This window comes from Amia ocellicauda, chromosome 1 (assembly GCF_036373705.1).
Source record: "Amia ocellicauda isolate fAmiCal2 chromosome 1, fAmiCal2.hap1, whole genome shotgun sequence".
NCBI lineage: Eukaryota > Metazoa > Chordata > Actinopteri > Amiiformes > Amiidae > Amia > Amia ocellicauda.
The window spans coordinates 37850942-37915593 of NC_089850.1; the positions used below are offsets into that span (position 1 = coordinate 37850942).

The window sequence follows — 64652 nt, forward strand, 5'->3', positions numbered from 1 at the left end:
GTCCAGCGAAATGGCAAAAGAGGACGTGCCTGCGCAGACGGTTCTGCAGTCATCTCCATGCTTATCTGTATCACATTTATCTCGTTGACATTTATGGCTCTGAAATTATATTGACGGAGGACAAACTGTACCAAGAGAAACATTAAAGACCCCAGTCTCCTCTGATTGTAGCAATTCAGGTGAGTGAAAGCAGTTAGGGGATAAACAGGAGGAGAAGCTGTGTATTTGATATCATGCTTGATTCCATAAACATACATGTGGAATATGGTCAAATTGAATTTAACAACAATATTGTTCCTCACATTCATTCCATTATGATTCTGATTTGTTTTAAAGATGGCTACTGTGCTAATTTATACTAATAATTTATTCTTATTTAACCCTTTCTTTGTTATATGGAGGTAGCAGTAAAGCTTCATTAAATGGCCACATCTAACATCTTTTTCTGACACACACACACACACACACACACACACACACACACACACACTAATCTCTGCTACAGTATATAACCACTAGTGCAGCAATCTTTGGCAACACCAAATCCCCGCCTGATGCATAAGTATTGTGAGCCTTATGTTTACATAACACAGTCCATATACTATTACATTTACACAGCTGTTCACAGTAGATACGCAATTCAGTCTGCAAAATAATAACCATGGTAGACATGCACACATGAAAACCTTGAGATGAATTAAAAGGTTGATTAGCCTTTGATTTTTTATTTATTTGATTTAATTTTTTGCTATTTATTTCTTGAATATTTATGTATATTTGTTTCTGGCATAGCCAGAGAGTCAGGAATGACGTCTGAATTGAGACACCCTCAATCAAAGGTTTATCTGTGTGTTTAGTTTATCTTTCATTGTGAAGTTAAAATTACTTGTCTTATAACTAGAAGATATGTCTATATGCACTCACTGAAAACACCTCAGTGTAGGATTCATATAGTCCACCATGTTCATACCAGTTATCATAAAATAAAAGTACAGGACTGTGCACCTTATTATCTCAAAGGTTTAACCTCACTATTTCCAACAAGGCCTTATTAAATAAACCAACAACGCCCTTAACTGTGATAATGTATTAAGGGGAATGAATGCTAAGTTACTTTCTTTTTAAATAGTTGACATTCAAATAAGAAAAGGAGAGAGAAAGGAAGAGGAAGGAAAAGGGGGAGAGATAGAGACAGACATTTGGAAGTTTTTCAAGCTGCAGTTTATTTTAAAAGACGTTTTAGATCATTCTTATTGAATACAGACATCTAATGATTTCAGTTCAAGGCTGGACAATATATTTTTAGAAGTATTCATTTTAACTTAACAATGGGATGGGCTTTGGCTCTGAATAGAACTCTATGGTGCTCAATCATAATAAAGGCTGTATGTACTTTAAACCTGAAAATTGTGATGCCATCGAATGTGATGGGGCAGTTTCACAAGAAATAGCTATCCAAGTAAGCTTAGTGCATGAAGTACTCCAGCCCATGAGACACCAATGAAATGAATATATTCACTGTCTGGGTATAGCATCTAGTCTGGGGAACCAGTTCATGATTTTCCAGCTGTCAGACCAGTTAAATGATTAATAAGACACATGTTAGGTTTCTTTTTTCCAAGAAAACAACAATGAAACCTGAATGCCAACTACTCTGACAACAATCCTTTCACTTGTCTCACTGTGTGACACTGTTTTCAGACAACCCGAAGAAATGCCAACATTTTTGAAAATCACTCTGTAGCATTACATCGATGTGCCGTGTCATGGATTACGTGGAGGAAAACAACAAACGTAGTCTGCATTTTGTGTGAATGCCTTTTCCTTTTCCTGTGTGACAAATCCATCAAAATGTTTTGAGAATTATAAGGGAAACGCTATTGCAGTTCTAAAGTGCTCCTGAATCTGATTGTACATTTACAGTTTGTTCTTTCTGTTTTCAAAGCAGTTTGAAAGGGGAAAACATTCTGACCTTCTGATTGAATATGTGGTTGGTCTACAATATATCAGTTTCTTATGCCTCTCCGAAGTCAAGCTGTGCTTTATAGGAAATCATTACTAAGTGCTTCAAACACAGCTAATGGTAGTTTATCTCTTGTTACATTTTTCCACATGGCAAACTGTCTTGGTCCTAAGTAATAATTTATGTGCTTTCTAACATAACCAGTTCAGTGACTTTTTGTCGGGACATTTTTAAATATTAATGAAGTGATAGTTGACACCATTCCTCAACACCAGTACCCTTGTTAATCTTATATTTTAGAAATGTGCCATTTTTCAGTAAGGCAGCAGTTGTAGTGCTTCACTAAGAGGATATGCTGTATGAATCAAGCATCGCTGATAAGATAATTTCAACAAATTCTTAATATTAACAAACTGCAGGCAAATAAGTGGACAAAGAAAATCTGTTCAAAATGTTAAGAAATCAATAGAGACTTATTGATTACAAGTTGTGAATTCTACTTCTGTATATAGAAAATTGCCTTTTTCCTTTTCATTTCTTTCCAACCTCTTAAATTCAGTTCAGATTGCTTAACGTTTAATTTTGTTATTGTTTTTTTTATTCAAAATGTAAGTGAATGCCTTAGCTACACTTTCCTCTGTAGCTTTCTTTACTCAGCCTTACCAGATTCAAGGCCTTGTGCTGTGAGGTATCCTGGCTACATGCATGGAACTGGTGAATAATTACTCCCAGGTGTTTGTACAGAGAGAAAGAGTTGACTGTCCCGGTCTAGTGGGGGGAACCATGGCCCCATACGTCAATGTGGTCATGACTTGAGAAAGCCCAAATGTGTGGGAACAAGATGCGGTGGACTTGCCTTTAGTACAAATTAACTGCACTCTAATAACATGGTAGATGATCCGGGTTAAAAGGCTTCTAATTTGACTTTAATGCTCTACCGATGTGGTCTTTAGATTGATCTGCCAGATGGGTTTCTGCTTCTGTTTAATTTACATGCATCCATAATTTCTAATGTATTGTTCAAATTCACAGGAAAAGGAAGCACAGTATAGTTAATCTGAGGGGGAAAAAACACTCCCAAAAAACACTGAAAAAACATTTTTTTTAATGGTACTACACCCTACAGGTTTCTAAATAATGAATGTAGTATTTCTGTTATATCCTTTAAAGCAAATTAAACAGAGGTAACATCATTCTTTTTTTAAATATGGAATTGTAGAGGGTGAAATGGATGGAGTTAAACAAGTACATGCCTGCCTGGTTCTATTTGCAAAAGGCCTAAATGGAGATGGAGATTTAACTTTCAGCTGGGCAATGATCCCAAGTAAACAGACAAATCAACGCTGGATTGGTTTAAAACAAGAAATCAAATGTCCTAGAGTGGCTCAGTCCAAGCCTGTAGCAAGACTTGAAGATTGCTGTCCACCAACGATTCCCATCCAACATGACAGAGCTTAAACAATTTTGCTTAGAAGAATGGTCAAATATTGCCCAATCCAGATAGACCTGGTAGAGACTTACCCCCAAATTACTCACAGTTGTAATTGCTGTCAAAGGTGGTTCTACCAAGTATTGACTCAGAGGGGTGAATACTTCACCTAACCCAGACATTTTGCATCACCGTACAACATGAGTTAAATTGTGTCATTGTCCATTAGAGGAAAATCCAAGCAAACCTGTTTAAAGGACTATTGACTAGGCAACACCCACTATTGACACAAGTAATTGATCTCCATCTGTGGCCTTTTTTTTTTTGTATGTTCTTCTTGTTAACATAACTGTTACCAGCTGACTTCCCTCGGTTCCACTTGGAGAGAACTGAAGCTACATCTGAAGAAATGCATTATAACTTTATGTAGTGTCAGTACATTCAGAGAGTATGGACATTTCTAAGAGGAAGTGATGTAATTTGCTATTGCAGAAGACTTACCTGAATGTACTGGAGTCAAGGGATTGCAACATAACCTTCATTTTGGCTTCATTTTGATAACAATTACATCAGCAAGTTACGGAGTTAATATATAGTATTTCATTGCAAACTAATAGTTTCAATGTTGTAGGCTATTATGTCCCATTAAAAAAAACACCACCACCATTGTTTATCATCTTCTGAATGATGTTGATATTTAGACATTTGAGCTAAAACAGTATATTCAAGATCAATTTACTGCTTAAGCTGCACAATGTCAGGGGGCAAAGGGTAACAATGCTTTTAAGCTTTTATTTCAGATGCTAATATGAGAACAGATGAACGTTCTCACTCCTCCCCCACCCCCCAAATTGGAAATTGGAAAAAGTCACTCTCTTGTCAAACAAAAAGTAAATGTAATTGGCGAACTGTCACTGCGCCTAACAAAAGCTTAGCAGTCTGTCCAAACCATCATTAATGCAGATGACAGCAATAAGAGTAGGCTGGAGGAAATGGTTAAATTGCGGTGGGAATCTGCTGTGAACCCGTGAATAAAAAATATAAAAATTGAATGAATACCATAAATTAATGTATTTTACCACGTTTGACATTTCCAAAATATAATTTTGTCTACACATAAGATCCATTTGCAAGCAAACATTCAATCTTGCAAAGCCTCTATGGGAAAATTAAAAATAAATAAATAAATAATAATAACAATGTTAAGATCCCTGTAACATACCAGGGCCTTGGAGTGAATTGGTCTTCATGGCTTGATTGCAAGTTATATTATTATAGTTTTCAGACTGTGATTATGATCTGTTTCGGCCTTGTAAAAAGCAGTTATTCCTCTGCCGTTTCAACAGCTCTGTATATTTTATTTTTTGGTGCAGGGTCTATTTAATAACCTGAACAGTGACTTATCTATATCCTCTGCGGCTCTAGTGGTTTATGTTTTGCTGTTGGCTGTGACTAATTGGTGAATAAAGTTATAGAAGATGGTTTGAAAAAATGGCATTAAGGACAATGTAAGTGTTTCGGTAGTTGTATTTGTACTTGCTACTGTTCTATTCACTATTCGTCTATAACCTACTGGTTAGCTATCAGAATATTTGGTTTCATTTGTCACCCTTTTGGCATTTGTTTTCTGTCACACAAATAAATAATATATACACTGTATAGAATATGGGAGTATCCAGACAGTTTATTAAACCTGAAGTAGCAATGTCACTATAATTGTGTGGAACTAAACTACGACACATTTATCTAAAAAATACAGTGCTACAGACATTATAATTGAGTTAAGTCAGATCTACAAGCCCAAAGCCTTTAGCTATACCAACTGACTTATTTAAACTTCTACAATATAAATGGTACTTGTTTTGTATCAAAGGGATTTATTTATGCTGTTTTCCTGATATACAAATTATTAAACATCTTCAGTATTGGCGGAGTCTGTGGAAATGAAAGGACAACTTTTGCATGACTCCATTTATAAGGCACGTTGATCTATTTAAAATCTTTGCACAGCACACAATCTTTCATCGCATCTGTACAGTATTTATTAGACACAGCCTAGACATTGAAGATCTAATTAAAACCTAATTAGCAGTAATAAGGCCATATTTTCTGAAGCTACAAGGTTGCCGAGGGAATAACATCAAAGTTAGTCATAGTGAGATTAAAAAATAATATCAAACCTGAAAATTGTGCCCTTGTTTTTTTTCCGCATTTCCTTATTGGACAATTATTCCCTCACCACGGTGAAGTCAAACTTCTGTTGACCCTATCAATTGCAGCTGTTTCTTAATTTGCAACCCTCTTCTGGTACAGCTGAAATTACTGATTTTTTTTTTATTCCAGGCCTTTGACTCTTCAATTCTAACAGATGGCAGTATGCTTGCACAAACCTGTGACGGGGGACATTAATTTAAAGCTATTTTAGAGGTGAATGTGAGGTCCAGTGTTTCAGGTTTTGCCCAATTCCTGCTCCTCATTTACACTCAGTATAGTTTCTGGGAATAGACTTTAAGAAGGCGTGAAGTTAACAGTCTTCCAAAGCTGCCCTGAAAATAGTAATCTTCTTTGATGTGTTGGACCTTACATGGGGATATTCCTATTTAGCTCCACTTTCATTTCTATTATAAGAAAAACACTTACCTCTATAGCACAAACCAATTCTACATGAATCAGCTTTGCAGTAAGGTTTGTTCCCTTAAGGACTGATCAGGAAACAGCTAATATATGTTCTGGTAAAGCCCTGAGATGCATTCTTAAAATGGTGTTAGTAAATGTGCTGGGCATGGGGTATTTGTGTAGACAGCATCTTTTGAAATTGCAATGAGTCTTTTGTTGGCATTTCGAATTCCTATTCAACCCTTAGCCCATCTTCACAGCTCAAACTGAATTGAAGTTGATTGATTTTCCTTATTTCACATGCCTACCTCCAGGGAAATCGCTGGGTGAGAAATAACCTGCGCAAAGTCTTCAGCACACAGACTTAAATGTTGCTTTCAGTATTGTCTCCAACTGCTGCACACTTGCATTCGTATCAGGCACCATGTGTGCATGTTTCCTTTGTTAATTTTTAAATAAAATAATAAAATACTGCTGGTGGATTTTCTTCCCATACTCTTAAGGTGGTGTAATCATTTTCTCATTTTCATGGTTTAACACAACATTGATAGTCTTTGCATTATTTGTTTCTTTTTCAGTGCTAGCAACATCTTTTGTATACATGGTAATGGCTTTCTTAGGGGAGACAATATCTTTAACACACTTGTGAGACACACACAATCAAAGGTATAGTAGGAATAAAGGAACTGCATAGTACAAGCAACATTATCACAAAATCACAGGTTTGCAATACACTGCATCGCTTCATGCTACAGAAGTCACAGCCAGTAAAACCAAGCCTTGCCTGCAGCTCGGAAAATGTGAGGCACAGAATGCTTTGTTTCCTGAAACAATTGATTGTTTCTATCCCTGTTATAATTCCTTGTAATCATTTTTCAGCAGACTGTTACAAGTTTAATACATGTCATCTCTAGACTACTACACACCTTGTGCCTTCATAGAAACAAGGCTGGTAGTATTGTTTTTTTTCCTCTAATAAAATCAAGAAATGAACAGAATTATACTTTAAGAAATGTAGTCTTTCATCTTTTCTGTACTGCTTCACGAGTTACTTCTATTTTGATCTAAAGAATCATCTTAGCCACTTTAGAGGGATCGATTTCATATTATGTTATACGCACCTCTGCCTACGCTAATCTCCATGCTATTTTTTGTTCTAATTTCATTGTAATTTACCTGTTTGAAAAAGCTGAATTTTCTTTCCTCCTTTGAGATGTCATGCATTTCCGAAAATAATAATAATAATAATAATCATCATCATCATAATGGTGTTTTTCTATGAGACTTCTATACCAATCTGCTTCATGATGTAAAACACTTACTTACTTACTACTTAAGAAATAAACTATATGTATATAGTTTATATATATATATATATATATATATATATATATATATATATAGATAGATAATCTATATCACCATCACCATCTGCCTATATCTGAAGGCCTCCCCAAGATCTTTCCACCTGATTCAATGCATGTCACGCCTGCAAAGTTTATGTTTTCATCTTCCTGTCTTTTTTTGTCTCTTGGGATCCATTCAGTTACTTCCTTTGTCCATCTTTGATCTTCTTTTGCCATGTTTCCAGTCCATTGGGAAGGCCTTCATGCAGCAGGGGATTGATATGGGCTGATGATTATATTATATGTATATAAGAATGTTTTTTGCAGATTTGGTTGCCTATTTTTTATTCAGTTATTTATTTGCAGTATCTGGTTTATGGCTCTGAGGTTGGTGTCAAATTCAGCTCTGTTGCAATTACATTGTTTTCATAGTGTGTTGTTTGCTTTCTCTGGCAAACAACACCGTGTAACTTCAAAAGTGTCCAGGCTGCGCTGTACTGCACTGTGCTGCGCGGTGTCAGCCTCTCCCCACACCAAGCTCCCTGCACTGCCAGCTGGGGAGTGTTACACATTACTTCAGCTCATCTCTCTCTCTTCGAGTGCCCCGCTCGGAGGCCAGTCATCTGTCAGAGTATGTACTCCCTGCAGTGCAGTGATTCCCACAGCCTCTAGACTGTTTCGCTCTTTCTTTTCTGTTTTTCATATTTCAACCTGCTAAGTGCTTCATGCCAGTTCTCATTTAACCTCAGTGGTCAGAAAAGTTCATTAAAAAATATGATGTTTACTGGGAGATGTATTCAGTTTTTCTTGTTAAGCATCTATTTATGAGGTTTATCAACAGCAGGATATAATCAGAGTTTTTAAATGACCATAACTATAATTAATAACACTTTACTGACACATTCAATTACTAAGTGTACAAAATTCAGTATATTTTATGTTAGAACTAGCTGCTCAGTGATAAGTCACCCTTATTTCAAATGTGTGTATTAAACTTAACAGATTCAAATAAATAACTGAAAATCTTTTACTCTTTCTTGTCTCTGAAGACCAGACTCCAGAGCTGAGAAACAGGGAGTACAATTGTATCCCCTCAAATAAACTATGTTGGGTAATAACTATTGCTCCCCTATTCATCCTGCATATTTCAGTTAAAATATGTGTCTAGCGCCCTCTAGTGATTCAAATCAGTCTCTTTATATTAAGGTCCGTCCCCCGCCTGTATGATTGTTATATATGGAGCACCAGAGATTACATAGTTGATATAATAATAATAATAATAATAATAATAATAATAATAATAATGTGCACACAGGTTACTATTATGTGCATATGTGTTTAATATATGTGCGCTCCGTTGTTATACCTTTAATCACCAAGGAATGTGACGGATGTTTTGCCATGCTGAACTCAGACCTTTATGTACATAAAGTTGCAGATACATGTATGCTTTTGACATCTCTGACTTAGCTCAGTTCAATCAGCTGGCATGTTTAGTACTATAACTACTACGATGAATCGGTGTGCAAAAACGTATAATTGATAAACACATATGCATAAATCTGAATACTAACATTCAAAAACGTGTCAAAACGTGTGTATTTAAAGTTACTATCAATGTCCGAGGGGGTCATGGTAGCTCAGTTCATAAGAACATAAGCAACTTACAAACAACAAGAGGCCATTCATGCTTGATAGATAGCAAGTACCTTAATTATCCAAGAGTTTGTGTTTATTCACATTTAACTGTAGAACAAAAGGAAAAGTACAGCACTGTATTCTTTCATTCAATTGATGAAAGTCTGTCAACTGTTCAGTTTACAGCATGTTCTGTAAAAATATATAATGTACTGAGTGCTAGAAAGCGCAAAATGTCTACACACTTGGCTAGATATTTGCTGACTACTGTAAATGCATGATTGATACAAGATGACATATGGAATTGGTTTAATACCTCAGGTACTGCCAAGTACATTTAATTGAAATGTGCTTTGAAAAGTAAATGTATCAATGGATTCTGATGAATACATTCTATTTTATTGTGTATTTATTTATTTGCTTAAATATTTACAAGAGTATTAAACATTTTATATTATTTGTAACAGATGCTGTTTTGAAGCCATAGTATCAATATATTATTTCTTGCTTAAATTAATCATTATCCTTGCTATACCGACAAAACTCAGAAGTCCTTTCAGATTCAGTATGACAATGCTTTGTCTGCTTCTGTGCTAAAACAATGGTTATTGATGGATGGCTAGATTAGGACAGATGTGCGACTGGAAATTCCTATTTTTGAGACTCTTTTTCTTATGCAATTCTGGTTCTGTTCCTCTCACTCTGTCACTAATACTGAGAATAATAAAAAGGATCGTCAATGGATAATCATAATTATGGCAATGACAATGCGTTAATTAGTTTTCTGAGAATTCACTTAACAGGCTACAGTTGGAACAGGCTTGGCTGTTTGAGTATTATCTGAACTAATAGCAGGAATATATATGACACATGTCCAGGCACATTTGCATTCTTTTCACATTAGATGTAGAACTAATTTTACACTTTAAAATATAAAGCCCTGAACAGGTTGGTTCCACCTTATACCTGCAGTTACACATAATACAACCTTCACACATGAAGTGGGCAGAACTACTTTGAGAGCCCAGGCCAGATGTGCTGCATTAACACTGGATTTGTGTATAACAAAGTTCATCTATCTAATGTTAATGACATGTTTATTGAAGATTGTGTTTAAAAAATACATAAATTATGATGTTTGTGAGCCTTACTGTGTAGGATTTCCAATGAGCTTTAATCTCTCTCTCTCTCTCTCTCTCTCTCTCTCTCTCTCTCTCTCTCTCTCTTTGAAGTAATTCAACCTGTTACAAATATATACAGTATTCGTGTGGCAGTGCTCCAAGCAAAACCTTAATTTTGGGAAAAACAGAAACCTATGTCGAATGTTCCAATTAAAACACCATCAATGAGTTTTCACACCTGACAGCTTTCCGTTTGATTAATCTTTGGTACAAGCTAAATTCAGCTTATATATCTTGTATAATGGTACGTTTTTCTCTTGAGAAACATTATGAAACCAACCTCAGGAAAAGGAGGAAAAAAAAAGATGATTGCCTCATATGTAACTTTCTAAAACAGACAAGCAGATGTTTCCACCTCAACGTCTGCCAGCTTTCACTACATATATCAACATTATCTTAAACGTCAAGTACACATAAATTCCTTTCAGAAGATTATTTGGATTTCACGTGTGATGATTAAGTACTCAGATCCTAACTCAAAGCTCATTCAATGGCCAAGATATTATTTTCGACATTTAACCAACTGCAGATAAGCAAACTGCTATGTATTGACCACTCATCCATAAGATTTCAGTGAATGAGATTTCACTGTAAAGTTATTCCAAAACCCAAATTGTATCCTTTCAACCACCATCCTAAACATCTATGGAGATATATAGGGCTTATATTGTTCAGCTATGCTGTGAAAAGATTGATTGTACTCATTACTACCAATGAACTGGCCGTCTAACACACCCTCTGTGTTTAGTATGTGTCTCTGTGAAAATAACTATTTTACCATAGTCTGTTACAAGGCTCTCTCCTGTTTTTTTCCTTTACTTCTAAGAACACTTAAGCAATGTTCTGCACAGCTCTGAACCCAAGAGATGCAGTGTTACAGTAACTAGTGTGTCACAACCCATTTTGTTACTATGGTTTAGTAGGCTGGCTGGCTGGCATCATCTCGTGCAAACTTTCTCACAGTGGGAACCATAGAGTTCGTGGGCATTGGGAAATGTGAGTCAAGAAAGGTCAGTATTAAACCGAAAACCCAGCAGCACTAAGAAACCTTTAACATTCTCACTGGGAGCTGATAGGATTCAGAAAGTACAGTCACTGACGTATGGGGTTACGACTACAGTAAGGGTAACATCCAAAAATAGCCAAACGTGGCTGGATTACTGTAAATTGTCGAGTCCTTTAACTAACTTGAATAAACATAAACATAAACAAAAACAAAAACAAAGCTGAATATGGACATCATGTGTGTCATATAACCTGGGACAGGATGTGAGGACCACATTGTGTAATAAATCAGTATTTCAGACTGTGTGAAGGATGGAGTCTGTACATAACTGAGATAAGGGGAGAAAATAGTATGATGGGAAGGGTCAATCTCCAAATAAAGGTTTCAGGTAGGACAATTGTGTCACTCGGGCCTGGAGACTAAAGATGTTATTAAGCATAATAACCCCTTGATTTTTAAATGATGCTGACAATTATTCATTTTCATTAAATTATATTATAATAGGATTTAATGTATTCCTACATAATCAGATGGCAGTTTAAATTCCTCTGTTAATTTAATTTAAAAATTAATTAACTCTGCTTGATGGGAAGTTGTGTAAAAGGTTTCCAAAGGTACAAACATCTTAACATTTCTGTGTCGGTGAAGCCTTTATTTTTAGCCTTTGTGCATTCTTTGCGGCTCCTGCTTCAGTAAGAAACAGTACAACAACTCTATTTAAGGGAATTAAGATATACTGTGCCTAAAAATAAGATGAAGCGGTCATGCTTCCACTTGGCATTCTAATCTCGTATTTTTCTCATATGATATTTTTCTGTATATTTCACGTTTGTTCAGAACTGAAAGGAAAGTTAGTGTTGAAGTGTGATATCTGCATTTATTCTGGCCACACAAAGATGAGATGAGTGGAAATTTGAGAGGAGCTTCTTATTTTGGGGGATATGCACTTATTACTAGGACTAATTATCGGCTAATACACCAAAATGCTATTGCCAATCAGCCACTCATATCATCTTTGCAAACAATTATTTTTCCCAGCTAAATTTTGAGAATAAAAAATGAAACTGAAAAAGACTTGAATGCTGGAAATCCCATCAATGCTGTCTGATCCCCAGTGAAAAAACATGATCCAGCTGGAAAATGTTTGTCCTTTCTGTTGAGAGGAAGAACATCTGAGTGACTTGTAGGATTGCTACGTCTGCCACATATTTGGCTGCATTTGAGCTGGCATGCACTGGAACTAAATTTAAATACTTGAGAAAGAGCAAGAATGTCTGTGTGCATTCAGACTGGAGCCAAACTTTGTTTTTTCCTCTGGAACAGCAGATTTAAGAGGAGGAGTTGGGAACAACACTGTAGAACTGTGGGTATTTTAGACATCACGTGTATTGTTACAGTTTTGAAAATGTTTCCATTCACCTGGAAGGAACTTTATACATTTAAAGATGATGTTATCCTTTATTTTTTAAAATCTCTATACATATTTATACATACAGTGAGGGAAAAAAGTATTTGATCCCCTGCTGATTTGCCCACTGACAAAGAAATGATCAGTCTATAATTTTAATGGTAGGTGTATTTTAACAGTGAGAGACAAAATAACAACAAAAAAATCCAGAAAAATGCATTTCAAAAAAGTTAAAAATTGATTTGCATATTAATGAGGGAAATACGTATTTGACCCCTTCGACTTAGTACTTGGTGGCAAAACCCTTGTTGGCAATCACAGAGGTCAGACGTTTCTTGTAGTTGGCCACCAGGTTTGCACACATCTCAGGAGGGAGTTTGTCCCACTCCTCTTTGCAGATCCTCTCCAAGTCATTAAGGTTTCGAGGCTGACGTTTGGCAACTCGAACCTTCAGGTCCCTCCACAGATTTTCTATGGGATTAAGGTCTGGAGACTGGCTAGGCCACTCCAGGACCTTAATGTGCTTCTTCTTGAGCCACTCCTTTGTTGCCTTGGCTGTGTGTTTTGGGTCATTGTCATGCTGGAATACCCATCCACGAGCCATTTTCAATGCCCTGGCTGAGGGACGGAGGTTCTCACCCAAGATTTGACGGTACATGGCCCCGTCCATCGTCCCTTTGATGCGGTGCAGTTGTCCTGTCCCCTTAGCAGAAAAACACCCCTAAAGCATAATGTTTCCACCTCCATGTTTGACGGTGGGGATGGTGTTCTTGGAGTCATTCCTCCTCCTCCAAACACGGCGTGTTGAGTTGATGCCAAAGAGCTCGATTTTGGTCTCATCTGACCACAACACTTTCACCCAGTTCTCCTCTGAATCATTCAGATGTTCATTGGCAAACTTCAGACGAGCCTGTACATGTGCTTTCTTGAGCAGGGGGACCTTGCGGGCGCTGCAGGATTTCAGTCCTTCACGGCGTAGTGTGTTACCAATTGTTTTCTTGGTGACTATGGTCCCAGCTGCCTTGAGATCATTAACAAGATCCTCCCGTGTAGTTCTGGGCTGATTCCTCACCGTTCTCATGATCATTGAAACTCCACGAGGTGAGATCTTGCATGGAGCCCCAGACCGAGGGAGACTGACAGTTATTTTGTGTTTCTTCCATTTGCGAATAATCGCACCAACTGTTGTCACCTTCGCACCAAGCTGCTTGGCGATGGTCTTGTAGCCCATTCCAGCCTTGTGTAGGTCTACAATCTTGTCCATGACATCCTTGGACAGCTCTTTGGTCTTGGCCATGGTGGAGAGTTCGTAATCTGATTGATTGATTGCTTCTGTGGACAGGTGTCTTTTATACAGGTAACGAGCTGAGATTAGGAGCACTCCCTTTAAGAGAGTGCTCCTAATCTCAGCTCGTTACCTGTATAAAAGACACCTGGGAGCCAGAAATCTTGCTGATTGATAGGGGATCAAATACTTATTTCCCTCATTAACATGCAAATCAATTTATAACTTTTTTGAAATGCGTTTCTCTGGATTTTTTTGTTGTTATTCTGTCTTTCACTGTTAAAATACAACTACCATTAAAATGATAGACTGATCATTTCTTTGTCAGTGGGCAAACGTACAAAATCAGCAGGTGATCAAATACATTTTTCCCCTCACTGTACACACACATCAATATCAGCAGCAGCTTCTATCGATCCACTGCTGGATGAAGGCCTCCCTGATATGTTTCCACTTGTTTCGATTGGAAGCATCTCTTTCCCAGGTTACCCCAGCAAAGCTTCTTATTTCATCTTCCCATTTTTAAGTCTGTGTATCTATTGGGATCCATCCTATAGCCTTCGTTGTCCATCTTTTCTTGCTGATAGAAAAACAAATCAGAACAAACAAAAGTATGTACTATCTCTTACGGTTATTGCAAGCATACTTCTTTGTTTCCACTTTCTGTCAATTTCATGCATTTAGTAACCAGGTTTCAGAGCCATACGTGAGCACAGATCATGCTTTCATCAAATATTTTTCTCTTCAAGCAAATGAGAAAATTTCCTTTCAAGTGTGCCATTTCTTCCAAACACACTGCTTTCCATCTTCTTTTTCACGCTTCTTTTGATTTCTTCCATAATATCTCCATCTGCATTGATTTGCTTCCTTTAACTATGAATTCTTAGTCAATTAAGTCTTATGTAACATCACTGGTGTGAAATGTTACACTGTAGGAGGTGTGCAGGTCTGAACAGAAGCTGGGCATTGATGCAGGAGGCCTGGGGTTTTTACAGTCATATCTACAGATGTTTACAGGAAATGCTTCATCTCTTTGTTTTATGGGAAATCTCCATCACAATATTTGCTATAACAGGAATATTTTATATATTTTAATGTATATTGCTGCTGTGGTCTATTCTAACATTTTATTCCCACCAAGTTCCAAAATGTTTAAATACATTATCAACAAACTATATCTCACAGGCACTGAAAAGTATTGTCCTACACACTCTACATATCATTAAAAAAACAGTACTTCTTGATTATTTTCAATACCTTTCTATATGTGTGCATATATACACTCACCTAAAGGATTATTAGGAACACCTGTTCAATTTCTCATTAATGCAATTATCTAACCAACCAATCACATGGCAGTTGCTTCAATGCATTTAGGGGTGTGGTCCTGGTCAAGACAATCTCCTGAACTCCAAACTGAATGTCTGAATGGGAAAGAAAGGTGATTTAAGCAATTTTGAGCGTGGCATGGTTGTTGGTGCCAGACGGGCCGGTCTGAGTATTTCACAATCTGCTCAGTTACTGGGGTTTTCACGCACAACCATTTCTAGGGTTTACAAAGAATGGTGTGAAAAAGGAAAAACATCCAGTATGCGGCAGTCCTGTGGGCGAAAATGCCTTGTTGATGCTAGAGGTCAGAGGAGAATGGGCCGACTGATTCAAGCTGATAGAAGAGCAACTTTGACTGAAATAACCACTCGTTACAACCGAGGTATGCAGCAAAGCATTTGTGAAGCCACAACACGTACAACCTTGAGGCGGATGGGCTACAACAGCAGAAGACCCCACCGGGTACCACTCATCTCCACTACAAATAGGAAAAAGAGGCTACAATTTGCACAAGCTCACCAAAATTGGACAGTTGAAGACTGGAAAAAAGTTGCCTGGTCTGATGAGTCTCGATTTCTGTTGAGACATTCAGATGGTAGAGTCAGAATTTGGCGTAAACAGAATGAGAACATGGATCCATCATGCCTTGTTACCACTGTGCAGGCTGGTGGTGGTGGTGTAATGGTGTGGGGGATGTTTTCTTGGTACACTTTAGGCCCCTTAGTGCCAATTGGGCATCGTTTAAATGCCACGGCCTACCTGAGCATTGTTTCTGACCATGTCCATCCCTTTATGACCACCATGTACCCATCCTCTGATGGCTACTTCCAGCAGGATAATGCACCATGTCACAAAGGTCGAATCATTTCAAATTGGTTTCTTGAACATGACAATGAGTTCACTGTACTAAACTGGCCCCCACAGTCACCAGATCTCAACCCAATAGAGCATCTTTGGGATGTGGTGGAACGGGAGCTTCGTGCCCTGGATGTGCATCCCACAAATCTCCATCAACTGCAAGATGCTATCCTATCAATATGGGCCAACATTTCTAAAGAATGCTTTCAGCACCTTGTTGAATCAATGCCACGTAGAATTAAGGCAGTTCTGAAGGCGAAAGGGGGTCAAACACAGTATTAGTATGGTGTTCCTAATAATCCTTTAGGTGAGTGTATATATATCTATATATATCTATAGATATATATATATCTATATATATATATATATATAGATAGATCTCTATATATATATATATATAGATAGATCTATATATATCTATATAGATATAGATCTATATATATCTATATAGATATAGATATATATATAGATCTATATATATATATAGATATAGATATATATATAGATCTATATATATCTATAGATATATATATATAGATCTATATATATCTATAGATATATATAGATATATATAGATATATCTATAGATATATATAGATATATATATATAGATATATCTATAGATATATATAGATATATCTATAGATATATCTATAGATATATATAGATATATCTATAGATATATATAGATATATATAGATATATCTATAGATATATATCTATATATATATATATATATAGAAAGGTATTGAAAATAATCAAGAAGTACTGTTTTTTTAATGATATGTAGAGTGTGTAGGACAATACTTTTCAGTGCCTGTGAGATATAGTTTGTTGATAATGTATTTAAACATTTTGGAACTTGGTGGGAATAAAATGTTAGAATAGACCACAGCAGCAATATACATTAAAATATATAAAATATTCCTGTTATAGCAAATATTGTGATGGAGATTTCCCATAAAACAAAGAGATGAAGCATTTCCTGTAAACATCTGTAGATATGACTGTAAAAACCCCAGGCCTCCTGCATCAATGCCCAGCTTCTGTTCAGACCTGCACACCTCCTACAGTGTAACATTTCACACCAGTGATGTTACATAAGACTTAATTGACTAAGAATTCATAGTTAAAGGAAGCAAATCAATAGATTATATATATATATATATATATATGCTCCAAAAAAGGGAACACTCCAAGTTCAGAAATCAATGTTAAGTGTTCCCTTAATTTTTTGGAGCAGTATACACTCACCTAAAGGATTATTAGGAACACCTGTTCAATTTCTCATTAATGCAATTATCTAACCAACCAATCACATGGCAGTTGCTTCAATGCATTTAGGGGTGTGGTCCTGGTCAAGACAATCTCCTGAACTCCAAACTGAATGTCTGAATAGGAAAGAAAGGTGATTTAAGCAATTTTGAGCGTGGCATGGTTGTTGGTGCCAGACGGGCCGGTCTGAGTATTTCACAATCTGCTCAGTTACTGGGATTTTCACGCACAACCATTTCTAGGGTTTACAAAGAATGGTGTGAAAAGGGAAGAACATCCAGTATGCGGCAGTCCTGTGGGCGAAAATGCCTTGTTGATGCTAGAGGTCAGAGGAGAATGGGCCGACTGATTCAAGCTGATAGAAGAGCAACTTTGACTGAAATAACCACTCGTTACAACCGAGGTATGCAGCAAAGCATTTGTGAAGCCACAACACGTACAACCTTGAGGCGGATGGGCTACAACAGCAGAAGACCCCACCGGGTACCACTCATCTCCACTACAAATAGGAAAAAGAGGCTACAATTTGCACAAGCTCACCAAAATTGGACAGTTGAAGACTGGAAAAATGTTGCCTGGTCTGATGAGTCTCGATTTCTGTTGAGACATTCAGATGGTAGAGTGAGAATTTGGCGTAAACAGAATGAGAACATGGATCCATCATGCCTTGTTACCACTGTGCAGGCTGGTGGTGGTGGTGTAATGGTGTGGGGGATGTTTTCTTGGCACACTTTAGGCCCCTTAGTGCCAATTGGGCATCGTTTAAATGCCACGGCCTACCTGAGCATTGTTTCTGACCATGTCCATCCCTTTGTGACCACCATGTACCCATCCTCTGATGGCTACTTCCAGCAGGATAATGCACCATGTCACAAAGGTCGAATCATTTCAAATTGGTTTCTTGAACATGACAATGAGTTCACTGTACTAAACTGGCCCCCACAGTCACCAGATCTCAACCCAATAGAGCATCTTTGGGATGTGGTGGAACGGGAGCTTCATGCCCTGGATGTGCATCCCACAAATCTCCATCAAATGCAAGATGCTATCCTATCAATATGGGCCAACATTTCTAAAGAATGCTTTCAGCACCTTGTTGAATCAATGCCACGTAGAATTAAGGCAGTTCTGAAGGCGAAAGGGGGTCAAACACAGTATTAGTATGGTGTTCCTAATAATCCTTTAGGTGAGTGTATATATATACACACACACACACACACACACACACATATACAGAATATACGATTTATGCATTTGATAACATTTCAATTAATATACGTTGTATAAATATCCTAAATACATCTCACATTTTTAAATTAAAAAATACATTCTTAAAAAAAATATATATATTATCATATACATAGAATGTCTCAAACAGTTTAAGATGCTGTTCATTTGTTTACCATGTCTATCATCAAAATGTTTAGTTTTCAAAAGACATCTATACTGATGTTTGTATGCCTGGGTGTGTAAAAACATTTATAAAGAGACCTTGGTGGGATCTGAACCTGGATCTTTGAGCTACAATATAAATTCAGAACCACCCGTTTTTACACATTATTTAATTTGACATTGTTTCTCTTACACTTTTAAAATAGAAGAAATATCAAAATGATTGTTTTTTAAATAAGATCTGCACATCGTGTAAGCTACAAACAATATCCCATTTCCAGGAAATTCAAAGTACAGTACATGCAAAGGCAGCCTTTCCAAATTTAAGTAAGGCTGCTCCATAAGGAAGGAACTGTCTGCCCCTGTGACTAATCTTGCCTGCAGGGACTGTTATACAGCAGGAAATGAATCGATCTCTATACACAGAATTTGAAACAGAGTAAAACTAACATGTATGAAAAATAAATGAAAGACCTCTATTAGGATTGTAATTCAGCTTTTAAAACGGGTATTATTTCACACACACAGTCTACAATGTTAGCTACACTCACATGATAATCATCTCCTTTTTATAGAAATACAATTAGAGAAAAGAATAAGAAATCTACAAAGTAAGAAAGACATTTAACGTGAGCAGATTTTAACGTGTTTGCAATAATAAACCTGCATTTAAAATCTTCATTAGTAATCAGCACCTTAGAAATGATAACATTAACATGAAAAATACATATCGTTTTGTATTGTTCATTCAGATAAAAATTTAGATGGCACTAATAAAGATTATTACTACTTGTTACTTCATCAAATATGTATACTGTATATAGAGTAGTGTTTGCATTATTTATAAAATACTATATATCTTAATCTTGGTAAAACTGTGTTTCACAATCCAGTGTTATGTTGCACTGGGGCGAAGATGTATATAAAAAAATGATTTTTACAAAAATCCTTAAAACAAATCTGTAAAAATCATTCTGAATATAAAGAAAAGCTTTGCTAAAACAAGTCCAGGTTATCGCTGGCCATTGACTCGTTCTGTTGGATGTACTTCAGGATATCCATTTGATCCATGCTTTCTGTCTTGCTCTCAGCTTGAGGGGCTACACCTGGACTGGCGCTGCTCCTTGATAAAGACGATGGTTTCTTCGGGATGTCTGGCTTAGGTTTGGGAGGCAGCTTAGGTTTTTGCTTGGCACTTGCGCTGACTGTGAGAAGTTTATCGAAGTCGTCCTCTACCCTGAAAACACACACAAAAGTGTTTCCATATCAGAAAATGAATACAGTCTGTCCCTTTGGTCCCAAGTATACTTCCATATGTAACTCAGGCATGATTTGTCCAACACAAATCCAAAATAAATTAGTTTAGAAGACATTAAATGGGATTTGTAAAACCCAGCTGGAGTGATTTAAATTAAATCAGATGACACTGATGGCAGATCCCAGAGATATAAATGCCTCTTAGATCATGGGCAGAAGTGGGAAAAGGTGGAGAAATCAGATAAACCATCAAATCAAGTTGCTGTCCCTTCCTCTCCTGGATTCTTATTTGTTGCTGTCCCTTATATATTGGAATTATTGTTTCATCACATTCAACATCTGCCGTTTAGCTGAGGTCCCCCTTCCTCTCCTGGTTTCTAAAACAAAGAAGCAAAGAATACAGCGGACTCTACTTAAGGTATAGTTCTTCACCATTAGAATTCCAGACATTGCACAAATCGGGGGATGGGTATAAACAAATATCTAAGGCAAGGGTTCAAGACAATTAAGAAGTGGAAGGAGACAAAGGTGTGCAAAGTTGGTAGGGACCTAACCCAACAGACTCACAGCTTTAATTGCTGCCAAAGGTGCTCCACCAAGTATGAACTCCATGGGGTGGAGACTTATCATATTACGATACTTTAGTTTTCTGATTCAAACATATATATATTTCTTCACAATATTTTTTTCGCCCTTAACAGTGTGGAGTATGGTGTGTAGATAAGTGGAAACAAATCCTCATTTAAATGGGTGAAACTTTGAGGCACTGAAAACAAAATGTGAAGTAAGTTCAAGGGGGTGTAGACCTTATATAGGCACTCTGTGAGTGTATAAACCTTTTAAGTAAAAATGTGGTAAAGATATTTCTTATGTATTCATTAATGATAAGCAAAGTTGCTTGCAAGTGGTTTCTGCAAAACTGATGGCACTACAGCCAAGTGTGATCTCTGCCTTTGTACTAATTCTGTATTAAGGGCATGTGAAAGAGCAATTGTCTTTAAGATGTTTTTTCATCCCAGCTGTGCATGTTGCTCTTGGATCATTGCAGGCAACACCAAAAATACATATATTTCTCCCGTTACGTGAAAGATTCACTGGAATGTCCAATTCTATTTCTCGATTTGTAACAACATATTTCCAAAACACGTAGAAAGCATTAAACAGAGTTATTTTTATTTATTTCATGTATGTATATATTTTTTTAATCTATTTATTTATCAAGGGGGCATTCAAAGCAGCGAAGAAAACATTTCACATGACTACTTCCACAGGTCTGTGTATCCAGACTTTGTTTACCATGAGGATAGTGTTTTCCTTGTGTTCAAAAGTTGCACAGCATATCCAAACACAAACTTTTACTTTATTAGTAAATGGATTTGTTTTAGTTGGAATCCATGCAAGGCCATTCAAGGTGAGCCATGAAAACCCTGTATTGATTACCCGATAGTCACACACTTTCGAGACAGTCAAAACAATTTCAAAGAACACAGTCTTCTTTCAGAGCCCATTAGGACGAAGTCATAGCAGGAGAAGTGCGTTAATAATCTCACTTCACCTGGCCCGTCAGGGCTCAGCTCAAACACTGCAGGGCTGCAGGCAGCAACCTGACAGAATTAAGCTTTCTTCCCTGTCACTTTGTCATTAGGATACAATACAAATAAACCTGGTTCGAATATTTCACATTTTGTATGCATGCGAATACAAATTATGATGGGATTAGCATTTCAGAGCTCTTTCTACCTTACTTTCTACCTAACTCAAAAAGAAAATCCAAATTGGCAAGAAAGAAAGTGAGGTAAAGGAAATGAATATATATATATATATATACACACACACACACAAACACACACACACACACACATGTTTGTTAGGCTTTAAACACAATTCATAGGCTTTAAAGGGTTAGCCGTTTGAGCTCTTTGGTTAACAACAAAGTCTGATTTGGGCCAGCCCTGCCTGATATGAATCTTTGGCCCTTACCATCAGAGTGAAGTTGTCAGCACCATTTCAGAGGCACATCCTGCAACAATCAAAAGAAATTCCTGAAATTTTGAATTCCAAAAGCTGTTCATGCTTATCAGTCTGGAAAGGGTTACAAAGCCATTTCTAAGGTTCTAGGGCTACACAGAACCAGAGTCACAGCCATGTTGTTTAAATTAATACATTTGGGACAGTAATGAATCTTCCCAAGAGTGTCCGTCCTGCCAAAATCTCTCCAAGAGCAAGGCATACAATCATCCAGAATGTCACAAAGAACCCTAGAACAACATCCAGGGATCTGCAGGGCTCTCTCGCCTTGGCTAAGGTCAGTGTTCATGACTCCACACTGGGTAAAAATGGGATTCATGGCAGTGTAGCATGATGAAAGCCATTGCGTGAATGTTCTTCTCAAGTTTGCCAGAAAAGCACCTGGATGATTCTCAAGAGTTCTAGGATAATGCTCTATGGACACGTGTGGATTTTTTTTTTGCCAACATGGGCCCCATTATGTGAAAACCAAACACTGCAGCACACAGTAAGACACAACAGTAAAAGGAAAAGAAAGAGTTCATGCTATGAAAATATGCTGTGGTCTAGGGTAAGAATGGTTCTCAAGAATCTTAATATGAATCACACTTTTATAATAACTTTTGACACTTTAAACACTACTGGAATGTACTGTACTACAAACAGGTCAGAGTTCACTTTAAAAAAAACTTTGAAAAATATATTACAGCCAAGCTTAAACTGGAAACAAGGGGTCTTTTGAATTGCGGTCTTACACAACACTCTTTGGCTGGAGGATTTTCCTAAAATCTCAGGAGGAATAAAAAACGTTATTAACAGAGAGGGCTTACGACTGACCCTAGAAATGCAGTGTAACGCAGTATTTATTATCTCTTTTTTAAAAACAAATATTTTATAGTTTTGTGGTAGAAGTAAATCTTCGCTTTCTGGAAAGGCTTCCTCATTACAAATAATAAAAATGTTTACGTAATTGGTCTGCCATTTCCTTGTAAATGCCATGCAAGTAAGCAAAGCAAATCTCATTGTGACGTACGTCATCTCATTGTAACATCCCTAAAGGCAGTGGTTCCCAAACTGGGGTCCGCGAGAGAGTCGTAGGGTGGCTCTCACAAGTTTGTACCGTCTCCCCCACACACACCCCAAGCAACCATCAGCAAACCCCCGTCATCCTTTGGTAGGTGGGGGCCCTCAGCCAAAATCTGGGCGGCAAAGGAGTTCCTGTGTCAAAAAAGTATGGGAACCCCTGCCTAGAGGTAACTACTAATGCAACTTTCATAACAGTTGTAATGTAGTAAACTTTCCCACAAAATACAGATCAGTCCAGTTTTTTTTTAATTTAATAAATATCAGATGTGGTGTAAAGATAGACTTGTTTGTGTCTGGTCCATTTTGTGCTAGGTGTTTTTTCTCAAATGTATTATGTCCATGTCATGCATGATAAAAGAAAGAAAATGATGGACATGTAGTATTCCCTCTTACAGAATAAGATTCTGGGATGTTTTTTGGCTAAATCATTTAACAGCTAGATATTCTGTCAGCTGCATGATAGTACTACAGATGGGAAAATAAATATTCAACACATTCATGTCTTACACTTGGTGTGGGGAGGACATTTCAGGAACATTCTGAATATTTCAACCCGCTGAAAAAATAATAGTGCCGTTGAAGGAAGGGGGGAAATTTTTTTTTAAAAAAGGCAGATTGCTCTGGCTAGTGTACTGGAACACTGTGAAATGATGACATTGGGAGCATATCTCCAATTAAACAAGTCAAGCATACAGATGCATGCTCCAGAAATGTATATTTTTAAAAGGAATAGCACACCTCAAGTCAAGTATACAAAAGTGTCAGTGGAAGGACAGGAAGGAATGCATAATTTGAGGAGCTAAACCTGTTTAATTTAGTATCTCACATTAAAAAAAAACATTTAGCAAATAATATTAATGAAGAAAATAAATAAATAAATTGAATGGTTAAAATGTATATATCTGAGGGGTGCTCTATTGGTATGATGGACAGTACCTGAATAATTCTTCTGTATCTTCATCCAGTGGGGAGTCCGTGCTGGCACTCCTGTCTGTGTAGGCGGTGGGGAGTAACAGAGAATCTCCTAGCCTCACTGCTCCACCCAGATCAGGGTCTTCAAACAGCTTCAAATCACCTTGCAATACAAAGAAGACATGTAAGTGGCAATAAAGATTACATCAGAGATTGAGGACTGAAAGAAGTAAAAGCCAGTGCTGTAATAATATAAAAGCATTCTACAATATGAAAAAAATCACTTATATATATATATATATATATATATATATATATATACACTCACCTAAAGGATTATTAGGAACACCATACTAATACTGTGTTTGACCCCCTTTCGCCTTCAGAACTGCCTTAATTCTACGTGGCATTGATTCAACAAGGTGCTGAAAGCATTCTTTACAAATGTTGGCCCATATTGATAGGATAGCATCTTGCAGTTGATGGAGATTTGTGGGATGCACATCCAGGGCACGAAGCTCCCGTTCCACCACATCCCAAAGATGCTCTATTGGGTTGAGATCTGGTGACTGTGGGGGCCAGTTTAGTACAGTGAACTCATTGTCATGTTCAAGAAACCAATTTGAAATGATTCGACCTTTGTGACATGGTGCATTATCCTGCTGGAAGGAGCCATCAGAGGATGGGTACATGGTGGTCATAAAGGGATGGACATGGTCAGAAACAATGCTCAGGTAGGCCGTGGCATTTAAACGATGCCCAATTGGCATTAAGGGGCCTAAAGTGTGCCAAGAAAACATCCCCCACACCATTACACCACCACCACCAGCCTGCACAGTGGTAACAAGGCATGATGGATCCATGTTCTCATTCTGTTTACGCCAAATTCTGACTCTACCATCTGAATGTCTCAACAGAAATCGAGACTCATCAGACCAGGCAACATTTTTCCAGTCTTCAACTGTCCAATTTTGGTGAGCTTGTGCAAATTGTAGCCTCTTTTTCCTATTTGTAGTGGAGATGAGTGGTCCCCGGTGGGGTCTTCTGCTGTTGTAGCCCATCCGCCTCAAGGTTGTACGTGTTGTGGCTTCACAAATGCTTTGCTGCATACCTCGGTTGTAACGAGTGGTTATTTCAGTCAAAGTTGCTCTTCTATCAGCTTGAATCAGTCGGCCCATTCTCCTCTGACCTTTAGCATCAACAAGGCATTTTCGCCCACAGGACTGCCGCATACTGGATGTTTTTCCCTTTTCGCACCATTCTTGGTAAACCCTAGAAATGGTTGTGCGTGAAAATCCCAGTAACCGAGCAGATTGTGAAATACTCAGACCGGCCCGTCTGGCACCAACAACCATGCCACGCTCAAAATTGCTTAAATCACCTTTCTTTCCCATTCAGACATTCAGTTTGGAGTTCAGGAGATTGTCTTGACCAGGACCACACCCCTAAATGCATTGAAGCAACTGCCATGTGATTGGTTGGTTAGATAATTGCATTAATGAGAAATTGAACAGGTGTTCCTAATAATCCTTTAGGTGAGTGTATATATATGCATGGTGAATCTCAGGAAAATGTGTTCTCATTTTCAAATACATTTTAAACACTTCAAATAAAAAAAACATAAAAATGAAATGCATCAAGGCCATTTTGTAATAAAAGCTCTTAAATTTGAATTCCACCTGCCTGTTTAAGCATTGTTCAGAAATAGCATCGAGCTGCAGATTAAGTTGATAATGCAATGTGACCAATACAGTATCCTTGCAAAGGCAGAAGGCCTAAAAAGATTAATTAACAGCCTGGTACCATGCACTGTAGCAACACATTATGAAACACTGCTGTGTCGAAAGGCCTCAAAGGTCAAAATTCAGTCCTCAAAAGAGCTTTTACTGAATACTTTTAATAAACTACAAATTTGCACAGTCTTTCAATATCCTCTCACTATTTCCCTGAATATAATGGGGAACAATGTAAAAACACAAATAATGGAGACCTCATTCAGTGCGCTGTACAGATTGTAAGTTGACTTTCCCAGTGTGTGACTTGGACAAAGAGAGGACTCACCCTGCATTAGCTAGAGATCCTGATAAGTATGAGAAACAGTCACATGGTTCATGCCGAGAGGATGTTTTAACTGCTGTACTGATTAAGGCTTAGAGAAAGTTTCAAAATCAGGATTTCAACTTACTGTCTTTAGCAGGTGAGATTTTTCTGGCTGCACCAAACTTCTTTGCTGGTTCAAACAAATCCCCATCTGAATCCACCTCTTCATCAAACAAAAACAACTTTGGTTTCACCGGTTGTTCTGCAGCTGGTGGTTTCGGCTTTTTAGACCTGAAGATCATCACAACAACACCTATATCAGGCAACAGGAAGCTACCATAGTAATAATCATCAGCAGAGAACATCCTATTAGTAAATATATATTTTAAATAAACCAGTCTGGCAAATGATTCAACAGGAGAAGAGAACTTAAAACAGACATCTGTGTGGAATACATTTCTAAAAGATTAAAATGTAAAAATTATAAATATATAAATTCAAAATGTGGCACAGTAAAAAAATAAAACCAAAAAACAACTCAATAACTTTATCCCACTAAACCTACATCATTGCTGCCACCTAGTGTTCCCATCCACCATAGCAACAGCAGCACATGGCAGGGAAGATGCAAAGAATTGAAACAACATCCTGCCAATGCTAACCCCACACCAGCAGCCAAGAGCCCACCAAACCACATTCTCCCAGACCGGTAGGTAATTACTCCATTCAGAGCATCTGCTACAGGTTGGTGGTTGTACAGGGACTTAAAACCCTCTAATCCAGTGATTACAAGACTAATTATTACCCAGGCACAGCAGGAAGTAAACAGGGAATGTAAATATCCACTTCAATAATTTGCTCTAACCATTCATCTTTGCACTTGTGTTTAATACAAAGAGCCAGTTATAAATAGAACAGTTACTTTATTGTACGGAGTGCAACTTGAACATTTTCCAGTTTCGTTTCTCCTGTTTCTTCCCAATGCCTCTCTACATGGATTAATTAAAATTTAAAACAACATAATAAAGTTGTGTAAAGATATTCTGTTCACATATAGCCAGTGCCCTATATAATTATATATATGAAATGTGAAATACTGCAGACTGCGTGAAATGTTCCCAAAAGCAATATTTGTATTAAAATATTGCGCTAGTGACTTGTTAATGAGCTGCCCTTTGGAGTTACTTATAGTATTGATCTGACAGCCCCTCAATAGCAGCTACACAGAGTACTTTCAGAGGTCTGAGGATTGGCCTTTCCGCTGCCTTTGCGTTTGTTGTACCAGGTCCCGCTCTTAATTTCCGCACACTTGTGTTCAGAGAGCAGAAGGAAGCAGGTGGCACAATTCAAAAAGGAAACTGCTATCACTGCCCTGGGCTGAGGCAGACAGTCTGTATTCGCAAGGGGCAGTTTCAGATTTTGGGGCACTTTTACAGAACTCCAGCATTTTCCACAAACAGCTTTCCATTGCTTATGCAGTTAAAAAAGAATGAAGACCTAATATACTTAGGAATGTGTTTATTAAAAAATGAAATGTACGAGGTCAGGTTTGTTTTCGGGCACAAATTTGCTGTAAAATACATTTATCACCCATAGATTATGCAATTCTCAAACCAGTTCTATTCAGCAGAGGGTTTTGTTTTTTATTACGCAACAGTTTGGATTAGTAAAGGAATGGTCAAACCATTGCACACTACAATGACTGAAATACATTTCTCATTAATGCTGGAAAAAGGAGCACAGATTGTGCCCTGAACAGTCAATATTTTCCTGGCATTCTTGGCCTTTATTTATTTATTAATTCAAGGTTTTGTTATTGCCAGTGTTTGTCATTTCACAGATTATGCCCTCTGCTTTCGATACACTGATGATTGTCCTGGCATCTTGGCATACTGCAATCCCAAACCTTGCAGCTGGTGCCTATGTGAAGGTCGGTGTTCGTATGTTAACGCTTGTAACTTGTACACTGTCCTCAAAATGTCCGATCCTATTTGTCCCCCTGCCCACAGAGCTCAATGAGCTTCATGTTCTTAGATTCTAAACTTTCAAATTGAATAACTTGAAAACAAAACAACAACAAAACAATTAACAGACAGTTGTGCACAACCATACATTAACAAGGCACACAACTAATATTATTCAGCAAAGGATAAGGAAAGGTTTAGTTTGTCACAAAATATACCAGCATGAAACTATCAGACTTTGCTGAAAATTACAATCATGAAGTAAAGAGCCAGAAAGACCTCTGATCACAAGCACCGTTAAAGTCCGTCGATTCTTCTGTGGCCGAGGGTGCATAAAGCCTCCCACTGTGAATTATTCCATGGAAACATCACAATTAGTAAGTGCCTTAAAGTACAAGCTCCCTAAGCAGCTGTTATTTCTATTTTATTCTGTAAACTTTATGAGTTTACATTGGAAAGGTTGACAGTTTGCAGTACTGCTCTGGTAACACCTCAGATGTCCAGTCCATGCCGTCTATGAAAAAAATAATTCCCTAAAATATACAAAAGTACAGATAAGAAAAGCTTGAAGTTCTTAAAAGCATGGCCTTCTGAAAATTGCAGGGATGTTTTTTCTTCATTTTCTCTTCACCCGTTACCGGCCTTTCCTGACTTACTGCCTTTTCTGACAGTTACTATGGCAACTTTGAAAAGAACCAGATTCCTGTAAGTCACTCATTTCAAACTCCTCTGTAATTAAATAAAAAACAAAACTAGTTTTAGTCATACGTGCTTTGATAACTCTTTTCAGAAGTAAGTATCCTCTGGAGTACAAGTTACAAATAGTAAAAGTCATTGGGAGCACTTTTTTCTTTCTGAACTCCATTACTCATGTTTCATTGTACAAATGTGTCAGGGTGTGGATGTACTAGCACCTAATTGCAGAAACATACACCAGAACAATGTATAGTACTGCTCATTTTACAACTAATAGTCAAGTATAGTCAGTTTCCTCTGTTCATTCTCCATCCCCACTGCTTAACAGACAGGGAACATCATGTCAGCAAGTGATTAAAAATAGTGCTACTGAGTAATGAAGAAAATGTATTTTCCCCTTCCTTTGGCAAAAAGGGTTCAAAATTAGAACAGTGATCTTTTTTGGTGAGCGGTGCCCTACTTTCCCACATTTTCAATTACTGAATATGTTCTCCACTGACTTATACATACAACACACATATTATTAGCATTAGAAGTGGATTGGATATGTAAACTAATATTTCAAATGTATGAGGTCAGTGCAAACATTAAAACAGCTTACGGACAGACTTTAAACTCTTTTAGACTGCTTTCAAAATCAACTTTGCACATCTTCTAATCCTTTGTACGCTTACTGGCATAGTAAAACACCATGTTACACAGCTGTAAGTAACACTATACTGAAGGAGAAGAGAGTTTGAAAACACTTCAAATGGTGTAAATGGCATCGTCTCCCATAATACAACACTCTTCAGTAAAGAGACCCTAGTCTAATATATGCATCATATATATATATATATATATATATATTTATATATATATTTATTCATACATACACATACACACTACCGTTCAAAAGTTTGGGGTCACTTAGAAATGTCCTTGTTTTCCATGAAAACATACATGAAATGAGTTTGAATAGGAAATCTAAGTCATTGACAAGGTTAGAAATAGTGATTATTAATTTAAATAATTGTGTCCTTCAAACTTTGCTTTCGTCAAAGAATCCTCCATTTGCTGCAATTACAGCCTTGCAGACCTTTGGCATTTCTAGTTGTCAATTTGCTGAGGTAATCTGAAGAGATTTCTCCCCATGCTTCCTGAAGCACCTCCCACAAGTTGGATAGGCTTGATGGGCACTTCTTACGTACCATCCGGTCAAGCTGCTCCCACAACAGCTCAATAGGGTTGAGATCCGGTGACTGTGCTGGCCACTCCACTATAGACAGAATACCAGCTGACTGCTTCTTCCCTAAATAGTTCTTGCATAGTTTGGAGCTGTGCTTTGGGTCATTGTCCTGTTGTAGGAGGAAATTGGCTCCAATCAAGTGCCGTCCACAAGGGTATGGCATGGCGTTGCAAAATGGAGTGATAGCTTGCCTTCTTCAAGATCCCTTTAACCCTGTACAAATCTCCCACTTTACCACCACCAAAGCACCCCCAGACCATCACATTGCCTCCAACATGCTTGACAGATGGCGTCAAGCCCTCCTCCAGCATCTTTTCATTTGGTCTGCGTCTCACGAATGTTCTTTGTGATCCGAACACCTCAAACTTAGATTAGTCTGTTTTTTCCAATCTTCCTGTGTCCAGGGACTATGTTCTTTTGCCCATCTTAATCTTTTCTTTTTATTGGCCTGTCTGAGATATGGCTTTTTCTTTGCAACTCTGCCAGAAGGCCATCATCCCGGAGTTGAGGACCTGTGAGGCGTCTGTTTCTCAAACTAGACACTCTAATGTATTTGTCCTCTTGCTCAGTTGTGCACCAGGGCCTCCCACTCCTCTTTCTATTCTGGTTAGAGACAATTTGCGCTGTTCTGTGAAGGGAGTAGTACACAGCATTGTACGAGATCTTCAGTTTCTTGGCAATTTGTCACATGGAATAGACTTAATTTCTCTGAACAAGAATAAACTGACGAGTTTCAGAAGAAAGTTCTTTGCTTCTGGCCATTTTGAGTCTGTAATCGAACCTACAATTGCTGATGCTCCAGATACTCAACTAGTCTAAAGAAGGCCAGTTTTATTGCTTCTTTAATCAGCACAACAGGTTTTCAGTGGAGCTAACATAATTACAAAAGGGTTTTAAAATGATAAACTTGGATTAGCAAACACAACGTGTCATTGGCACACAGGACTGATGGTTGCTGATACTGTCTTCTGTACGCCTATGCAGATAATCCATTACAAATCAGCCGTTTCCAGCTACAATAGTCATTTACAACATTAACAATGTCTACACTGTATATCTGATCAATTTGATGCTATTTTAATGGACAATTTTTTTTCTTTTCTTTCGAAAACAAGGACATTTCTAAGTGACCCCAAACATTTGAATGGTAGTGTAGATAGATAGATAATTAATTTTGACTCTAAAGTCATATAGTTATATGTGGCTTATCTGAAAGAAACAGTCATCCAGAAAGACTTTGTAAATATGTAAAAATATACTTGTGAAAAGAAAAATATATGTACACGATTGCAACAACTATTTGCAAACAATGATGGAGTTTGAAAGACCCTCTGAGATTTATGTCTACACGGATCATAAATGGTTGATGTTATCAGATAACACTTAAATAATCACACCTGTAATTGTATCTGGCTGCTTGTTTCCCTGCATAAACCTTTCAAAAATTGCCTCCATTTCCTATATATAAATGCATTAAAGTATTCTTGGCTGCATTAGCCAATGATTTTAAAGATTTGTCATTAATATGTTCGGTACCTATAATGGGACCTAAGTGTGGTTTGAATAAATTTTCTCTCTGGTCTTAAAATAGAAATTCATTGTATAACTGTTAAAAAAAAAAAACAAAAAAAAAAAACAGGAGACAGATGACACATGGCCTGCTCTTATCAGCCATTGTCACCTTTCCTGTTAGTCACCCAGAACTGTACATCTCACACGTATTGTTCTATGAAGAGCTCCCAATATACACAATAAATACAATGAAAGAAACAGTGTTCTTCTATGGTCAAAATGATTAACTGGGAAGTTTCAAAGTTTTTGGCTCTAAAGTAACATTTGCACCACATTTTTTGAAAGTAAAAGATTAAATGTTTCAATCTAGCAAGGGTGAAAAGATGTTTTAAAGTGCATAGAGTTTCTAATAACCTTTTAAAGGAAATAAATGGTAATTCAAATATTTTTGCTGCAGGGTAAGATATGTTCCCAGTTTTATAAAATAAACTGGGGAAGTAAAGGGCAAATGCTAATTAATGCACAGTAAAGACAACATGAAATTGACATGGTCTTCAGATAAAGAAATTAAATTGGATGGAGTGTATTTGGAAATGGAAAAACCTGAGAAAATATTGAAAAAAACAGAGGTTTGTGCTACAGTATTACATTTGCTTCTTTGTTCTACATTGTATGTTAAAAAGTAATTCAAATTTACAATTTCATTTAGTTCAGTTATGGTAATGAGGTTTCCTTATGGCATCAATGTTGATCTAAAGCACTTCCTATAATTGTACTCTTAAGTAAAGTAAAAACTACCTTGGATTGATTTTTTTCCATGTTCCTAGTGGTAAGGAATTTTGAGATTATCAGGGTCAAAGGTTGAGGTTAAGCATATGAAAATCAAAACAGTGACCCATCCGCCAGGCACAAAATGCAAACCCCGTACTAAATTTTGATTGATTGAATGCAGTCTGAAACATGTATATTAAGAAGGAAAGCCACCCTAGCTAGCAAAGCTGAGAGGTAGACAATGACATTAATTCAATTACTGTTCACCTTCCTCTAGAAAGCCACAGAGGTGGCAGAGAATGTGAAAAGATTAAACATGTTATCTCAAAAGGGTTCAAGGAAACGTGGAAATCACTTAGGTTCTTTTCAGCTGAAAGCATCATTAACATTTCAGGACCAGATGGAAAACTAATGCTCTGACTCCATTGATTCAGCATTTCTCTGAGCACATCAAGGGCGAGGAGGGTTATCGATGAGGTAATGTGTGGCTATATTAAGCCTCTGATTCACCACTGTTTGGTATCCCTGAGGAATAACACAATGCTTTTAACCGGGTATACTGTGCTTTGTTTCCTGATAAAAGTATCGTGATTGCATTGTTTCATTTATCACAGCGAGACAGTACAGACCAAGCTTTCACCCTGTGCAGTGCAAATAATGATCACTATTACTGAAAACGATTAAAGAAAACAGCAGTTTCTAAAAACAATGCTTTAGAAACACAATGTTCCACTTTATAATGAAATTGGACTGCTCTGAGTCAAAACAATTTGGAAAAAACCTTTTCCATTCTGCTTTCTCTTTGATCAATTTATATAATAGGCTACAATTAAGGCATAAAAACTTCAGGCTCAGGCTCAGGCTCAGGCTTCAGGCTCAAAAACAAACACAAATGAAATAAACACATTCAGACTTTGGAATGGATTAATCCCAAATAGCACAGCCCACTCAAAAGGCCTTTGGAAAAGTCAAAATTGTTACTTCGCCGACAAGTTCACAGACCCAGCAGAACAGAAGACGTACAGAAGATACAGGTAATGCATGCTTATAGAGAAATGGTGTGGCATTCGCACAGACACGGCTCCCACCGATACTGCAGGAGGCTGTCATCTGTGCATAGTAAGGCAAAAATCCCACGAGAGCTGCACACCAGGGGTCAGTTCAGTTATATGGTTTCACAGGGGTTTGTATTGGTCACAGTCAGCATGCAGCCCTGCATCGATACAGAGTTGTGTGACATTTATCCGGATCTCCACATGGGAAGCCTTTACTGTATGAGCGAGATTCAGTAATTTCTCAAATGTAAGCCAACATCCTGAGCCGAGCTGTGCTGACTATGCTTACTGGTACTCCATCTCGGCTGCTCCTTTGATTTGCCAGTGAATTATTCACTCCCCTGCGAACGAAACGGCTTCTTTTCCAAACCTGCAATATTCTGATCCTTCAGAATAATCCCTTCTGTTTTGGGCATGTGGAGTTTTGACACAAGCAGGACTCAATCTTTGGATCTAAGGGCTTAAAAATCACTTGCACCCCTGGACCATAACTGTAGCCAGCATGTTCCATTTCATTTCTCAAAAAGGATGAAGAAATGAATAATGTTAAGTATTCAGCTCTGTAACACCTGCGCATATCTAGGTTTCCCTGTCGTGGAGAATAAGCAACTGAAATGTTTAAGATCTGACCATACTCATTATACAGCCCTTTAATAAAATACATATTTTCAATTCTTCTTATTATTGAAGGTGAAGGATATTTAAATAAAGTTATTCTAATCTAAACCATTGTTTAATCTGCACAAGAGGTCACAAGGGGCTATATAATTTAAAACTGAAGCATATTCAATCATATGGAGATCCTGGCAAATTAGCAAAGGCATGTCATATTACTGATAAGCTTATATGTGGCAGAAGGGTTTGATTTACTGCGGCAGGCTTGAAACTATTTCTTAAATCGATTTTACACACATTATTTTTAATTGTGAATTACACTGGACTGTTTTTAATAGTCACTACTTTCCTTGTCTTTTTGCTTTCCTCACTCCTCTTGTCCTGCAGAAACATCTCAGCTGGATACATAAGAACATAAGAAAGTTTACAAACGAGAGGAGGCCATTCGACCCATGGTGCTCGTTTGGTGTTCATTAATATCAAGTGATCCAAGGATCCTATCCAGTCTATTTTTAAATGTTCCCAAATTTTCAGCTTCTATCACATCGCTGGGTAGTTTATTCCAGATTGTGACAACTCTCTGTGTAAAGAAGTGTCTCCCGTTTTCCGTTTTGAATGCCTTGAAGCCCAATTTCCATTTGTGTCCCTGGGTGTGTGTGTCCCTGCTGATCTGGAAAAGCTCCAGATGTGGTCGGTTTGATGTGGTCGATGCCTTTCATGATTTTGAAGACTTGGATCAAGTCCCCACGTAGTCTCCTCTGTTCCAGGGTGAAAAGGTTCAGTTCCCTCAGTCTCTCCGAGTAGGACTTTCCCTTCAGACCTGGAATAAGTCTGGTTGCTTTCCTCTGAACTGCCTCTAAAGCAGCGATATCCTTCTTGAAGTGTGGAGCCCAGAACTGTACACAGTATCCAGATGAGCTCTAACTAGTGCATTGTACAGTCTGAACATTACTGCCCTTGTTTTAAATTCTACACTTTTGACAATATACCCTAGCATTCTGTTTGCCTTTTTTATTGCTTCCCCACATTGCTTGGATGGAGAAAGTGAGGAGTCCACATAGACTCCTAGATCTTTCTCATGTGTTACTTCATCTAGATCTGTACCTCCCATAGTGTAATTATAGTGGACATTTTTGTTACCTGCATGTATTACCTTGCACTTGTCCACATTGAATTTCATTTGCCAGGTGTCAGCCCACAACTGAATATTATCTAAGTCCCTCTGAATAGCCTGTGCTGCCAAGATTGTATCTGCCACCTATTTTAGTATAATCTGCAAATTTGACAAGTTTACTAACTATCCCAGAGTCCAGATCATTAATATAGTGTAGAAAAAGCAAAGGCCCTAATACTGATCCCTGTGGAACTCCACTAACAACCTCACTCCAGTTAGAAGCAACTCCTCTAATCAACACCCTCTGCTTCCTATACATCAACCAGTTCATAATCCATCTGCTTACATTACCCTGAATGCCTACAGCTTCCAATTTGAGGATCAGTCTTTGGTGTGGAACCTTATCAAAGGCTTTTTTTTATCATATCATATGCTTTCACGTGATCTACAGCTGCAGTTGCATGTTAAAAAAATTCTAATAAATGATTAAGACATGATCTGCCTCGTCTAAACCCATGTTGACTATCTCCAAGAATATGGTTTCATTAAGATGCTCCACTATTTTCTGTCTAATCATTTTTTCCAACATTTTACAGGTGATGCAGGTGAGACTGATTGGTCTGTAATTTCCTGGCTCAGTTTTGTCCCCTTTCTTGTGGATTGGTATGACATTTGCTGTCTTCCAGTCAGTTGGCACATCCCCTGTTCTAAGTGTCATTTGGAATAATTGAGTTAGCGGCCTATAAATAATTTCCCTCATTTCTTTAAGTACTGTTGGAAATATCCCATCTGGCCCAAGTGATTTGTTTACCATTTACCATCTCAACCATTTCTATTTCTGCTTCTGTAGTCCCCACTGGGCTTTCCCAGTCTAAGTTTGGGAAATGTAAATCCCCCATTATAACAGCCACATCCTTGCTACATGCAGTCCTGATTACACTGTACAATGCAGCATTTTTCTGAATATCTGAGTTTGGTGGCCTGTAACACACTCCTAATTCTAATCCTTCCAACTTGTATTCGTCCCCGTCCATACAACCCAGTAGGACACGTTTCCCGAGAGACATGATTTCCATTTACTCTACTGCTTTATTTGGCACGGTCTGACCTCGTCTGTATTATTCTGGGCTCGAGTAATAAACAAAAGCGGGATAAAAAGAGTCCTGTGACTTCAGTCGTTTTTCCAGTCCAAAACCAGACGACTATTGTTCTGGCACAAATAATCATAACCAAACAGTCAAACTCAGCACACTTTCCAGATGGAATGTACAGGATTTTCTGGACATTGATGGAAAAACAAATAATTATGAATTTTATTCCACATATTCAAAATAATTACAGACTCCAATTAAAGGCACCTTGTCATTCCTTCAAGCAACACTGCTGCAAATGCAAATCGAATTATCAAGATGTTTTTGTAGACTGTTATCGTTAGTACATTAGTTTAATATAATTCATAATGTTACATTGAAAAGGTTAACCACCCTGTACCATGCAATATGTGAAATTAGAAAAGTGAGAAAAGGAAGATCTCATAATAACAATAATAATTAAACATTTGAAGGTTTTGTGCCAGGAAAATGCATTAGCAATTCATTTTGACAGTTCAAGCATTATTTCAGAAATTAGAAAGGGAATGCTTAAACACATTATTTCACTTCTTATTTCATGCTCAGTTCATTTTAACCTCACCTACACCTCACCTCTGCATTTTGAATCATATGATTCAGTAATGTATAATAATGTATGATTACTGGGGGTCTGCTTCCACAAAAGAAGTCCTAGGTAACGGAGGTGGATCTTACTTGAGAATTCCCAGTGGATCCAGGGTTTCCTCAACCTCCTCTTCATCGTCCGGGGGCTTGTGAGGCTTTACTGGTTTGGCAGGTCGCCGGCGACGTGTCTCTTCAGCAGGAGAGACCTCATCCTTACCAAAGAAATCAAAACCATCTCCCTCTTCCTCCTCCGGCTTATCATCAAAAACGTTCTTCGTTTTGAAGTCGGCAACATCTGTATTCTTTGCCCCTACAGTGAAAACATGGAGCAGAATCAGACACTACTCATGTAGGCTACTTGAGAGGTACAATAATGAAAACTATAGGAATTAAATTAACAACTTAAAAATGTAAGGGCCACTTTACAGCTGTAGGCATAAAGCTAACGTGTAGAGTGTGAGTGTAAAGGTGACAGGCTGGAACATCGTCAGCATTATCAAAAACGAGAGGTACAGTGAGGGAAAAAAGTATTTGATCCCCTGTTGATTTTGTATGTTTTCCCACTGACAAAGAAATGATCAGTCTATAATTTTAATGGTAGGTGTATTTTAACAGTGAGAGACAGAATAACAACAAAAAAATCCAGAAAAACACATTTCAAAAAAGTTATAAATTGATTTTCATGTTAATGAGGGAAATAAGTATTTGATCCCCTATCAATCAGCAAGACTCTCTTAAAGGGAGTGCTCCTAATCTCAGCTCGTTACCTGTATAAAAGACACCTGTCCACAGAAGCAATCAATCAATCAGATTCCAAACTCTCCACCATGGCCAAGACCAAAGAGCTGTCCAAGGATGTCAGGGACAAGATTGTAGACCTACACAAGGCTGGAATGGGCTACAAGACCATGGCCAAGCAGCTTGGTGAGAAGGTGACAACAGTTGGTGCGATTATTCGCAAATGGAAGAAACACAAAATAACGGTCAGTCTCCCTCGGTCTGGGGCTCCATGCAAGATCTCACCTCGTGGAGTTTCAATGATCATGAGAACGGTGAGGAATCAGCCCAGAACTACACGGGAGGATCTTGTTAATGATCTCAAGGCAGCTGGGACCATAGTCACCAAGAAAACAATTGGTAACACACTACGCCGTGAAGGACTGAAATCCTGCTGCGCCCGCAAGGTCCCCCTGCTCAAGAAAGCACATGTACAGGCCCGTCTGAAGTTTGCCAATGAACATCTGAATGATTCAGAGGAGATCTGGGTGAAAGTGTTGTGGTCAGATGAGACCAAAATCAAGCTCTTTGGCATCAACTCAACTCGCCGTGTTTGGAGGAGGAGGAATGACCCCAAGAACACCATCCCCACTGTCAAACATGGAGGTGGAAACATTATGCTTTGGGGGTGTTTTTCTGCTAAGGGGACAGGACAACTGCACCGCATCAAAGGGACGATGGACGGGGCCATGTACCGTCAAATCTTGGGTGAGAACCGTGGGTTCGTGGATGGGTATTCCAGCATGACAATGACCCAAAACACACAGCCAAGGCAACAAAGGAGTGGTTAAGAAGAACCACATTAAGGTCCTGGAGTGGCCTAGCCAGTCTCCAGACCTTAATCCCATAGAAAATCTGTGGAGGGAGCTGAAGGTTCGAATTGCCAAACGTCAGCCTCGAAACCTTAATGACTTGGAGAGGATCTGCAAAGAGGAGTGGGACAAAATCGCTCCTGAGATGTGTGCAAACCTGGTGACCAACTACAAGAAACGTCTGACCTCTGTGATTGCCAACAAGGGTTTTGCCACCAAGTGCTAAGTCGAAGGGGTCAAATACTTATTTCACTCATTAACATGCAAATCAATTTATAACTTTTTTGAAATGCATTTTTCTGGATTTGTTTGTTGTTATTGTGTCTCTCACTGTTAAAATACACCTACCATTAAAATTAGACTGATCATTTCTTTGTCAGTGGGCAAACGTACAAAATCAGCAGGGGATCAAATACAGAATGGCATAAATGCTTTATGAATTTGACCTGAATCTTGTGCCATGGCAAGTTGGAAAGGACTGCTTCCCCTTCAGAATAATGTTATGGACATGTTATTTATTGAAGCTTAACCTTTAAATAATTTCTTACATCGTCCTTTGACTTCAGAACATTAACATTTGGGTTGCGTTGCTGGGTTATGGTTTAACTTTTGCAAAGTGGATAAAATAAAGTTAATCTTCTGTCAGTACTACCTCGATTATCATCTGGAATTCTCTTAACTGAACCTCCTTAATTCTCTGGCAGAAAGAATGGGAAGTAAAAACAACTGCTTGTCTAATTTCTAGATCTAATCTTAAATATAGAGACAAGCCGCAAGCAGACACCGAGCAGATTTCATTGAATTGCCATAGCCTGCCATCTTAGTTTTTATCCCCAAGAGCTTCAGACACATATCCAAATTATTTTGAGTACATGAGGGAATCAAAAACATTTAAAAAATCGGTAGAAGAGTGATTTAAGTGGTAAGTGAAAATCTGACCCTTTAGTCCAACTTAACTTCATACATTCTTTTCAGTTTACTTCAGCTGAAATGATAGTGCTGCTCCTGATAAATTGGGCTTTAAAACAAGATTTAATTACTTCTCCGCAGGACTGTCTGGTATTTAAAGTACAAGATGTTCAGTGCTGAAACCCAGACCATATAAAGAATCTTAACTCTTGATACTATACTATTCACATGTTGTTGCTGTATTATCATCATTTTCAAATGCCTTTATTGCATTATGGTGAAAAATATTTTGTATAATTATAGTAAAAATTTAAATTGCAAACATCCCAAACAAAACACACCTAGACTTTGCAAAAACATTAAAGAACCAACGTTCAACATATCCAAAGAACTCCGACAAAAGAACCAAAGATCCTACTAGTCTCTAATCTGGGACAGCAACGCACCTAGGAACTCCAGCAGCTCTGGACAGGTGGCAAGGGTAGCGTTTCTGGAGAGGAATTTGAGCAGCTCGTCGAAGGCCACTCTGCGCTCCCTGATATCCACATCTCCTACAAACAGCACTTTACGTGGCATCGCCGGCAGGGCTATCTTCGGGTAGTGAGCTGCCAGCCTGCAGTAGAAGTCATCAATCTCGCTGTACTTCTTGGAAATCTGTCAAATAGTCATCAATTCAGGGTCATCAATTCAGACAAATCGTCAAAGCAAAGAAATTAAGATAAAATAAACTGTTGTTTCGGGGTATTATCACATATAATAAGGAGTTTTAAATATATCACTAAAGAACAGAAACACTTTTTTTTATTGTTTTTACTAAACCAAAGTACACAATGTCCTTAAACAAAGTAGAATGTAACTTATGTCCACTGTAAATTAATGTAAATATTCATTTTCAAACTTTACTCAAACTTAACTCATCAAAAAGATAAGCTTATAGTTTAATAATTCAAACCAAATCTAAAGTTGCACTGGTTAAGTTGACAACAATATTACTAGCTTAGTTTCGTGTGCGAGTATGCGTGTGTGCATTTTTATTGAGAAAAGAGGATGTAGGAAGTCTTTATATACAATCTGGAGAACACGCATTGTTTTGTTCAGCACAATGAAGCTAATTAAGCATTACACCTGGAAAAAACATTAGACTTATGTATGTTACATAAACACAAATATTAAATTGTTCACTAGATTCCAGTTAACAGACAATTATAGTGTATACTGCGTTTTGACCAACCACTGGTTTAAGTAAACAGGTCACACATTCAATAGCCAGATATCTCAATTTTGAAGCATTAATATACTAATCTACTGCCAAATAAATCATGGGTTTTACCCAGAACTACAATTTATTCATTTTCTATGGAACAAACATGCCTAACAAAGTTACTATTTTGGGAATCTTCCACTTAAGCACTTTTTAAACATTAAAGTGCTTCCAGATAGCACTCCCACACGAACCTCTTTTGCGGTTTGTAAGAAATGCACAGTTCACTGCCCTTGGGTAGGAGCACCCTGATATACTTCTATGATTACTATTTTGATTGGAAAAATAATAATAATATTGCACGTGGATGTCTTTTCATTCAATACTAAAGACACGTTAAAGACAAAACTTACTTTAAATTATAATTTTTAAAATATTTTAAATCACACAACACATCTGCTGATCATTAATGATCTGCAACCGATTATATTATGCAACTGAATACATGCAAAAGTAATATCATGAATAATTCAACATCTTCCAAAAGTTAAATGCTCAGAAATAATGCTTTTGGAAGGAATAGATGGCTGTTTACAGAGCAACAGTGACCCCATGGGGTGATGATGCCATTACAAGATCTAGTGAGGAACTAGAAAACTCTTCTTTTTATGAACAAATGATAATGTAATAATAAAGTGTTGTAAATAACCATTTCTAAATTGATAAGGATTGTTTCGATTTTCTATAATAAAGTATTTTAAATGCAAATTAATATCAACGAAGACTCCATGTCAAATGTATTTGCATTTATTTACAATAGTAAGGCATTGCTTATCATATTTTTATACTACTGAATATTTGAAAATAGATTTCCCAGATATAAACAGTTTATTTTATAACCACAAACACACACAACATCACTCTGGCCCATTATGGTTTGAATGGATATTAAGTTTACTGCATTTTGTCTAATCCTCAAACTGTAGAAAAGTAGACTCACAGTGCCCCCTTCAGGAATAATATAATCTAGCACAATATCATGAAATAACATCAAGACTAACAATTATGTTTGTGGCAGCGATCGACCTGATATGAACACAAAACTCTAATTAACAGACTATAAGGAACAGAAAAAAAGTATATTTTGAAAAAAGGAAACTGAATCTACCTGATTACATTTTCAATTTTTTTTTTTAACAGTGAAAAGAAAATGTGTGTGTATGCATGCATGCATGCATGCATGTATGTATATATATATATATATATAAAGGTTTGTGTGTATATATAATATGCCTTTGAGATAGCTGAATACATATTCGATGCACATGACAGCACAGGCAAATTCATATCAATTCTATTTATTCAATCTGGCTGCAGTTTTGTTGTTGTTGTTGTTGTTGTTGTTGTTGTTGTTTGCCTTTACATTAGTTTACCAATACTGATAGATGAGACTGGATGGTATGTCACAAAAACTTTGAAAAATGAACTCTGCAATAATATACCTTCATGTTCTCGTGAAATAGACGTTTCTTGCATTTTTAACTTTCATTCAAAGCTCTGTTCATTAACACAAAGTTCGTATCCTATTTGGAGTCAAATATAAATCGATATTGAAGGACATCTTTAGGACACTTTTCCTTATTTGACTAGCCCTTACATTTTAAAGGAATTAGGATTTAAAAACTGCTTAAGTAGTCTTGGGGGACCATTTTCCACTGTATGATTAATTCTGCTGCAGAATGAATACCTATATCAGTCCACAGACTTTTTAATTGGAAGCAGAGATGAAAGAAGTTGTGTCCTTGGACTAACCCGGACAACGTGGCCCACTTTTCCGGACTGTAATTAAGACATTCAGTTTCTACCAGTTGGTTAATGTGCAATGTTAGGTGTTAGACAATCACTGAAATTAAAGTGGTTAGGGAAGCTACTGTGATGCTGCTGGTTACAAAGTGAAGTACAACGACAACGATGTAATCTCCCAACGGTCACCCACCACAAGTTGTACCACGTCCCCTGGTTTGTGCTTTGCGGACTTGAACGCAGCCAGGCGAGTGACCACAACGATCTGATACTCCACATGACCCGTCATCATTGTGCCCCGGATCTCCTGATACTGGGGCACAGAGAGATCGATCCCAGTGCTTGCATTTTGAAGTTGCCTAAAAATAAACATATGAATGAATGATTAACAATAATAATAAAATGAAGAAAACCATAATAGTGATCACACACCAGTTTAAACTAGGTACATTTCAGTAAGTGTACACTGTGTTAGAGTTGAGGTTGGGTTCAGGTTTCTATGTACAGTGAGGGGAAAAAAGTATTTGATCCCCTGCTGATTTTGTACGTTTGCCCACTGACAAAGAAATGATCAGTCTATAATTTTAATGGTAGGTGTATTTTAACAGTGAGAGACAGAATAACAACAAAAAAATCCAGAAAAACGCATTTCAAAAAAGTTATAAATTGATTTGCATGTTAATGAGGGAAATAAGTATTTGATCCCCTATCAATCAGCAAGATTTCTGGCTCCTAGGTGTCTTTTATACAGGTAACTAGCTGAGATTAGGAGCACTCTCTTAAAGACCAAAGAGCTGTCCAAGGATGTCAGGGACAAGATTGTAGACCTACACAAGGCTGGAATGGGCTACAAGACCATGGCCAAGCAGCTTGGTGAGAAGGTGACAACAGTTGGTGCGATTATTCGCAAATGGAAGAAACACAAAATAACGGTCAGTCTCCCTCGGTCTGGGGCTCCATGCAAGATCTCACCTCGTGGAGTTTCAATGATCATGAGAACGGTGAGGAATCAGCCCAGAACTACACGGGAGGATCTTGTTAATGATCTCAAGGCAGCTGGGACCATAGTCACCAAGAAAACAATTGGTAACACACTACGCCGTGAAGGACTGAAATCCTGCAGTGCCCGCAAGGTCCCCCCTGCTCAAGAAAGCTCATGTACAGGCCCATCTGAATTTTTCCAATGAACATCTGAATGATTCAGAGGAGAACTGGGTGAAAGTGTTGTGGTCAGATGAGACCAAAATCGAGCTCTTTGGCATCAACTCAACTTGCCGTGTTTGGAGGAGGAGGAATGACCCCAAGAACACCATCCCCACCGTCAAACATGGAGGTGGAAACATTATACTTTGGGGGAGAACTGCACCGCATCAAAGGGACGATGGACGGGGCCATGTACCGTCAAATCTTGGGTGAGAATCTCCGTCCCTCAGCCAGGGCATTGAAAATGTGTCGTGGATGGGTATTCCAGCATGACAATGACCCAAAACACACAGCCAAGGCAACAAAGGAGTGGCTCAAGAAGAACCACATTAAGGTCCTGGAGTGGCCTAGCCAGTCTCCAGACCTTAATCCCATAGAAAATCTGTGGAGGGAGCTGAAGGTTCGAGTTGCCAAACGTCAGCCTCGAAACCTTAATGACTTGGACAAGAAACGTCTGACCTCTGTGATTGCCAACAAGGGTTTTGCCACCAAGTACTAAGTCGAAGGGGTCAAATACTTATTTCCCTCATTAACATGCAAATCAATGTATAACTTTTTTGAAATGCGTTTTTCCGGATTTTTTTGTTGTTATTCTGTCTCTCACTGTTAAAATACACCTACCATTACAATTATAGACTGATCATTTCTTTGTCAGTGGGCAAACGTACAAAATCAGCAGGGGATCAAATACTTTTTTTCCCCCTCACTGTATGTTCAAGGTTAGGCTTCCAAATCCTGGAGCATGTACATTTCAGTAATAATACATGCATGTCACATTATAGTATCTCAATTTTAGGTAACTTGTTATGGTTTACAACATATTTCAAATTCTTTTCTTACAACATACACCCTAGTACTGTAGAGCGTAGGCTGTCTGTTCAACTTTAAGGTTTAAATTATTTAAAGAAGCACTGATACACTTCAGCAGGCAGACCCACCAGTGTTAGCAGCCTGGCGATTTACACACACTTATAAAACCTATAGGATTTCAGCAATCAAAGACCACATAGGTACACCATTGCATGTGGATAAAATTACACAGGTTTATAGACCTTGTCTGCACTGACATGAAGTACTAATGAAACATCTACAATGACTAGCCATAAAAATGTAGTAGACCGTGTGGGAGGTGAACTTTGACTTTTTTTTAATTATGTTTATTACAGACGGGGATGCATATTCCTCTTGAACAGAACAGCCAGACAAATTGCACAGAAGAAATTAGAAAAAGGGGTGGGTTAGGGCTGGGGGTATTTAGGCTATTTAAGCAATCTCAAAATCTACCTCAGCACACAAGAACAGCGATCACGGTTTAAGTTGTGCACATGAAGATACGTTTTCGTTTTGCTTTAGGAGAGATATTCAAAAGCCCTGTACAGGCAGCCTGTATCTTTTTCAGTCCCAGATCTGTGGGAAGCAGGTGTTAGTGTCGTCACTGCCTTACAACAAGAATAATACATTCACACACTATTTATTTTCGTTTTAAAACCTTTCATAGTCATTTAGTCAAAATGTGCAGTGTCCACAGTCCTGTCCGAGTTATTCACGTGTAATGACAGTTTAGCCGTCTTGTTAACCATTTATTTTTCTTACCAAAATTGATTTAAAGCCACAGCAATTAAACATGGGTAAAGCTAACTAGCAGTGTAGTACTACGCTGGGTTATTAAGTAGTCAACCAGATACCATACCGCGATATTTTTAGACATTGATTTTGCTTAAACACTGCTTTCCCATTTCCACACACAGCACTGGCTGCTAATGAACAATGCACTTTGCCGGACTATATGACTGAAGTAGCTGTTTATTTCGGTGGCAACCCGTATGTTTCAATTCAATCAAGCCAAAACATGCACGGCCTGTTTTAAACGGTTTTAAAATCAGTTTAAATTGTATCCACAACTAAGCTACAGCCTAGTGCTTATTTTCCTGCGCTTTGTCCTTCTGTGGAGAGACGGTCCGGAAGGAAGTTTCTGCAAAACTTTCCCCCTTTCTTGCTTTGTATCCTACCTGCTGGTGATGAGTCCGTCGGGCATGGCACAACAAGCGGGTTTCCTCGGTTATATAACCAATGCAAAAAGAAACGTTTAAACGTGTTTATTGTACATGTACATGTTACGCTTCTCTAGTCAGTTTCTTCAGCCCGAGCCTTTTACGTGTGACTCAAGTCACGGGATGCCGGCCGTGCTGGCTTCACACCAGGGCTGCCGGGTTGGGGGATGCTGCCCCTAATTTGGGACATTTTTAAGTGCCATGGGGGTAATATGGAGGCAACATCTGAATGCGGGGTAAACTGTAGGGGATATTTTTTGATCTTGGGGGGAATTAGGGATGTACAGAGTAGATTTGCAACTCTTTCACTGGGTATTTACAATGCTCTCTAGGAAGCTGACAACACTGTCACTGTCTCCGGATTGGTTGACGTCATGTTGTGGGCGGGCCTTGTCTGAGACCAGGTACGGAACATATATATGGATATAAAGTCACAGCACGTAAAAATAGAAATGTATCCATAATATTGTTTTTATTTGTATTATTTTAGCCAATGACGTATCACACGAACTGCAATAAAAATAGGGACACAAAAAGCATTAACCCGTAGTCGGCAGGATTCGAACCTGCGCGGGGAGACCCCAATGGATTTCTAGTCCATCGCCTTAACCACTCGGCCACGACTACTGCTATATTACTACTACTATATTAAAATATATTTCATAACACAATGGAAAATATATAGTGATTATGCATCGTTATATTTTATTTAACGTAATGTCAAAGGGGAAGGTGAATTATTTACTTATTTATATTTGATATACTGATGTTTAAATATCAAGACTGAGAGCTGATATTGTACCCGTTCATTTAAATTGGATGTCACATTGTGTCTTTTCTTGTTTTGTACCTCTAATAAAGGTATCTATTTTCTAAGCTACGTGCATAGCACACATTCAATTATAATTTGTTGCGTTTTTATGTTGTATTGAGGGGATACCCAATTATCTGTACTGTTGAACACTATATTGGATCTTTAAAACTAAGGTATTTCAAACACGCACACAAATATATAGTTATATATTGTATTTTATATTTATATAGCCTAGTTATTTTTAAAAATCCAAATCGAATCCAAGTCGAATCAATCGATTTCTTAATCAGAAATCGAGTTTGGATTCCACTGAGAAATTGGAAAATAAAATGTTCCAACACTTTGATGCTATAACATGCTATTGCAAAGATATTTGCAAATCTTGTATTGATAAGGTTAATAGTCTTAGAGGATTTTATGTCATATTTAGAATTATAGCTTTGACCAACAGTAGAGGGCGACATGCACAAATATATAGTTTTGAAAACATTTGATTTATAATCCTCACTGCTGTTCTTGGAGCACAGCAAAGGACACATTCTGTTAAGATGTGTTACTTCTTCTTTTTCTTCACTCCATCAGTAAACCAAGTAAGCTTAATTAAAACTTATATTGACAAAATGATAATCCCCATTCAACTATACAACCCTGAGATTATCTTTCAATTTCTAATCTCAAAGAAAATAAGCAAAACATGTACATACGTACAATATAATCTATCTATCTACCCATCATTCTCTCTCTCTCTCTCTCCTGGGATGTGCATTTACTGGGACAGTATTGTAGGGGTGAGCAGAGGGCAGACAGCATGTACTCGGTGGGCAGAGGAATCTTACTGCACATGCTGCAATTACACTCTCTTTTCACAATACCACCTGTGACCATCCGGTTGCTTCAGTCGCACCCTGACCTATATTAGACAGACCAGCACACCCTGTCCTTGCTGGCAGAAAACTCAATAAAAGTCCGGTGCCAGACAGTGAAACACCAATGAACAGTCCCTGTCAGAGGGCTGGAAACATGACAAGAGTTCCCAAAGGCAGGAGGGCAAAGTAACATGGTAGTGACTGCGTTAGCCAGCATTGACTCGACTGACTTTCTTTGGGCTGAGGAGGATCCTGCTCGTCCACTGTCTCTCATGCACTGTAGGTCCCTTGGTGCTCATTAACACCTGCCTGTTGTCTGAAACATTTTTCTGATTTTCTTAGTCTTCTTCACTGCACACACTCTACTGTGTAAGATGGCTCTCTTGATCTGCACAATCCTTTAGAGACTTTTCAATGATTCCTACCACCTTCCATGTTGCCAACTATCTGCCCTCATTTAGACTCTTATAAATTGCCAGAAAACTCCTGCTCATGCAATTTCCATCTAAAAATCCCTCTAGCAATGAAGGATCTGACCATAACAGCCTAATGTAATCTCAGAAGGTGTTTCTCTATTGAGTACTGTGGAAGTTGTTGTTTTCATTTAGTTGAACATAATAATACTACTACTACTACTACTACTACTACTACTACTACTACTAATAATAATAATAATAATACTAATAATAATAATAATATTTTCATATCAGGATTTGCCTTTTTGCTGTAGCAAGACGAAACAAGTAATCAAATTTAATCAATTCCACAGCTGACGCAACCAGCCACTGGGGGCGCTGTTTCACCACAGAGTACAACTGGCTATATTAGCCGCTCCGTGTCAGTCAGATCCGTGATATTAACACAATCTAAAGAGCAAAGGGGAGTTTCCAAAGTCATCAAACCCCTCCAACTTTCTCATTCTCGGCCAGAGACCACTGAAAATGGATCTTATGAGGGCTGCGGCTCCTTTCCTCTGGTTTTCCCTGTGCTTTGGGAATTTGCTTGAAGCTGCAGTGCTTGGATCACTGCGGTACCCCTCCAGTGCTGGTGGTTCACATCTGGATGAGGGACACCAAGGAGACTGGAGAGTGACCTCCAGAAACGAGCCTCTGAGGAATGAGACTGTGGTCCCCCATGAGTACATGATCTCTCTCTACAGGACCCTGTCCGAGATGGAAAGAAGGGGCTTCAACACCAGCCTTTCTCGCAGCAGAAAGCATGCCAACACGGTGACCAGCTTTGTAGACCAAGGCAAAGGTGGGTAACCTTGTCGCACCATCTGGGTGAGCAGATGTGTAGTTTATCAGTGCATCAGAGGACTATTCGTTGTGTATTTTATTGTGAATGGTATTATTAAGCAAATGCAGGATTTAAAAAATGAAGTCGTTATGTTTTGTTTTGACATGTGAAATCTCGTATCATGTGAAGTTCAATTTTATTGTCTCCGCCACTCTTCTGTGGGACATTGTCTTCTGATGTCCTGTTATCTAATGCTTTTTATCCGATTGTCACTGAATCGCAAAATAAGTTGTGAGACACAGGGGACATCGTTGTTTTATGATTTTAACTACCTTTTAAGATAACAAAACACGTTACAGATAGGTATAAACGCAGTTTAGAGATTAAGGGTTTATTTTTTCATTGTAGGTCTCTTATTGTGTGGTTGTGCGTTTTTATTGGAAATCAATTGATTACGTTTTAAGGGGTGAACAATTTATTAAAATTTAAATACAACATATTTGAAATGTCTTTAAATGAACGGGACCCTTATCTAATCAGTTAACCCTTTGACATTGTATGCAACTGATGTTAGTACATCATACAAGGAGCATGTTTTCAGGTCAGGGTAGCCACAAAGCTGCATATTGTAAGATTTATTACAGTTGATAAATTACAGTTAACAATTGATAAAAACAAAGTGGGTGTTAGTTTCAAGTTCTGTGGAAGACATTTCACATTAGGCGTTTTATTAGTTTAAACCTGGAAATTGAGTTGCTGCATTGTGGCAGTATTGGATATTTAATGGTCAATATGATATAATAACCTTACCGATGGATTAAATATACTGTGTCTTAAACTGTGATTTGTAGGAACATCTAATTCCCCCTTCTGAATGGGGTTGATTTGTATTTGAAACCAACGGGTTTGATGCTAGATGTTGCAAGTTGTTTAAGTAAAATATTTTGCTGGTTAAAGGTTATTTGCATTTGCGCTTGGGATCTTTTGATTTTATGATATGGGAGTTTTTAACATACCTTAAATACTTTTAACGCAATATGAAGTCAAATGTCTCGGATTTCCAACATCTGTGATAAATAAACTTCTTCACTGACACCTAAAGTTTAACACTTGGAGGGACCTGCGTTCCCATAAAACCAGGTGTTGCTGATAAAGATAGAGAAACACAAGTGTAATTCAAAACTGGTGTTCAAATCAAGATTGTCACATAGCATATTTATTTCAATAAATAAACTCTGCCAGTTGTCTCCATCCATAAACAGGGAAACAAAAACCACTACATTTTGCTCACATATTAGTGGTATTAAGAAGACATTTGTCAATATGACAAAGGAGTAGGTGCATTCCTGTTCCAGAAATAAAGAATGAAAAGAAAGAAAAGAAAGAAAAGCAAAGAATACAGATGTTGCAGCACTTTTACCTTATCGGTATCGGCGCAAACTGTCATTAAAAAGTCGGCTGCTTTTTGATGTAGGCTATAAAAGTGAGTGTCCAATAATAATAATAATAATAATAATAATAATAATAATAATAATAATAATAATAATAATGGTTTCTGGCTATATTTACAATTAGTTAAACAGATACAGTTATTATGATGATGAAGATGATTAGAATATAACACTGACATTTCACACTTCTACAGACTAAATGTAAATTTTTGTCTAATGTATAGAATACATTTAATAAGTTAATAAAACGTAATAAAAATCCACATAATATTAATGTATTACTATCATTATATAGTTTTTTTCTGTTTAACGTATGGACATCTGTTTGTCACTTTAGTCTACAAATAGCAGTTTCACCACATCATAGAAAATGACTGAAATATATGGATCATGATTGAGCTATGAAATAGATTGAACGTTATTGTATATTTGCATTACATTATAAAACTACAGTTTCAGTAGTAGTAATAATAATAATAATAATAATAATAATAATAATAATAATAATAATAATAATAATTTAACTTGGGTGTTCCATAATCCTTCAAAAGAAAGAAAGAAAGGCACACTTCGTTATTTTTGGCCTCTGACTTTCTTTCCGGGAAAATACGAGATGCATTTTAAATGAGCTTGAAGCTTTAAACAGTCTTTTTACGATGTTTTAAATTAAAGGGCAAACAAGAGAGCAAAACCGCTCTATCGCAAAATATAATGGATAGTTTTTATGTCTGGCCACAAAGAGAAGGTGAAACGTGATACCAGAGACACAGATAAATCAAAATAAATTGTTTGTATTCAATTAACTGCGTTTGTTTACATGCTTGTATTTGGTAATTGGTATTTTGTAGTTTTCATTACTCTTAACAACAAAGTGTTTTATGCACAGTTATGCAGTTGACTGCTGTCGAGGGGATACATTTTTCATAAACAAGTCTACACGAATATCCAGTTTAAAGCAGAGGGTACACATTCAAGCGGAGCATCTGGGTGCCTCACCTTAAATCCTGAGATTAGTTAAAATAAGTTCGACCTCATTGAACTTTCCAAATCTGAACATTGATAGATATCTCATCTCATTAACTCATCTCGCAGCATGACCTGATACGGGTTGTCGTATTGTGAAATAAGTCAGTCATCTTGAAAAGGAAAGAAAACACAAGAACATTATAATTTAAATCGCTTTATATAGGTATATATGTGACATTTTAAACACAGTTTCAATAGCATTCGTCTTTGATGGAAAAGAGAGCAACAGTGGCCTCTGAAAAATTGAATGAAAAGCCCCTTTTCTGGTTGATATACTTTTATGAATTAATGGACGATTCTTTATACGACATCATTTATAAGTAATAGAAGAACTTATTAAAAACGGCACACTTCATGATAAAATAAATAAATAAATCCAGGCACAACACTATGTTGCATTCATTTTGAACTAAATATCACTTATGACGTTTTCTGTAGTTTACTGTAATTGCTTTTTCATTTGTCTTGCTGTGTATGTCTGAGTAAACGACACTGCTGTATAGATATTAATTCTAAGTCAGGTCATTCTTACACGTCACAGAAAATTGGAAATGGTTAAAGTACTCAAACTCAGGTCATTTTCAATGTAACAATCCAGGCGCTTTGTTGCACTCTCTGGCAGCTTCTATGTGTTGGAATCTGGAGGAGAGCATTTTGCCATTTTTTTTAGCTCTCTTTACAATGTAACATCAGCATAATGCAGCCAACTTCAGGTTCTCCTACCAAAGCGTTACAAAATGCTCCTTTATTTTCTAAGCAGGACACTGCTGTATCTTCCTCGGGATGCATGAACTCTCTCTCTCTCTCTGCTGCTGTTGCTAGAAGTCTGAATACCAATGTCAGAATCTCAACTGTGTGGTTGACTTCTGTGTTGTTGTTTTTAAGCGCTGCCTTCATCATTTTTTACTTGGCATAAGCCTTTTCTGAGTTCCTTTGTTCCCCTGCACAGGAGCTCCCATAGTATACTGTTTGTTTGAACAGGTTTCAAATATATGATGTGGTGTATTTGTTTTATTTAGCCAATTAAGAAAAAAACCTTCCCTACCTTACAACCCATTCATAAGTAAAACAGTACAGTAATTGGTGAACTACAATTTCACTGACTAGCCAAATCCTGTTGTCACCCAATCAAAGTAATTAGCAGATGTTGCCAAGCTCCTGCACTCAGCGGCCGAGCCAAGCAATCACCACCTGATCTAATTTGGCATGTAGACAGTAAAGGTTCCTAACATTCAGCGAGGTGATTTTCCCTTTCTCGCTCTTTGGAGTGCCAGGGCCTACATGACACTCAGTGGATTCCCAGCCAACAGTAGCAATGTTGCGCAAAAAGGACTCAGGCATGTGGTGGCTCCAAAATGTAGTTTGCTATTTTACACACATATACTTTGCAGTTTACTGAAATATCCTTTTGTTCCTTTTTACAGATCACCCTACGACTGATCCACGCCAGCGCTATTTGTTTGACCTCTCCAGTTTATCCAAGTCAGATGAGTTAGTGGGAGCAGAGCTGCGGATTTTGAGGAAGCCTCCCCAGAACCTGCCACTGTCTTTATCACAAGGTGGTAACCTTTACCATATCTTATTATATACCTGCCAGGAAGGAAATCTGGGGAAGCAGCTCCTGGATTCTAGGACTATGGACATTCTGGATATAGAGTCAGCCAAGTGGGACGTATTTGATGTTTGGGACATCATGAAGACCCAGAAACGAACCCACAAGGCAGGGCACCTCTTGTGCTTTGACCTGGTGGTTGTCTCTGAAGCATCTAAAGAAGCGGTCCACCCACAGTCGTTGGGGCTGAGCCGCCACTCGCGGAAGCCACAGGAGAAGGCTCTTCTGGTGGCGTTTTCTCATACCAGGAAGAAAGAAAACTTCTTTAAGGAGATCAGAGATAAGATTAAATCCATGGGAGGGCTGGGTTTCCTGGATTCCCCAGACCTCAGTCAGGGCAGTTACCCCAAGCGGCGGAGGAGACGGAGAACTGCCATGTCCAGTCGGCAGGGTGGAGGTGGAGGCGGAGGGAAGGGTAGTGGGAGGAGAAGAACGCGGTGCAGCCGGAAACCTCTCCACGTGAACTTCAAAGAGCTCGGCTGGGATGACTGGATTATAGCTCCTTTGGATTATGAGGCCTATCACTGCGAAGGAATCTGTGACTTTCCCCTGAGGTCTCACCTAGAACCCACAAACCACGCCATCATCCAGACTTTAATGAACTCCATGGATCCAGACTCCACTCCGCCCAGCTGCTGTGTCCCTTCCAAACTCAGTCCTATCAGCATTTTGTACATAGACTCGGGCAACAACGTGGTTTACAAGCAGTACGAAGACATGGTAGTGGAGTCCTGTGGATGCAGGTAGCAGTTTGGACATCCCCTTACTTGAACAGAAACAGCACTTCTTCATGGCTCTTCATCTTGTGTGCTGATGCTTGAGCGCTGTTTTGTGCGTGCGTGTTTGTGTGTGTGTGTTTTTGTGTGTGCAAGTGTGTGTGTGCTTGTGTGTTTGGGATTTATATTGAGAGAGTATACATTGAAAGTGTTGACACCCTTGCTTTATTGTACTTTGAGCTGAGCAGAATCCTTTGGTTTAAATATAACATATTTTGATACAACTGAAAATCTTTACTAACAATAGATTTTCATTAGGACAGCATCACATTAAATCAGTTGGCTCTTTCTAGGGGTGGAAATTATCCTCTTTCTGTCACTTTGTTTTGTGCTCAGTAATGTAATCACTTTCTTGCTTATAGAATCAAGAACGATTGTGTTAAAAGCACAAATCAGACTTACTCACTGAAAGACTTCTCTGAAACAATGTCTTATTACAGTGACCTCAACACATTTTAATTCAATTCAAATAGTATTCAATTTCAGGTTCATCAGAGAGTATTTGCACAGAAGAATGCCAGTCAGTTTAACATTGATTTATTTTAATATACTTAAAATATATATACCATTTATGGAAATGTTTTAATGCTTCAGGCGTCTTTTGGTCTATCTGTGCACAGAACATCTTAAAAAGAAAAAAAAAAAGCTGTGGGGTTGACTGTGGATGCTCAGAATACAGATCTGACCTCTCCTTATAAGAGATCAAATGAACACATGCAGTTATGGAAAGTCAGTCACCTAAACAGTAGTGTGTTTATAAAGTATTTAGCTGCAGTATTCATTTCCACATTTCTAACTGTGCAAAACATAGACCATTCAAAACCATGTACAGTGGCTAACAGGATCTGGTTCAATAGGATTTGTTAACAGTTATTAAACAGTTATTAAACTTGGGCATTAGATTCAGAGTATATTTTTGTTATAAGGCCAGGGTTTGTATAACAATTTGAATTTGTCTTCATCCTTACTGAGTTTGTTTACATTGTTTAGGTGGCAGAAAATCCTATTTCCTATTGTGTTTAATTTATTAGTAAATGTCATTACACTTAGAGTCATTAGAGTCATATGCTGTTCATTATTGCTATAACATTGTGTGACTGTGTAGAATCATTTGTAATAACACACATGACAAGCATGTAACTATTCATAACTTGCTGTAAAATGTGCCAACCCATGTTTATAAAATACAAAATATTTAATTTGTTTGACAGATATCAATCAATGCAGTGAACTGCCGATGACTGTGTATTACTTTAAGTGCACTTATATATTTTATTTTGAAACAAAATAGCTCAGAATTTCAACAACTGTTACAACAGCTTGGTATAATACTGACAAGGATAGTATGCTTGTTTACCAGGGAACAAATAAAGATACAGTTTGTTACCAGACTTTGAAAGCTGTGCCCTATCTGGGCAAAATGATACACCCACACAGGAACTCTTGTAAAGATTTCAATCTGAAGAGTTGCTTTTGGGTCTGTTTAAACATTACTAAACTTTGTTGCTTTCTATATGATTCCTTTAATAATCAATGGGTGATGTAATAAGTTATTTGCCCTCTAATAGGATTCTCTATTATATTAGCCAAAATTAAATGTCTCAGCCCAAATGTTAAATTGCCTTATCGGGTAGAATATTAAGGCTCCCATAAATTAGATACAATTCCAAATTTTACATTTGGGAAGGTGTTAACTAGAGCTTACTTCAGCATGCTCTCTTTGTTTCTTTGTTTCTATACACAAATAAGAACAAAGGAGCTAAAGCTATAAAGCTATCACATATAATCTAACAGCACTGGATTGTGATGAAATAATTAATCACAGTGAAGGCTTTGATCAGAGTCTGATAATAATTGTCATCTTTATTGTATCATCATATAGGACTTGGTAATGTTTGTTTTTTCTTCTTTAAAAACAACAATATTCACAATTTCTGATAACGTTAAATTAACTTTTAAACATACCTGTATGTACTCAGCTACATCAACTGCATATAGTTTATGTGCTATTATTTATTAAATGTACTGTTCACAACATGATCTTCTAAGATTGACAGTTTCTAAGTTAATAAGCTGTTGAAAGCAGCTATGCTGACATTTTCAACTAAATAATTGATTAGTAAAGCCTGTACCCAAATACTATTTTAAATTAGCGTTAATCAACTAAGACATAGTTTTAGTAACAGTTTATGTGTACAATAACTCTAGGCTATGCTTTCTATGTAGCCTTTACAGAAATCAAAAACAGCTCATTCATTTATTCATTTAAGCCAATTACTCTCTTTCATTTCCACATTATATCTTCATGTTTTTTTTTCTGTGCTTCTTGTTTGGAGTTACAATCCTTAGATTTTATTCTCATTGAGTTTTACCAAAGTCGTTCAAGGAATTGTTTAATTTATGCTCAGTTAGAAAGAAAGAAAAATAAATCCTCATTAGAAGTCCTTTTCATGTACATAACAACTTAAAGGCAAAACAGCAGTGATTTGTATAAAATATAGGTACAATTTAAGCAAAGTAATAGCTGCATTAAGGGACCTATAGCAGCTGAATATGCCAGTACATGTTTCACTGTACAACATTGTAGGGCTTTCCTAAAGCTTTTTACCAAAGACAAAACTTCATTTTTTTCTTTCTAGAAGATGTCAACTGCAGCAGCTGACCGAAAATATTGAATGATTTATGGTAATCTCCCATGTTTGGGGTGCTACAGAGGAGCTCCTTTTTCACTGCCATTATGAATACCCCAAGGGTCTTTTTACCTTTGCGTGTTACAATACCCGCGAGTGCTTGTGTGAGGCAGTAAATTATAATTACTACAAAGGCCTTACTTTACTTTAGCTGTGGCTTTAGATATCCATTTGCCTTAATTCCTTTAGGTATGCTAAACGAGAGAGGTTTTTTTCTAATAAGTACATCCTGTCAAGTACATTCAATTCAAACAGCTATATACTCGTATACTTACAAAACAAAAATTGCCCAACACCATGAACATATCTTCAAAAATGCCGGCAGATATTAAAGGAAACCCAGGGCAATACCATTTTGAATAGGGGAACTATAGCACAGTTTGCTATGTGCCTTGCTTTTATACACTGTTATTATATTATCACTCTATAGTGCCTTTTATGTCTTCCTTTATTGTTCAATTTTGTAGATGTAATGATAAACACATTTCCATAAAAAATTTAAGCGATGTAATATTGCACAATAGTAACAATTGAGAAATATTAGGGCTGCGCAGTGTTGCTTCCCAGTCACCGCGCACCCTTGTGTTCTGTTTAACAAGCAGGAATGCTTCACCACTTTGTCCAGTACATTTTTTACATTTTGCTTTTTAAGGAAATAGGCTTCTCCTTACGACAGCATTCTCTTTCAAGCTTACTTTCCATAACGAAAAGTTTAAAGTCAGTACAGGATTCATAAGGAGGGCTGTGTCAACTGCAGACTAGAAGACCTTAGATTAATTTCTGCTATTACTGAAGACTTTCTAGGTGAGGAGATTTCTCACCTCCCGATATAGCTTCCTAAAATAGAATACAGATATTGCAGTTTGAGCTTCATACTACAGGTAATTGGATCTGAATTCCTAATGTAAAATATGTTGAGTAGTGCGAACAGTATGTGTTTGCAATGTAGAACACAAGAATACAGGACTTCAGGGTATATATGGAGAAGAGAAAAAACAAGATACATCCACTTATAGATGCTGAATGTTATCCATGCATTCCTAATTAATGGGCATCTTAAATACATATGAATGGTCTAACGTTTCAGTATCATGAAGCCTTGTTGGCCAGCATATGAGTTTAAAAATAATTCCCCTGCAACATAACTGAGAATAGTACCATTCTATGTCTATAGTAAAATCATTACATTCAACTGAAAAGTTTAATTGAATTTCCATTGCTCAATGCAGTGGTGTATTTCTTCATTATTCTTATTATAGTGTTCATGTGCTTTATTATCAATTAATACATTAATTCATTTACAGTGCTTTCCACCAAGAACATAATATGTAACATAGTTGTACTGGTACACAGAAAAACAGATTACAAACATTAATCTTTCTCTTCCACACCGAATTTGGTAGTTGTGAATAGTACAGAACTATATATATTAAACTACATATATGTTAAGAAATGCTGTAATTCTTGTACAGTTCTGGGCATATTTACACTGTGTTAAAGCTGGCGTCTTCCTGTTCTTTTGCCACTGGTATTTCTCAAATAGCAGTCGTTTTTTCTCCATATTCCCATTCTCTCTGTATTTCCATTTATTTACTTAGCTGATTACCCTGTGGAGTCCTGTGCAAAAACTTTATAATAACAAGCTTAGCAAGAAGATACTTCCCCTTGTTGACATGCATTTGAAGAAAAAATACAGGCAAATTCCCTGGGACAAGTGGTGACATGTCATAATGGAAATTGCAACCATTTGTTGCTGAGTTTTGATCAGCTTCATTGTGGGGCTGCAATTCGATCAGAGCAAGCTCCCAGCAGGGAATACCCAGATAGCAGTTGATGTCATCATAGCAACCATGAAAATTTTGGCCAATATTAACAGGTGCTAACAAACATGACTCAGTTGTGTTTGGCAAGTGGAAGGACGTATGACTTGTTTTAATTTCTTTTCTCTTTCTTTTTTTTTTCCTTTTCTGACTTTTTTTTTCTCTCCCCCTCTCCCTTTCTCCCTCTTTTTGGAAAATAAGAATGACTTCCTGTTTTTTTCCACAGTAATTCTGCAGGGAGTATGCATGTCCCTTAATGGTTTCCAAACATAAGAAAAGGGCACCATTTGCCACAGTTTAGCTGCATTTTATAAAATGTATTTAGTACAGACAAAACCTCGGAGCAACAGTGTTTACAGCTGTGAAGCAGAGGCAATGGGGTTTACCAAGCAAGAAGCCCACAATAACTTTGAAGTTTAACATTCCTGAACATAATGCTAGGGGGATGGCTTTTATTTATCTAGTTATAATTGACCTTAAAATATTGCTGTAATTTATGTATGCGGAACCTAGGCTGGAAAGCATGTGGTATGGAACTGAGTTTATTATTATTTATGAAAATCTATGAAAGCAGTTAAACAAATTAAGCTTTTACGTTAACTAAAAACATGAACGGTTAGAGATAAAAAAAGAAAAAAAAGAAAAAAAAGAAAAAGAAAAAATAATCCTGCATTCACTATGTAGAATTTGGAAAATGCAGTCAGTTCAATACAAATATATAATGTAATGTAAAGACAAATAAATTGGTATTAATATATATATATATATATATATATATATATATATATATATATATATATATATAGAGAGAGAGAGAGAGAGAGAGACATGTTATTTTAATCAAACTAAACAATTAAATCGCAGAAATGTTCTCAAAAATCATAGAAACCACAGGAAAATACAATTCTGTATTTTTTTGTGGCACTATTTAAACACCTCTGCACGGATAACAATGAATGCCATTTATGCTATCTGAGGTGTTCAGCAACACCAACCCAGAACACAATATGTGTTCTCTACACAACTAGTAATAATGTTCATCTGTCTGATTTTATAAGTGGCCTATGTCATATCCTGTGTTTATAATGATCATCTGTTTCTCACTGTATTGAACACAGAGACAAAAAATGTAAATATATTGTATAATCAGACTTCCACAACACACTTATATTCTGTCATACAATATTTGAGAAATTGACCCTGTCCTGACAAGAATCACCCGCTAGATTACTTTTGAATTGTAAATGAAACCTGATTTCTTACGTTCACTGCATTGGCACTTCAATGATTGCAACCACTTATTGGAAAGCTGTACAATGGCATTTTCCCTATGAACAAACAGATGCTAATCTTAAGGCTTTTTTCTCTGTGAAATATGAGAGACAATAATAAAAATGATACAATACATGACTACTGGAAGAAGAAAAAAATCTATCTTGCATTTGATCACATGTGAAATGGGTGTTTTAAGTTGTTTTCAAGAACTGCCTTTTGCACACTGTGCCTAAATGTGTTTGTTATGTATGTATATATGTGAGTGTGTGCGTGCGTGTGCGTGTGCGTGTGCGTGTGTGTTTGTAGAGACAGTGACTCCAGTAAGTATCAGTAAATCTTGCATGTGAATACCTACTGGACTCATGGTATATATCTGTAGTGTTTCTGTTCTGCAAACCAGTCTTACTATTTATAGTCATTTCATCTCAATTAAATGCCAGCTGAAAACGTAAAGAAAACACCAACAAAAGAATGAGCAACAATTAATAGTTTTCCACATGCTATATTGTGATATTAAATGGACAAATTATGTTTTTTTGTTTTGTTTTTATACAACAGGAGAGATGTAATAGTTAGACAGCAGACAGTTCTACAAGTGACGGTATAAATGCACTGTGTGTATGTAATCTATGGTTTATAAAGGACTGTACATATTGAATTGTAAATTAACTGTAAACAGCAATGTATTTTTCTCTTGGAAATATGATATAGTAGTATATATTTGAAAAGTTAAGCACACTTTGTACCCTCTATATTAACCTTTCTTTGTGTTTTGTACAGATTATTTTTATTAAATATTTTATTGACAATAAAACCGTGCTGTTGAGTCTGGTTTCCTTCACAATTATCTGAAAGCGAACCCTTTGTGACAGTCTGCAGCACCCACAGTGCCTGGAATGATGACTGGGTTGGTGTCGTGTCTCATTTTGTTGCCAGAGAATACACAGCACGTTTGCAGGTTATTCTGGATACCATTTTCCAAGCAGAAATGTTTCCTGGTTGAGGGGAAAGACTTGAGATAAAAGGAGTGCGTTTTGCTTACAAGAGCAAATGTATACTATAAAATGGTGAAAAGGTGAAATCCTGAACGTCACTTCAGGTGTGTCAAAATGGAGCTGAGGTGAAACAGAAATCATCCTTTGATTGTCTGTCCCAGGAAAGAGATGTGGAAAACCGTGCTGGAGAGGCAATCAATAGAAGAACAAACAAAGAACTAATGGTTTTTAAGTCATCCATATTGGAACTTTGGAAACAATGATAAATCGCTTGTAATGTATGTTTGTGTGTGAGAGTTTGTTATAAATAAGTAATATAAATAATATACAGTTAGGTGCATAAATATTTGGACAGTGACACAATTGTCATCATTTTGGCTCTGTACACCACTACAATGGATTTGAAAGGAAACAATCAAGATGTGCTTTAAGTGTAGACTTCAATCTTTAATTTGAGGGTAGTTACATCCAAATTGGGTGAACGGTGTAAGACTTACAACCCTGATTTTAGGAGCTCAAAAGTATTTGGAGAATCTAAAATAATCGTCAATTAAATTGTGAGTTTCAATACTTGGTTGCAAATCCTCTGCAGTCAATGACTGCCTGAAGTCTGGAACCCATAGACATCACCAGATGCTGGGTTTCTTGCCTGGTGATGCTCTGCCAGGCCTGTACTGCAGCTGTCTTTAGTTCCTGCTTGTTCTTGGGGTGTTTTGCCTTCAGTTTTGCCTTCAGCCAGTGAAATGCTGCTCAATTGGATTCAGGTCAGGTGATTGACTTGGCCACTGCAGAACTTTCCACTTCTTCGCCCTTAAAAAGTCTTGGGTTGCTTTCGCAGTATGCTGCGGGTCATTGTCCATCTACACTGTGAAGGGCCGTCCAATGAGTTTTGAAGCATTTGGCTGAATCTGAGCAGATAAGATAGCCCTAAACACTTCAGAATTCATCCTGCTGTTTTGTCAGCCATACATGCCCATGCCATAACATGCTTCACAGATGAGATGGTACGCTTCGGATCATGATCCTTCCCTTCTCCATACTCTTCTCTTCCCATCATTCTGGTACAAGTTGATCTTTGTCTCATCTGTCCACATAATGTTCCAGAACTGTATAGGGTTCTTTAGATGTTTTTTGGCAAACTTCTAATCTGGTCTTCCTGTTTCCTGTTTACATATTGTGGTAAACCCTCTGTATTTACTCTGGTAAAGTCTTCTCTTGACTGTTGACTTTGACACATAGTCGTCTACCTCCTGGAGGGTGTTCTTGATCTGGAGAACTGTTGTGAAGGGTTTTTCTTCACCAGGGAAATAATTTTCTGTCATCCACCACAGTTGTTTTCTGTGGTCTTCTGGGCCTTTTGGTGTTCCTGAGCTCACCAGTGCGTTCTTTCTTTTTAAGGATGTACCAAATAGTTGATTTGGCCACATGTTTTTGCTATCTCTCTGATTGGTTTGTTTTGATTTCTAAGGCTAAACTGAAGCCAAAACACCCCAAGAACAAGCAGGAACTAAAGACAGCTGCAGTACAGGCCTGGCAGAGCATCACCAGGGAAGAAACCCAGCATCTGGTGATGTCTATGGGTTCCAGACTTCAGGCAATCATTGACTGCAGAGGATTTTAAACCAAGTATAAATACAGTGCCAAAATGATGACAATTGTGTCACTGTCCAAATATTTATGGACCTAATAAAATACAATGTAGTGTATGGATTATACAGAGACAGCTATGTGGACACTCCATTGGTCCCTGAGGGTCAGTTTTGGCCCTCGGGGCATATCATAAAGCATATAAAAATAACACTTCTCTGCTGTTCTAGATTACATGTAATCCTTTGCCACTAGCCCTCCAAACTATCTAGAACACATGGGGTGACTGACAACAGTGACCTAGGAACTGAGCCCCTGTTCTCCTGTCACTCTTTACACTATACAGATATGGATGTTGGGGTTCTTCCTCTAGGCATTTTGTGAATAATCACTGGGAATTTCCTCAGGGTACAGTTGCATTATTTGCAGCAGGCATATCCCTTTAGAGTCTTAACTCCACCTCAGTATTGCGATGCATTTGACCTGGACAGTGGACACTGTTGTACTAAAAGGAGGCCTGTTATTCTAGAAACTCACAACCTAACTATTATATTCTTGAAACCTGGGTAATAACCACTAGGATCCATACGCCAATAGTTATTAAAACCAACATTTCTCATGAGAGCTCTACTAGCACAAGAGCTCAAACCTTTTGTTCCATCAAGTATCTGAATGAAAACAGCTCCTACACCTTTAACACTGGCACCGATGTCAGGCACAGATGTGGTTGGGTTTGGATAACAGAGCATGAATAAAGTCACAAATGGTCACCTTCACTTCTATCAGCATGTTCAAGTAGAGCTAAATGTGAATATCAGAGAGATGAAACACACACCTTCGAGCGGAATTACACCCTTGCATGTCTATAAATCAGTTACCACCCAGCAGGATCCTGTCAGAAGGTTCTGCAAACTCTAAAGTCCAGCTTCAATCGTGAAATATCTGCAGTCTGTGAGTAAATTCAATGTCAAGGTCCTTGCAGCAAAGATGATAGCTCGGCTGTACTCTAACATGAGTGAGAAACCTTCTGAGCACCTGTGTGTCTTGACATTGGCCTTAAAACAATCAATTATCTTCTGTTATGACATGTGTATAACAGGTAACAATGTTTTCATTAGAAGGCTTAATTTTCTAATTTGGTTTGAATTCACTGAAAGTCTGTCTTCAATAACCATAATGTACCTAAAGTATGGCTGATTGGCTAAACCATGACAAATGTCTGCATTTCAGGATTGTCATCTCTACAATATCAAAATAAGATCCAATGTACAGAGTCTATTATCCAATTTGGAGCAGCACATTGTGCACACACACACGCGATCAACATGATGTGTGTTTCCATTACGTTTTCTTTAAAAACAACATCACAATAGGCAAATCGTAATCTAGAGTTCCACTGCACTGATTACTTATTTCCTTTACTGAATTTTAACCTGCGTCTCAGTTAATAAAGGACCTTTAAAATAATTGCATCTTTCCTAGGAAGGTTGAGACTTTCTATTCATTAAGTCTCTTCCTTTATAGAATGGAGTGAGGAGGGGGAGTTGTGTAGGCCTGGAAAATGACCTAAGGACAACAGAAAAAATTCAAAGCAGCTTGATCTCAGGCTGCTTTTGATATAAATGAACAGGAATGATATAAAATTGCTTTCAACTCAATTTAAGGAGCAGGTGGACACAACTTCAGTTCATCTTGCTTTCATTTGACTGATGATTGTGGAGAAAAAAAGCCTAAAGGCAAGAACAAACAGCATTAAAAAAATACTATAAAAAAAGCCCGTAAAGAAATGTACTTGTTTTAAAAACAGGTCGTATGAAAGAAAGAAAGAAAACTAAAACAGAGGTATCATCATTATTATAAATTAATATGACTATGAAAGGAATAGAACAATCCACTGCATATGGGTAATGGCTCATTCCTGAGATCATATGCTATGTAAAGTACTCTTTTTTAATACACTACATGGTGACACTACATATTGTCACATGTTGTCCAAAGTGTACTGCCAGCATTGACTGAATTTTATAGTGAGGCCCCGTACATATAACAAAACAATAACGCATTTTGCCATGAAGCTGGGAGTGTAATGCTTAGCTTCCGGGAGAACAAGCTTGAATATATTTCCCTCTGTTCAAATTCTCACATCTCCATCCCACTGAACCACTCTAGCACACTGCTGAACGCTGAATCACAAGTCAGATACCATCTTTCATGGTAAAACTATTCCTCCAATTGTCATGCAAAGATTTTAAACAAGGGCAGGCCTGTCTGTTAGTATGCGAATGCTGTCACAATAGATTTGGCAATACATTTACTAAGGGAACAGTCTGACTCAAGGCCTTGCATTGCCGCTGCCTTACACCGAGCCGCTGACATGGATATGCATTTATACAGTTTGGTTTTTAGAACATCTGGTTAGAGTACCTCCCTCGAGAGTACAACAGCAGGATCTCACCCAGGAGTTTGGCCCACAACTTCAGATACAAGTTCAGAGCCCTAACCACTGCTCCACACTGGTGCCCACATGCATTCAGAAAAACCCTTCAATTAGCTCCATACATCATGCAGCATGGCCAAACACACACTGAATTAAATCACCAGAAACCAAACCTATAATACGGGCCAAATGGCCTTTCCTAATTTGCAAGAATGCTTATGTTCTATGTAGCCACAAGAATCCAAAAAGTAATCTGAATGCCTTTTTCTTGTTCTCTGTAACCTCTGCTCTTATGAACGCAACTGGCAACAATGGTTACTTCGTAAAAGAAAGAAAGAGCAGGCCATGCATGTCTGTAGAAATATTGTCCTTGAACTCTGTATGTACATCATTTTTATTTGCACTTATTGTGCCTATAAATATTAAACTAAGTGTCAGTACCTTTCTCTGTGTGGCGTCTATGATAGATTTCTGTACTGTTTCTGACAGGTTTACAGTCACTTAATTCATATCTATAGATGAACTGAGTCCCTGCATCATGCTTTTGGGGAACACCTGATGCTGTATGAGTTTTACACAAGTTCATAATATTGGACAGTTTCCCTGTGAA

The 64652-nt window shown here is 37.6% G+C and overlaps 2 protein-coding genes and 1 non-coding gene across 4 annotated transcripts; 1 reads left to right on the forward strand and 2 right to left on the reverse strand.

The window, feature by feature from the left end:
* Positions 1-18878: 18878 nt before the first annotated feature.
* On the reverse strand, positions 18879-45714 carry hs1bp3 (HCLS1 binding protein 3). 2 transcript variants are annotated; one of them, XM_066704024.1, is made up of 8 exons: positions 45413-45711; positions 42394-42559; positions 39643-39850; positions 36789-37008; positions 26174-26319; positions 24013-24151; positions 21964-22003; positions 19834-19963 (listed from the first exon to the last, which is right to left on the reverse strand). In XM_066704024.1, exons 1-7 carry the CDS (start codon positions 45436-45438, stop codon positions 21991-21993), a joined length of 918 nt encoding a protein of 305 aa, XP_066560121.1. In that variant the 5' UTR covers positions 45439-45711; the 3' UTR covers positions 19834-19963; positions 21964-21990. The 2 variants fall into 2 exon arrangements, with proteins under 2 accessions (XP_066560112.1, XP_066560121.1); XM_066704015.1 differs by lacking the exon at positions 21964-22003 and having other exon boundaries at positions 18879-19963; positions 45413-45714.
* A 285-nt stretch (positions 45715-45999) lies between these two features.
* trnas-aga (transfer RNA serine (anticodon AGA)) lies at positions 46000-46081 on the reverse strand. The gene has a single exon. It is a non-coding gene; the product is annotated as a tRNA-Ser (tRNA).
* Positions 46082-47981: 1900 nt separating this feature from the next.
* On the forward strand, positions 47982-54437 carry gdf7 (growth differentiation factor 7). Its single transcript, XM_066704002.1, has 2 exons — positions 47982-48391; positions 52275-54437. The coding sequence occupies exons 1-2, from the start codon at positions 48076-48078 to the stop codon at positions 53207-53209; spliced, it is 1251 nt and encodes a 416-aa protein (XP_066560099.1). The 5' UTR covers positions 47982-48075; the 3' UTR covers positions 53210-54437.
* The last annotated feature ends 10215 nt before the right edge of the window (positions 54438-64652 follow it).

Bases quoted from the DNA above. Each gene is read 5' to 3' on its own strand.
- hs1bp3 (XM_066704015.1), bottom strand. From the start codon at position 45,438: ATGCCCGACGGACTCATCACCAGCAG. The intron at 26,320-36,788 runs GTAAGATCCACC...GATGATCTTCAG, and splicing joins GATCCACTGGGAATTCTCAA to GTCTAAAAAGCCGAAACCAC. The intron at 24,152-26,173 runs GTAAGTTGAAAT...TTGTATTGCAAG, and splicing joins AATCTCACCTGCTAAAGACA to GTGATTTGAAGCTGTTTGAA.
- gdf7 (XM_066704002.1), top strand. From the start codon at position 48,076: ATGGATCTTATGAGGGCTGCGGCTCCTTTCCTCTGGTTTTCCCTGTGC. The intron at 48,392-52,274 runs GTGGGTAACCTT...TCCTTTTTACAG, and splicing joins CTTTGTAGACCAAGGCAAAG to ATCACCCTACGACTGATCCA.